The sequence below is a fragment of the Zingiber officinale genome, chromosome 6B (genome assembly GCF_018446385.1).
Source record: "Zingiber officinale cultivar Zhangliang chromosome 6B, Zo_v1.1, whole genome shotgun sequence".
Classification (NCBI taxonomy): domain Eukaryota; kingdom Viridiplantae; phylum Streptophyta; class Magnoliopsida; order Zingiberales; family Zingiberaceae; genus Zingiber; species Zingiber officinale.
In genome coordinates, this window is record NC_055996.1 from 103,207,222 (window position 1) to 103,271,201 (window position 63,980).

At 36.3% G+C, this 63,980-nt stretch overlaps 2 protein-coding genes and 1 long non-coding RNA gene across 3 annotated transcripts; 2 read left to right on the forward strand and 1 right to left on the reverse strand.

Moving 5' to 3' along the window:
* Positions 1 to 32,774: 32,774 nt before the first annotated feature.
* Positions 32,775 to 34,620, forward strand: LOC121988576 (organelle RRM domain-containing protein 2, mitochondrial-like). Its single transcript, XM_042542071.1, has 3 exons — positions 32,775 to 33,014; positions 34,077 to 34,145; positions 34,213 to 34,620. The coding sequence occupies exons 1-3, from the start codon at positions 32,786 to 32,788 to the stop codon at positions 34,446 to 34,448; spliced, it is 534 nt and encodes a 177-aa protein (XP_042398005.1). The 5' UTR covers positions 32,775 to 32,785; the 3' UTR covers positions 34,449 to 34,620.
* Positions 34,621 to 34,831: 211 nt separating this feature from the next.
* LOC121988577 (actin-depolymerizing factor 7-like) lies at positions 34,832 to 37,738 on the forward strand. The gene is made up of 3 exons (XM_042542072.1): positions 34,832 to 34,999; positions 36,905 to 37,170; positions 37,263 to 37,738. The coding sequence occupies exons 1-3, from the start codon at positions 34,997 to 34,999 to the stop codon at positions 37,411 to 37,413; spliced, it is 420 nt and encodes a 139-aa protein (XP_042398006.1). The 5' UTR covers positions 34,832 to 34,996; the 3' UTR covers positions 37,414 to 37,738.
* A 10,696-nt stretch (positions 37,739 to 48,434) lies between these two features.
* Positions 48,435 to 52,931, reverse strand: LOC121988579. The gene is made up of 3 exons (XR_006114049.1): positions 52,508 to 52,931; positions 52,331 to 52,402; positions 48,435 to 49,892 (listed from the first exon to the last, which is right to left on the reverse strand). It is a non-coding gene; the product is annotated as an uncharacterized LOC121988579 (long non-coding RNA).
* Between the last annotated feature and the right edge of the window lie 11,049 nt (positions 52,932 to 63,980).

Sequence of the window (63,980 nt, forward strand, 5' to 3'; positions counted from 1 at the left end):
ACGTAGGCGGCGTTATTCTTAGCATTGAGGCGCGGGTGGTGTTACGGCTCTTGGCGGGTGACCAAGACATGATGCCGCCCCAATTGATCTCACACTTTTGCCGGCGGAGGATTCCTTCTTCCGACGACGTCACCGTCGAGCACTCCCACTTCACCATCCCCCAGCCCTACTACCACATCAACAATGAGCCCGCCTGGGAGGTGCAGACGCAGGGGATGCTCTACCGCGTCGCGGCGAATCACGTGCGCCCTGCCGACCTCGACCTTCTCGCTCGAGCTTTCCGCACATACACCTACGCGGTGCTCGACCTATTTCCGATCACGGATTTGGTCGTTATGGAGTTCTTCTCCGTCATTGAAATCCCCGACGCTCCTTCCTCTTCTGACGGCCACCTTCGCTATTTGATTCCTCTGGAGACCTACGAATACTTTTTCGAGGACGACGACGATGTCGACGTCGTCCAGTTCGGCAGAGGGCCGTGGCGGGCGTCGGCAGAGGCGGTGGAGGGGCTTCGGATGGTGACTACGACGAGAGAAGATACCTCGTGTCCCATATGCCTCGATGACTTCGAGGAGATGAGTCAGGTTCTGGCGATGTCTTGCCGCCATCCGTTTCACGAAGGGTGTCTGCTGGAGTGGCTGAAGCGTAGCAATTCTTGCCCCCTCTGCAGATTCTCACTTCCGGACCCTGAGTAGTCTCTGGATCTATTGCAATTGAGGAAAGAAATTTCTGATCAGTTCAACTATTTGTTGGTTTGATGATGATTGTAGTTATGTTCTGCTTTAGATTACTACATGATTATTGTTGTTTGTTTGATCGGTAAGACGGTCAATTTGATGATGTAAATGTCAACTATATTTTTTGATCGATCAGCAACTATATTTCTTGATCGATCAATAAATTCTTAGTTACAATTTGATTTTGTTTGGTCATTCACAGTTCATCGATTTTTTGATGTTACCTATCCTTTAGACTCGCTAAACAGAGTAACATGGGTGATGATGTAAGAACTTAAAACTTAATTTGAATTTTTTAAAAAATAATTTTTTTTTTAGGTTTTAAGCTTGCGCAAACAAATTAGAGTGATGAATAAAACTTATTATATTCAATATTATTCAGTCTGATATTGGTGGTCTGATAATAATTTTTCGTTCGATTTTAAGGAATTAAAAAAATGATCTATTTTAAATGGAGTTAAATTGATATATTTTTATAAAAATAACAAAAATCAAAAGTACATCCTAAATTACATAAATATTTTTTTTTTTAAATCAAAAAAATATTCAATTATATTATTTGATCCGGCAGTAAGGACGGGGGACCCCTCTGGAGGGGAGTCAACGCCACGTGGATGTCAAAAGTCAAAAGGGTGATCATGAGGTCCGGCCGATCGGAGAAGGGTTGGGTCGACCGGCCAAAGGGGTCCGGGCGGAATCAAAGACAACCCGACGGGGAGTCGGGTTACAGACGCTCATGGTGAACAGGGTGTCGGGCCGAGCGGGTAGCCCGCTCGGCCGAGGCGTAAAGCATCATTGTTGTGAAGGAACGCTCTCAGCCGAGCACCCGGTCGGACCGATACCTATGCCCGGTCGGACCTATGCCTCCCGAGCGGATGGACGCTCGGCTCGGGGAAAAAGAAGACAAGTACAAAAGGACATTGGGGAACATCTTCTAACAACAGGCATGTTCGACGAAAGGTTCTGACGACCAAGCCATACGCAGAATCCTACGACGGAAGGTTCTGCTATCACATCAGAGAGGTGCTCGGACTGTAGCAGTATGGTGTCAGGCATGCTCCTCTGGTAAGCTCATACTGAGGTATGGTAAAGGACACGTGTACGCCTCGATAGATGTGCATAAGCCTCCCCACAACTCTATATAAGAGCCCTTAGACTTCGCCAGAGGTACGAGATCTCTTATCTTTGAAGCCACTTCATCGTTTTCCTCTTGCCTGACTTGAGTGTCGGAGGGTCGTCGCCAGGAACCCCTTCCCGGCCCGACTTCCTTGCAGGTTCGCCGGAGATCCGTTCAGCCAGTCGAAGACAGCGGAGAGCGCCACGTCCCCAGCATCCATCGACTCAGCGTTCGGACATGATCAAATTGGCGCCGTCTGTGGGAACGCACCTGCATCCGAGCGGGAGAGATGGACGAAGCTGTACGACCGCACACCGTGATGCTCTCCCAGGAGGAGCTCGACGCTCTAATCGAGGCAAGAGCAGCTAAGCTTGTTGAGCAACAGAAACAGAAGGCGCAAGCCGAGCGAATGGAGTAACAAACGACGTCAGCGTCAGGAGGCTGAGCGGAAGCACCGCCTGCCCCGGTTCCATTTCATCGAGCCCTATTCCATACGCCTCCTGAGGCCGCACTAGCTAACCTTGACCGAGGATCTTCATCCGACGAGGCGCCCAGGCGAGACTACAGAAAAGGCAAGGCTCCCCGAACGAACGCCTCCCCCGAGCGGATCAACCGGAAGTTTTCAGAGGCCATCCTGCGGGACCCTCTGCCCAAGCATTATGTGCCCCCGGCGATCGGGGAATACAACGGAACCACCGACCCGGACGACCATCTAAGAAAGTTTGACAACACCGCTACACTACATCAATACACAGATGGAGTGAAATGCCGTGTGTTCCTTACCACCCTCTCGGGATCGGCGCAACGGTGGTTCCGGAGGCTGCCGGACGGATCCATCACCAGCTTTAAAGAGTTCCGCATCGCTTTTCTCCATCATTTTGCGAGCAGTCGGCGTTACCAGAAGACCAGTGTTAGTCTATTTGCCATCAAGCAAGAGCCCAAGGAGCCACTCCGAGCTTATATCCAACGATTCAACCGGGTGGCCATGGATATTCCAACGGTCACCTCAGAAACAATGATGAATGCGTTCACGCAAGGCCTCGTGGACGGTGACTTCTTCCGTTCACTTATTCGAAAGCCGCCCCGAGACTATGATCATATGTTACACCGGGCCAATGAGTACATTAATGTGGAGGAAGCACAGGCGGCCCGAAAAAAATAAGCTTCAACTGAGCGACTAGCCCATGCCGAGCAGAAGTCGCTCACTGGCCACCAGCCGCCTAGAGGACCGCGCACCGAAGCAGTCCGCCCTCAGTTCAATCTATTGCAATTAAGGAAAGAAATTTATGATCAGTTCAACTATTTTTGATCAGAAATTTCTGTTACCTACCCTTTAGACTCGCTAAACAGAGGAACATGGGTGATGATGTAAGAACTTAAAACTTAATTTGAATTTTTTAAAAAATAATTTATTACTTTTTTAGGTTTTAAGTTTGCGCAAACAAATTAGAGTGATGAATCAAACTTATTATATTTAATATTATTCAGTCTATTGGTGGTCTGATAATAATTTTTCGTTCGATTATAAGGAATTAAAACAAATGATCTATTTTAAATGGAGTTAAATTGATATATTTTTATAAAGATAACAAAAATCAAAAGTACATCCTAAATTACATAAATACTTTTTTTTCAAAAAAAAATCAAAAAGATATTCAATTATATTATTTATCTCAAAAATATCCTTATTTCTAGTATTATTATAACAACTATGATTAATTGTTAAAATATGTATCAGCTACTATATAACTATTACAATAATAATCCAACGCTAATAGTTGGGTAAAAGTATGATTTTATGTTTTGATCGGCAAGACGGTCAATTTGATGATGTAAATGTCAACTATATTTTTTGACCGATCAACAACTATATTTCTTGATCGATCAATAAATTCTTAGTTACAATTTGATTCTGTTTGGTCATTCACAGTTCATCGATTTTTTGATGTTACCTACCTTTTATACTCGCTAAACAGAGGAACATGGGTGATGATGTAAGAACTTAAAACTTAATTTGAATTTTTTAAAAAATAATTTATTATTTGTTTAGGTTTTAAGTTTGCACAAACAAATTAGAGTGATGAACGAATACATCAAACTTATTATATTTAATATTATTCAGTAGTGATATTGGTGGTCTGATGATAATTTTTCGTTCGATTATAAGGAATTAAAAAAATGATCTAATCTAAATGGAGTTAAATTGATATATTTTTATAAAGATAACAAAAATCAAAAGTACATCCTAAACTACATAAATACTTTTTTTTCAAAAAAAAAATCAAAAAGATATTCAATTATATTATTTATCTCAAAAATATCCTTATTTCTAGTATTATTATAACAACTATGATTAATTGTTAAAATATGTATCAGCTACTATATAACTATTACAACAATAATCCAACGTTAATAGTAGGGTAAAACTATGATTTTATGTTTTGATCGGCAAGACGGTCAATTTGATGATGTAAATGTCAACTAGATTTTTTGATCGATCAGCAACTATATTTCTTGATCGATCAGTAAATTCTTAGTTACAATTTGATTCTGTTTGGCCATTCACAGTTCATCGATTTTTTGGTGTTACCTACCCCTTTATACCCTCTAAACATAGGAACATGGATGATGAGGTAAGAACTTAAAACTTAATTTGAATTTCTTAAAAAATAATTTATTATTTTTTAGGTTTTAAGTTTGCGCTAGTGATATTGGTGGTCTGATAATAATTTTTCGTTCGATTATAAGGAATTAAAAAATGATCTATTTTAGATGGAGTTAAATTAATATATTTTTATAAAGATAACAAAAATCAAAATTACATCCTAAATTACATAAATACTTTTTTTCAAAAAAAAAATCAAAAAGATATTCAATTATATTATTTATCTCAAAAATATCCTTATTTCTAGTATTATTATAACAATTATGATTAATTGTTAAAATACGTATCAACTACTATATAACTATTACAATAATAATCCAACGCTAATAGTAGGGTAAAACTATGATTTTATGTTTTGATCGGCAAGACGGTCAATTTGATGATGTAAATGTCAACTATATTTTTTGATTGATCAACAACTATATTTCTTGATCGATCAGTAAATTTTTAGTTACAATTTGATTCTGTTTGGTCATTCATAGTTCATCGATTTTTTGGTGTTACCTACCCTTTATACTCGCTAAACAGAGGAACATGGGTGATGATGTAAGAACTTAAAACTTAATTTGAATTTTTTAAAAATAATTTATTATTTTTTTAGGTTTTAAGTTTGCGCAAACAAATTAGAGTGATGAACGAATACATCAAACTTATTATATTTAATATTATTCAGTCTGATAGTGATATTGGTGGTCTGATAATAACTTTTGCGTTCGATTATAAGGAATTAAAACAATGATCTATTTTAAATGGAGTTAAATTGATATATTTTTATAAAGATAACAAAAATCAAAAGTACATCCTAAATTACATAAATACTTTTTTTTCAAAAAAAAATCAAAATGATAATCAATTATATTATTTATCTCAAAAATATCCTTATTTCTTGTATTATTATAACAACTATGATTAATTATTAAAATATGTAGCAACTACTATATAACTATTACAATACTAATCCAACGCTAATAGTAGGATAAATCTAAGATTTTATGTTTGGGTTAGGGGGCTCCTAGCTGTACGATGACTTGCTCCATAAAAATATCGTCGTAGGCCAACATGATCAGTCTGTCGACAATCGGTAGGCCAAATTCTTAACTTCCTCAGTCCTAGGTAGGGGTGAGTCGACTAATAACAACTACTACTTAGTAGCTGCTATAACTATTTAATAATTACTTAGGTAATTGCTATAATAATGTAATAGCTAATATACCATTGTATCAGTTACTACTATTTAGGATTTAGTATTTAGAATTTAAAATTTAGTGTTCAAATTTAAAATTTAGAGTTTTGTAATTTTAACCAACTAAAAATAATTTTGATTAAATTTAAGTAATTTTAATCCAAGTATTTTGACATAATAATATTATATATACGGTAATTTCGATTAAAATGAAAATAATCAATGCCCCCCAAAATATAATGGTGCAATAGTTAGGTCCTCCAATAGATAATTAAGTGATCTAAGTTTCGAATATAATCAACTACGGTGTTTTCCTCTAGCGAAAATTAGATCTAAAAAATATCCTTATTTCTAATATTATTGTAACAACTATGATTACTTGTTAAAATATGTAGCAACTACTGTATAACTATTACAATACTAATCCAATGCTAATAATAGGGCAAATCTAAGATTTTATGTTTGGATTGGGGGTTTCCCAGCTGTACAACGACTTACTCCATAAAAATATCGTTGTAGGCCAACGTGATCAACCTATCAGCAATCGACAACCCAAATTCTTAGCTTCCTCAGTCCTGGGTAGGGGTGAGCAATCAGTAGCCCAAACTCTTCCTCCGTCTTAGGGTTGTGGCCCCCTAGTCCACTAATAGATTTGTCTCGGCTAATAGCAATTATTACTTAGTAGTTGCTATAACTGTTTAATAGTTGTTTAGGTAATTGCTATAATAATGCAATAGCTAATATACCATTATATTAGTTACTATTATTTAGGATTTATGATTTAAAATTTAAAATTTAGAGTTCAAATTTAAAATTTAGAGTTTTGTAATTTTAACCAACTAAAAATAATTTTGATTAAATTTAAGTAATTTTAATCCAATAAAGTATTTTGACATAATAATATTATATATATAGTAATTTCAATTAAAATGAAAATAATCAATGACCCCCAAAATATAATGGTGCAATAGTTAGACCCTCCAATATATAGATAATTAAATAATTTAAGATTCGAATATGATCAACTACGGTATGGAGCTAAACTAATTACTTCTAAAATTAATTAGTCCGATGAACTGGAGACATAATATCAATTTTAAAAAAATTATAGAGTGACTGTGACAATCAAATAAAGAGTAATTTTGATTAAAAAAATATATGGGGTGGAGGTTCTTTTTTCACATCGATATAATTTAAGATGCCCTTTTAATTTTGTTTGACTTTTAATATTTCTGTTTTTATTTTTTAAAATGAAAGATAAACTAATAAAATAAATTTTTTTTATATAATAAAATTTGGTTCGTTGTGAGTGTTCTATTTATAATTTGTTCTAGTCATTTCTTGTATTCGTCCAAGATAGCATGAGTTACAAAATAAGTGAGTAAGAAGTTGGAGTTTTGAAATATCATATGTTTCAGTTAAATTGAAATTTTGAATTCTCTCACGACTTAGTTAAACTTGGAGTTTTGATTTGGCCTTGAAGTTAAATTTATAAATTAGTTTAATCGATGAAAAATTAATAATGTATTCTCATTTAAATCTAATCGTTTGAGTGTTTTAAAGCTCAAAAGAAAAAACTTGACCTAATAAATTAACAATTGATTTTGTGGACTAAATGTATATATATGATGTACGATCATTTATTATATTTCATAGAAAAAATACAATAATTCTAAACACGCCTATTTATCCGATTTAGTTTAATTACCTAATTTAATTATTGACAACATTTAGCATCTAATTTTGGTTAAATTTTATTATAATCAGTAAAGTTGCCTAATTCGGTTACTGATAACAAAATTATTTTGTTGACCAAACAATAATCAGTAACTGGATCATCATGATCATGTATAATTTGTCACAATCTAATCAATATATTAATTTAATTTCGAAGTTGGAGTTGTTGAGGAATTATCAGAAAAATAGATGAAAGAACAAAAATTTTATTCAAATAAATTGAATTTAACGGTTTAATTGAAAATATCGTAGATTTATGGTTTCTCTATATATATATATATATAGATAATACCATCGGAAGATTGAACTTGCACCGGCTACTTCATGCATGTTCCATTGCACGACCGTCAACATTGCTGCTTCTTAATATGTCCTCCCGATGGAACCTTCTTCTCCGACAGTCACCGCCCCTGTAGAGGACGTTGTTCTGGTGAATCTTCTGTCACGCATAACCATCTTACGAAGCGTAGAACATACACATGCTCGGCAAGGTCGCCTGATTCCAGCGCCGACAGCCCCGCCCCGATTATCCATCCACTTCTCTCTTCTAACGTATCCATCTCAGGAGCCCCTTAACGACCAAGCCAATGTCACCTTTCACAGATCAGTCGACCTCCTCATGCAGGAGCAGGCATGGGAAAGGAAAGCACGAGCGATGTTGGCACATGTGGTAGCCGATTACGTGGAGCCTGTCAACCTAGAATTTATCGCACAAGTATTCTGTTGGTACACCTCCTTCTCCGTCCGCCGGCTACGCATGATGGATGTTGTTTCGATGGAGGTATCTTCCATCATTTTCGTCCGCACAAATTATCTGACCACCATTGGCCTCCTGAACATCAGTGACGACGACTATGATGATGACGACGACGACAATGACGACGACGACGACGATGATGAGGACAATGACGACGATGATGATGAGGACTATGACTATCCAGACAAGAGGTGGTTTCGAATATTTCGCCTCTTTTATAGACAACTATTCAAAATACGGGTACATTTACTTGATAAGCCGCAAGTCTATGTGTTTTGATAAGTTCAAAGAGTATTAGGCTGATGTGGAGTAACGTCAAGGTAAAAGTATCAAGACACTACGCTGAGATCGTAGTGGCAAGTACCTCTTGGGAGAGTTTAGGAGTCATTTATCAGAAGTCGGGATTCAATCCCAACTAACTGCACCTAGTACACCCTAACAGAATGATGTAGTAGAACGAATATATAGGACTCTTATGGAAATAGTTAGATCAATGATGAGTTATTCAGAATTACCAAAATTTGTTTTGAGGATATACACTGGAAATGGAAGTGAACATAGTACTTTCTAAGTCAGAACTCTCTACTACCATAGAATTGCAGAATGGGCGTAAGCCTAGTCTGAAACATATTCGGATTTGGGTGGTCTAGCACATGAGAGACACTGATAAGTTGGACAGGACTTCACTTGTTTGTAGGTTATCCTAGATAAACGAAAGGAGGTTTATAGTCCTAAAAATTAGAAGGTCATTGTTAGCACCAATGCTCGATTTTTAGAAGAGAACTATGTAATAAATCATAAGTCCATAAGTAAATTTGTTCTTAAGGAAATAATAAAGGACACGTCTAATCTAGTACCAACTGTACAAGATGAAATATCACAAGAAACTGCAACACGTATCACAGATGATACACAATTGCAGAAAGTGCCTCGTCGTAGTGGGAGGGTTATTAGGCAACCTAAAATATTCATGTTTTGGGAGAGTCTTTGGACTTGATCCCTGGTGAACATGAACCTAATTCCCGGGCATATGACGAAACGCTCCAAGATAAAGATGCAGCATCTTTTTAAAGAGCAATGAATACAGAATTAGAATATATGTATTCTAATAAAGTCTGAGAGCTTGTATAACCACCAAATGGTGTAAAAGCCATTGAGTGTAAATAGGTCTACAATAGGAAAAGAGGGGTAGACAGGAAGATGGAAATTTTCAAAGCAAGGCTTGTTGAAAAAGGAAACTTTTTTGCTGGTAATCGTGCTTAAGTCTATCCGGATTCTTTTATCTATATAGACTATGAGATTTGGTAAGTGGATGTCAAGACAGCTTTCCCTAATGGAAGTCTTGAAGAAAATATCCATATAAAGCAACCAGAAGGGTTCATTGAAAAGGGCAAGGAGCATCTAGTATGTAAGCTCAATCGATCTATGGACTAAAGAAAAGCTTCAAGGTCTTGGACATCTGGTCTAATGAAGTAATCCAGACCTATGTATTTATCCAGTGACAGGATAAGTCTTGTGTATACAAAAAGTATGATGGCAACGTGGTGGTATTTCTTGTACTATACATAGATGACATTTTTGGTAGTTGGAAACAATATCGAAATGTTGTCGGAAGTAAGGGTATGATTGTCCAAACAAATTCGATATAAAGAACTTGGGAGAATGCACATATTCTTGGGATCAAAGGAATAAGAGATCGCAAGAAAAGAATATTTTGCTTATCCCAAGCTTCATATGTAAAACAATCCTTGCTCGTTTTAGCATGCAAGACTCCAAGAAGGGTTTTCTACCTTTTAGGCATGGAGTAGCTTTATCTAAAAAAATGTCTCCGAAGACATCAAAGGAGATAAAAGGACATGAAGGCAGTTCCTTATGCTTCGGCTATCGAAAGCCTAATGTATGTAATACTGTGTACGACACTGGATATCTGTTTTGCTCAGGGCATAGTTAGCAGATATCGAAGTAACCCAGGACCAGGACACTAGACTGTTGTAAAGCATATATTAAAGTACCCTAGAGGGACTAGAGATTATATGCTAGTTTACTAGGCAGATAATTTGATCCCTGTGGGTTACACGGATTTTGACTTCTAATCAGATAGGACAATAGTAAGTCAACCTCGGGGTTTTGTGTTTACTTTAGGAGGTGAAACCATAACAATGGAGGAGTGTTAAGCATAGGTGTTTTTTCAGACTCTACTATGAAAGCTAAGTATATGACAACCTCTGAGGCAGTCATAGAAGCTGAATGGCTCAGTAACTTCATGATGAACTTAGATGTGATTCCTGGTTTGCCCAAAAATTATTTGGTGCAATAGCAAACTCGAAGGAACCACGAGTCCATAAGGCAAGTAAACACAATAGAGCGTAAGTACCACCCAATACGAGACATCGTATAACGAGGAGAAGTTGTTGCCGCTTAGATTGCATCAGGTGATAACCTGTAGATCCTTTCACTAAGGTCCTTAAGGCAAGAGCTTTTGATGGGCATATTGAAGGGTTGGGAATTAGATGTATGACAGCATTTATAGCAGCATAGTCTTTTAGTATAAGTGGGAGATTGTTGGAATGTATACTAAAAGCCTAGCTTTTGTAAACATTTATTTTGAAATAAAGAATCACATTGGTCAAAAATATCTACATTTATGTTAAGTGTAGTTATTCAATTAATTTATATCGTAGATAACATAGTGTGTGGTGTCACGCACAGAAGATCATGTTATCAGTTCTTTATAAATTATAAACAGTTGCTCACGACTAAGATGGAAAGGAACAAACTGTTGGTAAAGTCATAGTGTGATTAGGGATTAGTTTATCTTGACTAATAAATTACACTAGTACACTCTAAGTGTATTGAGTATAATCATTTTAGGTAAGTTCTTTTTATACTGACTTGATAAAAGAACTAGACCTTAGTTATTATGGAAGTGTGTGCTCTTAATCCTAATATAATAACAAACACATATATTTAGTATTTATTTCTTTGACTTGTCAATGGGTGAGATTTAGCTCGATAAATCAATAAGCCCGATAAGTTGGAAAATGATAGTACTTATAGTGTGTGTTGTTGATTATAGAAGAAAACAGTGTCCTAGTAATCTAGGTTGAGAATGACCCAAGAGGAGCTCATAAGGATTGTCATGTTAATCCTGCAGGTGGACTTAGTCCGACATGATGATGAGGTTGAGTGGTACTACTTTTAGACTAAGATATTAATTAAGTGAGTTGTCAGTAACTCATTTAATTAGTGGACATTCGACATCTTAAACACAAGGAGACTAGTACACTCATAATAAGGAGCCCAAAATGTAATTTGGGATTGATGTTGTAGATCAATAATAATTCTTTAGTGGTATGAATTATTATTGATGAAATTAAATTGTGTGTTCGGGGTGAACACGGGAAGCTTATTTTCATCGGGAGACCAAAACCAATTCCTCCTCTCGGTCCCTATCGTAGCCTCTTGTATATAGAGAATTATACCTACCTATACCCACCTTCTTTCCCACTCTTTGGTGGCCGGCCAAGCTAGCTTGGAACCCAAGCTAGGGCCGACCACTAATCTTGGCAAGCTAGGCGTGGCCGGCCACATATAATATAAAAGGGATTTTATTTATAAATTTTTCTTATGTGGATAACATGTTTTTAAAAGAGAGTTTAAAATTTAAATCTTTCCTTTTATAGCTTTCTATAAAAGATTAAGAAAAAATTTGAAATTTTTCCTTATTTGTAGATTGAAAGGTGGATTTTAATTTTAAGAAAACTTTCCTTTTTTGTAACCATGTTCATGATTTAAAAGAGAGTTTAAAAATTAAATATTTCTTTTATAAGTTTCTACAAAAAATTAAGAAAAGATTTGATATCTTTCCTTATTTGTAGATTGAAAGGAGACTTTAATTTTTAGAGATAACTTTCCTTTTGAAATCATTCACATGTTAAAAAAAAAAATTTAATTTATAAAAATTCCTTTTTATAATCCACCAGGGAAAAATTATTGGAGAAATTTTTTATAAATTTCCGGAAACAAATTAGGAAGTTTTAATTCTTGTGTTAATTAAAACTCTCCTTGTTTTGAAGTTTAAAGTGGCCGGCCATTATAATTAAGAAAAGGACTTTAATTTTAATTAATTAAAATTTTCCTTTTCATGTCAAAAGAATTAAGGAAGTTTTTATTTAAATTTCCTTATTTGCCAAGACCAAGGATTATAAAGAGGGGGTAGAGGTGCCTTCATGAGGACAACTCTATTCTTTTTCTTCCTCTCTTTTCCTCCTTGGTGTGGCCGGGCCTAGAGGTTCTCCCTCTCCTCTTCTCTTCTTCTTTAGTGGCCGGTTTCATCTTTCTTTTGGAGTTGGTGATGGTGGCCAGTTCTATCTAGGAGAAGAAGGAGAGAAAGGAGGCTTTGTTTCTTGCATCCCTTGGAGCTTGGTGGTGGTGGCCGGACCTCTACTTCTCTTGGAGAATTGATGGTGGCTGAATCTAGCTTGGAGAAGAAGGAGCTTGGTGGTTCTCGTCTCGGAAGATCGTTGCCCACACAACGTCCGATATTAGAAGAGGAATACGGTAGAAGATCAAGAGGTTATTTGCTTACAAAGAAAGGTATAACTAGTAATTGTTTTCCTCATCATACTAGTTTTCTTTGTATAGTTATTTTTGGAAATACCAAACACAAGAGGCATATGATTCTAGAGTTTTCAGATTTGTTTCGAATTTGTGTTTCTTTTGTTTTATTTTCCGAATTTGTGATTCGATTGTTCTTTTTTGTTAAACCAAGAGTTATATAAGGAAATTATATATTAGTTTTTTCTTAAAAGACTTTGTCTAGGCGGTGGTGGATGCTCTCATATCCAAGAAGGCCATGTGCCTCACCATGCAGTCTTGGAAGCCAATTTTGGAAATTAATATTTTATTGAATTTATAACATAGGTTGATTTGGATCTAAACCATTAAAAACAGATAAGTTGAATTTGGAATCAATAATGTTAAGTTTCGTTTGCGATTCCTAATTTAACTTCTAAAGAACACAATATGTTGTTTAGGAAAGGTTCGACACTTGTACAAAATTTTTGTAAAGTGGAACCGGTTCGATCTTCCTAGGACCAACCAAAACATTTGGCATAACTTTTATTGCGGCTCCGACGAGGTGACCGCGAGAGCCTCCGGCGGTGGTGCAGCGAGCGCACGTCATCCTTGTGGTGGCCATCTCTATGCGGCGGAGAGAAATACGAAGAAAAACCTCCTGCGAGCTCGAAAAGGGGGCCCTCCTGCCGAAGCGGTGAGAGGGGAGAGGAAGGAGGCGTAGCCTGTGGCGAAGGCGGTGCTGACGTCGGCGCGAAGAGGGGGAAGCGTCTTCGAGTGCTGGGCGGTGATGATGACACGAGTCCGATGATGTTTCTGTGAGGCGGTGATAGCCTGAGAGGGAAGAGGAAGTGGCTGCCTAGAGTGGATGCTCGAGGCGGAGTGGGCAGCGACTGGTGTGCGACCGGCGACCTGCCCGGCCCGTGGGTGGTGGCGGAAGAAAAAACTCAGTCGTCTCCCCCCTCGAAGTAATGAACAACACCCCAAACAAATTCAAAATCCTAATAGTGAAAAGACCAAACTGTCCCTCCCTTCCTCCCTAATTACTCCTAGGTCCCTGACTAATTAAGTCTGCATCAAATAGGATACAGTTTAACGGAGGCATGTACTAGAGAAAACTGCCATGAAAATCTTTTTCACCATGGAATGAAGTAATTTTGGCCATTCTTAATTTCATTATTTGTGTTTAGTTGTTCTCACTATTATGAAATTATTTTGTAGTGTTTTGCTTTGTAGATTTCATGAATGCCTACAAACACTGATTGAAAGAAAGAAAAAGAGTTTTTAATTATTGTATTTACGTTATCAAAGATTATTGATGATACTTCTATTTGTTTGAGTTTTTTTTTCTTTCTATTTTTAGGTCTGCACGAGGAATCAATGTTTCGACATCCAAAATTAAAACAGAGTTCCTAGTTAATCACTTGAGATAAAAAGTTGATGTATAAAATCATAACATACGGTTAATTCTTTAGGAAAGCTCGACAAAGTAGATGCCACAGAGGCTGATGGATTTATCATGAGCTAAATCTCTTGTCAACATGGAACACAATATTTGTTGAGATTTTTTTTTCATGTTTTAAAGTTTTTACACATTTAGTTTAAACTGATGTCTGTTAAATTTTTTAGGATATTGAAATCTGATTACCGTTAAAATTCTTTAAAGCTGTCTTTTTCTAATTATACAGAAGATAGGAATCCAACGGTCAATAGAATTCAGCACAGAAATGATTTCATTTGATTTCGTCACGTGATATTAGACCTAGTCTTACATACATCGCACAAACCCGCCGATCGATAACTCGATCATTCGTCACTTGTCTCAGAGCTTTCCACCGCTTCTCGCGTCGTCTTCTTCTTCTTCTTCATGGATCCTTTCGCTTGGAGCATCAACGCAGACAACTCCGCCCCGTCGACGGTGATTCCCGGGTGGGAAGCCGACGTAGGCGGCGTTATTCTTAGCATTGAGGCGCGGGTGGTGTTACGGCTCTTGGCGGGTGACCAAGACATGATGCCGCCCCAATTGATCTCACACTTTTGCCGGCGGAGGATTCCTTTTTCCGACGACGTCACCGCCGAGCACTCCCACTTCACCATCCCCCAGCCCTACTACCACATCAACAATGAGCCCGCCTGGGAGGTGCAGACGCAGGGGATGCTCTACCGCGTCGCGGCGAATCACGTGCGCCCTGCCGACCTCGACCTTCTCGCTCGAGCTTTCCGCACATACACCTACGCTGTGCTCGACCTATTTCCGATCACGGATTTGGTCGTTATGGAGTTCTTCTCCGTCATTGAAATCCCCGACGCTCCTTCCTCTTCTGACGGCCACCTTCGCTATTTGATTCCTCTGGAGACCTACGAATACTTTTTCGAGGACGACGACGATGTCGACGTCGTCCAGTTCGGCAGAGGGCCGTGGCGGGCGTCGGCAGAGGTGGTGGAGGGGCTTCGGATGGTGACTACGACGAGAGAAGATACCTCGTGTCCCATATGCCTCGATGACTTCGAGGAGATGAGTCAGGTTCTGGCGATGTCTTGCGGCCATCCGTTTCACGAAGGGTGTCTGCTGGAGTGGCTGAAGCGTAGCAATTCTTGCCCCCCTGCAGATTCTCACTTCCGGACCCTGAGTAGTCTCTGGATCTATTGCAATTGAGGAAAGAAATTTCTGATCAGTTCAACTATTTGTTGGTTTGATGATGATTGTAGTTATGTTCTGCTTTAGATTACTACATGATTATTGTTGTTTGTTTGATCGGTAAGACGGTCAATTTGATGATGTAAATGTCAACTATATTTTTTGATCGATCAGCAACTATATTTCTTGATCGATCAATAAATTCTTAGTTACAATTTGATTTTGTTTGGTCATTCACAGTTCAACGATTTTTTGGTGTTACCTATCCTTTAGACTCGCTAAACAGAGTAACATGGGTGATGATGTAAGAACTTAAAACTTAATTTGAATTTTTTAAAAAATAATTTTTTTTTTAGGTTTTAAGCTTGCGCAAACAAATTAGAGTGATGAATAAAACTTATTATATTTAATATTATTCAGTCTGATATTGGTGGTCTGATAATAATTTTTCGTTCGATTTTAAGGAATTAAAAAAATGATCTATTTTAAATGGAGTTAAATTGATATATTTTTATAAAGATAACAAAAATCAAAAGTACATCCTAAATTACATAAATATTTTTTTTTCAAAAAAAAATCAAAAAGATATTCAATTATATTATTTATCTAAAAAATATCCTTATTTCTAGTATTATTATAACAACTATGATTAATTGTTAAAATATGTATCAGCTACTATATAACTATTACAATAATAATCCAACGTTAATAGTAGGGTAAAACTATGATTTTATGTTTTGATCGGCAAGACGGTCAATTTGATGATGTAAATGTCAACTATATTTTTTGACCGATCAACAACTATATTTCTTGATCGATCAATAAATTCTTAGTTATAATTTGATTCTGTTTCGTCATTCACAGTTCATCGATTTTTTGATGTTACCTACCCTTTATACTCGCTAAACAGAGGAACATGGGTGATGATGTAAGAACTTAAAACTTAATTTGAATTTTTTTAAAAATAATTTATTATTTGTTTAGGTTTTAAGTTTGCGCAAACAAATTAGAGTGATGAACGAATACATCAAACTTATAATATTTAATATTATTCAGTAGTGATATTGGTGGTCTGATAATAATTTTTAGTTCGATTATAAGGAATTAAAAAAATGATCTATTCTAAATGGAGTTAAATTGATATATTTTTATAAAGATAACAAAAATCAAAAGTACATCCTAAATTACATAAATACTTTTTTTTTTCAAAAAAAAAATCAAAAAGATATTCAATTATATTATTTATCTCAAAAATATCCTTATTTCTAGTATTATTATAACAACTATGATTAATTGTTAAAATATGTATCAGCTACTATATAACTATTACAATAATAATCCAACGCTAATAGTAGGGTAAAACTATGATTTTATGTTTTGATCGGCAAGACAGTCAATTTGATGATGTAAATGTCAACTATACTTTTTGATCGATCAACAACTATATTTCTTAATCGATTAGTAAATTCTTAGTTACAATTTGATTCTGTTTGGTCATTCACAGTTCATCAATTTTTTGGTGTTACCTACCCTTTATACTCACTAAACAGAGGAACATGGGTGATGATGTAAGAACTTAAAACTTAATTTGATTTTTTTAAAAAAATAATTTATTATTTTTTTAGGTTTTAAGCTTGCGCAAACAAATTAGAGTGATGAACGAATACATCAAACTTATTATATTTAATATTATTCAGTCTGATAGTGATATTGGTGGTCTGATAATAATTTTTCGTTCGATTATAAGGAATTAAAAAAATGATCTATTTTAAATGGAGTTAAATTGATATATTTTTATAAAGATAACAAAAATCAAAAGTACATCCTAAATTACATAAATACTTGTTTTTTCAAAAAAAATCAAAAAGATATTCAATTATATTATTTATCTCAAAAATATCCTTATTTCTAGTATTATTATAACAACTATGATTAATTGTTAAAATATGTATCAACTACTATATAACTATTACAATAGTAATCCAACGCTTATAGTAGGGTAAAACTATGATTTTACGTTTTGATCGACAAGACGGTCAGTTTGATGATGTAACTGTCAACTATATTTTTTGATCAATCAGCAACTATATTTCTTGAGCGATTACTAAATTCTTAGTTACAATTTGATTCTGTTTGGTTATTCACAGTTCATCGATTTTTTGGTGTTACCTACCCTTTATACTCGCTAAACAGAGGAACATGGATGATGATGTAAGAACTTAAAACTTAATTTGAATTTTTTTAAAAATAATATATTATTATTTTTAGGTTTTAAGTTTGCGCAAACAAATTAAAGTGATGAATGAATACATCAAACTTATTATATTTAATATGATTTAGTCTTATATTGGTGGTCTGATAATAATTTTTCGTTCTATTATAAGGAAATAAAAAAAATGTTCTATTTTAAATGGTGTTAAATTGATATATTTTTTATAGATAAAAAAAATCAAAAGTACATCCTAAATAACATGAACACATTTTTTTCAAACAAAATCAAAAGAATATTTAATTATATTATTTATCTTAAAAATATCCTTATTTCTAGTATTATTATAACAACTATGATTAGTTGTTAAAATAGGTAGCAACTACTATATAACTATTACAATACTAATCTAATGCTAATAGTAGGGCAAATCTAAGATTTTATGTTTGGGTTGGGGGGCCTCAGTTGTACAATTTAATTTTTATTTTATTTAAATGAAAGATAAACTAATAAAATATTTTTTTATATAATATGATTTGATTCGTTGTTGTTGTTCTATTTATAATTTGTCCTACTCATTTCTTGGATTCGTTCAACATAACATGAGTTACAAAATAAGTGAGTAAGAACTTGGAGTTTTGAAATATCATATGTTTCAATTAAATTGAAATTTTGAATTCTCTCACGACTTAGTTAAACTTGAGTTTTGATTTGGCCTTGAAGTTAAATTTATAAATTAGTTTAATTGATGAAAAATTAATAATGTATTCGCATTTAAATCTAATCGTTTGAGTGTTTTAAAGCTCAAAAGAAAAAACTTGACCTAATAAATTAACAATTGATTTTGTGGACTAAATGTATATATATGATGTACGATCATTTATTATATTTCATAGAAAAAATACATTAATTCTAAATACGCATATTTGACTTATTTATCCGATTTAATTTAATTACCTAATTTGATTATTGACAACATTTAGCATCTAATTTTGGTTAAATTTTATTTTAATCAGTAATTGAATCGTCTTGTAGTTACCTAATCGGTTACTAATAACATAATTATTTTGTTGACCAAACAATAATCAATAACTGAATCATAATGATCATGTATAATTTGTCACAATCTAACCAATACATCTGATTTAATTTGGAAGTTGAAGTTGTCAAGGAATGATCGAAAAATAGATGGAAGAAAAAAAAAATATTTAAATAATTTGAATTTAACGGTTTAATCGAAAATATCATAGATTTATGGTTGCTCTATATCTATAATACGGAAGATTGAACTTGCATGACTACTTCATACATGTTCCATTGCACGACCGTCAACATTGCTACTTCTTAATCAGTCCTCCCGATGGAACCTTCTTCACCGACAGTCATTGCCCCTGTAGAGGACGTTGTTCTGGTGGATCTTCTATCACGCATAACCATCTCACGGAGCGTAGAACATACACATGCTCGGCAAGGTCGCCTGATTCCAGCGCCGACAACCTCGCCCCGATTATCCATCCACTTCTCTCTTCTGACGTATCCATCTCAGGAGCCCTCGAACGACCAAGCCAATGTCACCTTTCACAGATTATTCGACCTCCTCCTGCAGGAGCAGGCATGGGAAAGGGAAGCACGGGTGATGTTGGCGCATGTGGCAGTCGATTACATGGAGCCTGTCAACCTAGACTTTATCGCACAAGTATTCTGTTGGTACACCTCCTTCTCCATCCGCCGGCTACACATGATGGATGTTGTTTATCTTCCATCATTTTCGTCCGCACAAATTATCCGACCACCATTGGCCTCCTGAACATCAGTGACGACGACGACAATGATGAGGACAATGACGACGATGATGATGAGGACGATGACGATGACGATGACGATGAGGATGACTACTTCGACTTAGTCGTCGACGATGACAACTTCGTCTTAGTCGTGGACGATGAGTATCATGCCTACTTCGACAGAGGTTCCAGGCCAGCATCTGCAACGGCGGTGGAGGGCCTCGAGATGGTCACGGCTGAGGAATCGGACTCTTGTTCCATATGTCTGGAGGATTTGGGGATGACGACTCCAGTGTTGGCGATGCCTTGCAGCCATCTCTTCCATCCGAGATGTCTAAAGAAATGGCTGGAACGGAGTTGTTCATGCCCTCTCTGCCGCTTCTCGCTTCGTCAAGAACAGTGGTAGCTTGACAACTCAATGATATGCAATTCCTCATCGTTCATTTATCTCATATTCAGTCTTCCATTTGCTTTCTTCTGCTTTAGACTCTAGATGCTCTGTTTAATTAGGGTTTCATGTGCTCCAATTATCATTAAGAGCATATTGATATTAGGTATGGTGCAAGTATTTTTTACTTCGTGACTAATTAGTAAATTCTTTGCAAAATATGATATGTTGGATTTTACTCATGGTCATGCCAAACTGTATTAATGTCCTGTTGTGGTTTTTTTTTTTTTTTTTTTTTGCATATGCTTTATTTCAACTCGAATAACATAAAATTAGATTGAATGCTTTGCGCTTCGCAAGAAAGGGGTGGTGCATGCGCTTTGGCTGTGAAAGATGAAATAATTGAATTACCACTATAAAAAAAAATCCCGTTTCAGGATTTCCAGATGGAAATTGAGTGTTCGTATGGAAAATATGGCTAAAATAAATAAATCAGAGTATTATCGACAGAATCTTGAATCCTCAATAATTCCCACTTATTATCGATGGAATCATGTGATTCCATCCGTAATATGTTAGATTACCAATGGTGATTCTATTGGTAATACAAGATTACTGATAGAATTAAGATTCTGTCAGGAATCCTGAAAATGCATTTCACTTACTCACGCGTGTTTCTGGTCTTCGACGATGCTCTCATTTCCAATGATCTTGGGGTAAGTTCTCTCCTTCCCCACTCTTTTCTCCCCTTCTCGATCTCCGCCGTCCGCCAGCACCGAACTGTCGGCTTTGCTAGCCGCTAGCACGTGGTTGGCGGCTTTGCCAACCGCCAGCACGCGACTAGAGGTTTTTATGCTCGCCAGCATGCGACTGATGGCCAACCACGTGCTGTCTGACAGAAAATTAAGTTGAGAAATCTCAACACAAAATATATGCATTCTATTCAAATTCTTAAGAAAGTATAAACTGGATAGATAAAAATTACGGAAGCGTACCAGAATCCATAGTATGAGTCGATTTGGGCAAGATCTTCAATTTGCAGATCTTCCTTAGTATCCAGAGAGTTTTGTCGATGAGGAAACAAAACAAAAGCATCATCTGCAAACTGGTACCATAACCCTTATTTATAGAAACCTAAGTTGCTCATTTCTAATTTGGCTTCTCAACAAATTAGAAATTGCACATGGTATCCACATTAATTTATTCATAACAATTAAACCCTTAAGTCATATCCCTTAATCGTAAATTAGATCACATTAAACTATGACTTCTTTAATTGATGACATTAGACATTTATAATTACAATTATGGTCCCAAAATTCTAACAATCTCCCACTGGACCATATGTGTAAACTTATAAATGTTAACCTTAATGAGCTCATAACTCTAGATAGAAATCTCTTGGTATCGTTTAACATACCTATATCATTTGTGGCAAGCAAAATGTCATCAACATATAAAATCATGAAGATATGCTTACTCACACTGAACTTATGATACACACAATCATCTACCACATTTACCTCAAAACCAAATGAGATTATTATTTGATGAAATTTGTGGTACCATTGACGAGTTGCTTGTTTTAACCCATAGATGGGCTTCTTAAGTTTGCAAACCATACTCTTTGGATCTCCTAATACAAAGTATTCTGGTTGCACCATATAGATTGTTTCCTCAATATCTCCATTGAGAAAAGCTATTTTGACATCCATTTGACGGAGTTCCATATCAAAGTGTGCAATAAGTGCCATGATTGTCCTTAAAGAATCCTTCGTTGAAACTGGAGAAAAGGTCTCTTTAAAGTCAATCCCATATTTCTGAGTATAGCCTTTAGCTACAAGACGTGCTTTATACCTTTCCACATTACCATTTGAATCCCGTTTGGTTTTAAAAATCCACTTACAACCAATGGGTTTCACACCTTCCGGTAATAGGACAAATTCCCAAACATTATTGTCTTGCATTGACTTATACTCCTCATTCATTGCCTCAATCCACTTTTGAGAATTTGAATCTTGCATGGCTTGATGAAAGTTGATTGGATCATCTTCCGCCATACCATCATTTTCCTCATGTTCTTGAAATAGTACTATGTAATCATCCGAAATAGCATTCCTCCTTTCTCTAGTGGACCTTCGTAAAGGCACTTGTTCTACATGCAATGGTTCTTGAGGTTGTTGAGTTTGTTCTTCTGGGAGTTGATTAACAATGTCTTGTTGTTCTGGTATTGCATTCTGATCACTGACAGGAATAAAATCCCGATCATTATTAGAAGCAATTATAGGAATATAAAACATTTCCTCTTGAAGAGTAGTGGGAATACATTCCTCCTCAAAGACAAGGTCAGTTACTTTATTCTTCCCCCCAAACTCAATATCCTCAAAGAACGTTGTAGTTCTCATCTCAAAGATGGTCTTTACTTTGGGATCATAAAACTTATAGCCCCGTGATCGCTCAAAATATCCAATAAAGTAGCTACTTACGATTCTGGAGTCTAATTTCTTTTCATGTGGCCTATATGGTCTAGCCTCAGCTGGACATCCCCAAATATGAAAATGTTTGAGACTTGGTTTTCGCCTTGTCCAAAGCTCAAAAGGTGTTTTAGTAGCTGCTTTAGTGGGTACTCGATTTAGAATGTAAGTTGCTGTCTTTAATGCTTCTCCCCAGAGTGACATTGGTAAGGTTGAATGACTAATCATATTCCTTACCATATCCTTAAGAGTTTGATTATGTCGTTCAACTACACCATTCATGCTTGGTGAACCTGGCATGGTGTACTGTGGGACGATTCCACACTCCTCTAGGTATTGAGCAAAATGTCCTGGACGTTGCTCACCTGAACCGTCATATCTACCATAGTATTCACCACCACGATCAGATCTGACTCTCTTAATTCTTTTGTTTAGTTGGTTCTCAACTTCAAACTTAAATGATTTGAAAACATCCAATGTTTGAGCCTTCTCATGAATAAGAAATAGGTATGCATATTAAGAATAATCATCAATGAATGATACAAAATATTGTTGACCATTCCAAGAAGGTGTTGGAAAAGGTCCACAAACATCTGTATGTATCAATTCCAATACTTCTGTAGCTCTATATGCACCCTCTTTCTTTCTTTTGGTCTGTTTGCCTTTAATGCATTCAACACAAACATTTAGGTTTGAAAAATCAATGGAGTGTAAAATTCTATCTGATACAAGTCGTTCAACTCTATTTCGAGAGATGTGTCCTAAACGTTTGTGCCATAAGGCACCTGAATTTTCATTATTAAATTTACGCTTAGTACCATGTGATTCCACATTCAGGGCTTCAATATAAGAAGCATTTATATCAAGCATATATAGATTGTCATAAATTAGAAGTGAACCGGTTCCAACAACAGTAGAATTAATAGATAAACTGAACTGACCGTTTCCAAATGAACAACAGTAACCTAATTTGTCCAAATGAGAAACAGAAATCAAATTCCGTCTAAATGACGGTACAACAAAAGTATCTATTAAGTCTAAATAGTAACCAGTGCTTAACAACAATCTAAAATGCCCTATTGCTTCCACCTCAACCGACTTGCCATCACCCACATAAATGCATCTTTCAGCATTAGTTGTCTTTCGGTAGCTCAGGTAACCCTGCATTGAAACACTGATGTTAGTAGTACCACCAGAGTCTAACCACCAAGTGTTTCTAGGTACTGAAGCTAAATTTACTTCAGAACAGACCAAAGTGAAAAATGTACCCTTTTTCGCACGCCATGCATGGTACTTAGGACATTCTTTCTTGACATGATCAGGCTTGTTACAGAAGAAACAACCTTTCTTGTTTGTATCTTGCTTTTGTTTCTTCACATAAGGACCTTTAGTAGCTTCATTCTTTCTTTTGTTGCCCTTATATTTAGGGGTGCTTGCCAAATAGGCACTTTCAGCCTTAATTTGCTTCAACCTCTCTTCCTCTTGAACACAGTATGAAATGAGCTCATTAATAGTCTATTTCTCCCTTTGACAGTTATAATTGATTTGGAACTGACTAAACTGGTTCGGAAGAGAAATAAGCACTAAATGCACAAGCATGTCATCCGACAATTCAAGATTAAGTGCCTTCAACTTCGATGCAAGGTGGGACATTTCCATGATATATTCCCGAATATTTCCCTTGCCTTTATACTTCATGGAAATCAAGTTCTTCATAATTGTGCTTGTTTCCGCCTTATCACTTTTGGCAAAGCGTTTTTCAATATCATCGAGATATTCCGTAGCTTTGGTGACACTATTAGACACCGCACCCCTAAAAGCCTCAGGTATGCCACTCTTGATGATCATAAGACTCATGCGGTTAGAGCGATCCCACTTCTCATATTTAGCTCTCTGTTTAGAGGAACTAGTATCTGTAGGAGTAGTGGGTTGCTTTGTCCGAAGTGCAAGGTCTAGATCCATGCAGCCAAGAACAATTAGAATGTTCTCCTTCCAATCCTTAAAATTTGTACCATTAAGGATCGGTACTGAACTTAAGTTAGCAGAAATAATAGCAACATTTGCTGAAAAGAGAACACAAGAATTATAACATAAATAACATGCTCATTTTGAATCAATTAAAATAAATGATAAATCTCATCTAAAGATACCTAGTGCAACAACAATATCAAGTCTTTGGACAGTAATATTATTTGCAAGTGGTACTCTTTCTGTAATAATCAAACACTAACAATAATGCATGACAAATAATAAACCTATCTTTGGATCGATTTATTATATGCATGAAACATAACAGATAAAACCTTATAATTGTTATGTGTTTATTATCACAAGTAAATGTATAATTTATTAAGTATAAATCTTCCTTTTGGCCGATTAATACTCACATAACTATACACATTTACACTTTATTTAATATCTCAATAATATTTTAATTAAAATTAAATTCAAATAATAGAGGTCACTTTGGCGACATATAATTTAAATTTAATTGAAATTAAAATAATAGATATTAACCGAACCCATATAATCCATTAAAAATTTAAATCAATATAAAATAATTTAATTAAATTATTTTATCCAAATAATTTAAATTTAATGGATTAAATTTAATGGGATAAAATATATTACGTATTTTGATTCCCTGTGGAAAAAACGCACCAAATTTTGATATTAAAAAAAAATATATGAAATTTGGCAAAAAAAAAAAAAAAACAGTTTCTTCTCAAACGTGGCCTCATTTCACGTTCCACGTACGTGGCTTTTGGAAATTTCGAAAGTATACAACTGTACATCATTCACGCCGCACGTCACCACGCCACACGAACCGTCGCCACCGCAGTTGCCGAGACCACGATGGCCAACCGACGGTATACCGGGACAATTGCCGGCCCTTTCCAATGTCGGAATGCCGGTCATCGTTATTGCTGGCTTGGCGTCTGCTTGCACAGAAACAGTGTGAGTAAACCACAGCCAACTCGCTGTAAGAATTTTTTCGACCAGTTGCGACACTGTTCACAGTGTTTGGCATGGGAGTAAGCGACGTTGATAAAATAAAATCGCAAGATCCAGTATCAAAATTGAGATTACACAAAGATAAATCTTTGTAATCAAAAATTATTTTCTTAAGAATTTGGAATAGAAGGCTTTGATACCAATTGACAGAAAATTAAGTTGAGAAATCTCAACACAAAATATATGCATTCTATTCAAATTCTTAAGAAAGTATAAACTGGATAGATAAAAATTACGGAAGCGTACCAGAATCCATAGTATGAGTCGATTTGGGCAAGATCTTCAATTTACAGATCTTCCTTAGTATCCAGAGAGTTTTGTCGATGAGGAAACAAAACAAAAACATCATCTGCAAACTGGTACCATAACCCTTATTTATAGAAGCCTAAGTTGCTCATTTCTAATTTGGCCTCTCAACAAATTAGAAATTACACATGGTATCAACATTAATTTATTCATAACAATTAAACCCTTAAGTCATATTCCTTAATCGTAAATTAGATCACATTAAACTATGACTTTTTTAATTGATGACATTAGACATTTATAATTACAATTATGGTCCCAAAATTCTAACACTGTCAGCTTTCTCGGCCGCTAGTACGTGACTGGCGGCTTTTCATGCAGCCAACCTTGTGCCGGCGGTTTTCATGCAGCCAACCTTGTGCTGGCGGCTTTGCAGGCCACTAACCGTATGCTGGCGGCTTTGCCGGCCGCTAGCATGAGATCAGCGGCTGTGCTGGCCGTCGGCAAATGGTCGACGACTTTGCCGACTGCTGGCAGTGACTGCTTGCAGTATGGTCGGCTGTCAACTCACAACTGGTTGCTTGGTCGGTCGTTAGCCGGCAACAAAGCTTGCTGCAAGCTTAGCAAGCCAATATTTTCATCTTGTCCTATCACAAGCTTGCGGCTACAAGCTTGATTCGCCGCATACTCTTTTGTTAAATTTGTTTGTGATAATATTTCACTAATTTTTTTGTTGTAGTATACTGCATTCATTGCTCTTCTCCGGCTAGACTACTCTTCTTAGGTATAATTTAATAAATAATAAATATGTGATATTTTACATGGTTGAATTTAGATGTAATCATTTGGTAGTTTTAGTGTTGATATATTTATATTTATGTTAATTTTAAAGCTCAATATCTTTTGGTTGGATCCAAAAAGATAGCATTGTTTGTTATTTGTTTGATATGAAATCTTGTTTTTTATTATTTAGGTTGATAGATACTACAAATTTAATATATGGAAAAATAATCTATGTTTCTTTTGATTCACTAAGTTGAATGTTCAATAGAAAGTAAACATTATGTCTGATCTAATCTATTAGGTTGTTAAATGGAAATTACCTATACTTTTATATCTTTATTTAAGCTTAAATCAAATTGTACAAGTTTAATAATATTTTAAATTGTATTCTTATTGGGAGATAATGTCTATGAACAAAGCTTGAATGTACAATCGATTATAAAATAAATTTATTAAATATGATTTTATTGCTGAAGTTGAAGAGTTTGTGAATTTTGCTAAGAGTCATCCAGAATATATGAATGATGTCGAGTTACGGTATCTGTATAATCATTCGAAATGTAGGAATAAAACCTTCCGTGATGAAGATATCATAAAAGTACATATATGTAGAAATAGTTTTATGTCAAATTACTACAATTGGTACTATCACGGAGAGCCTTATTTGTATGAACCAATTTTGTCTTCTGGTGGTTCATCATCTGACATAACTTTTATTGCGCCTTTGGCGAGGTGACCGCGAGAGTCTCCGGCGGCGGTGCAGCGAGCGCACGTCATCCCTGTGACGACCATCTCTATGCGGCGGAGAGAAATACGAAGAAAAACCTTCTGCGAGCTCGGAAAGGGGGCCCTCCTGCCGAAGCAGTGAGAGGGGAGAGGAAGGAGGTGTAGTCGACGACGAAGGCGGTGCCGATGTCGACACGGAGAGGGGGAAGCGTCTCCGAGTGCTGGGCAGTGATGATGACACGAGTCCGATGATGTTTTCGTGAGACGGTGATAGCCTGAGAGGGAAGAGGAAGTGGCCGCTGGAGTGGACGGTCGCGACGGAGTGGGCAGCGACTGGTGTGCGACCGGTGGCCTGCCGACCCCGTGGGTGGTGGTGGAAGAAAAAACCCAACCGTCTCCCCCCTCGAAGTAATGAACAGCACCCCATACAAATTCAAAACCCTAATAGTGAAAAGACCAAACTGTCCCTCCCTTCCTCCCTAATTACTCCTAGGTCCCTACACTACAAAAAAACTATAATTTAGGGACGAAAATTTGGGACGAATAATATTCGTTACAAATTTACGACTGATTTTACAACGAAAACCTAACTCATCGCAAATTAGCAACGAAAATAGAAACGAAAGAAATTCGTCGCAAATTCGCAACAAATATATTTTCGTCACAAAATTCGTTTCCTATCAGCGTCAAAAAATAAATTTCGTTGGAAAATTTATAAAATTTGCAACGAAAAAATTTGTTCATCGCAGAAGCTGAGATAAACAGGTAAATTTTTGCAACAAATCTCTGGTTCATTGCAAATTGGCAATGAATATATATTCGTCTCCATTTTCGTCGCAAATTAGGGATGAATTCCCGAGTTCGTCGCAAAATTTATATTTTTTAAGTGATATTTTAAAAAGTTGGAAGATGACCTTAAAGAGCTCGGAATAACATGAAACAAGTTTCTATGAGCTCGTATCATTGTCCTAATATTATTAATGGGCTCAAACAAAATTTTTAACCAATATACAGATATTTATAAAAATTTTACCCCGAACGAGTAATAAATATTAAAATCATATTCCAAAGATTTATAAACATCGGTGTATTGGCTAAACATTTTGTTTGGGGCAATTAATAAGATTAGGAGAATGATACGAACCCATAGAAAATTGTTTCGTATCATTCCGAACTCTCTAGGGCCATCTTCCAATTTTTAAAAATCGAACCTAAAAAAGTAGGATTTTAGGGACGAACTTGAAAATTCGTCCCAAATTAGGGACGAACTTCTGAGTTCATCCCTGATTTGGGATGAATTTCTAAGTTTGTCGCAAAAATTATTTTTTTTCAAAAATAAAAATAAAAGCGTATAAAATGCGGAAGATGGGCCTAGAGAACTCGGAATCACATAAAACAAGTTCCTATGAGTTCATATCGATCTCCTGATCATAATGATAGCCTCAAATAACTAATAAAAATTTTTAATCGTAATAATAATTAGATGGACTCTATAAACCTTAAAACTTGGTGAAAAAGAGTTAGAGTTTGAAAATAATTAGGTGATTTTGATATCCAAAAATCACTCACCTAAATAAATTGTGTGAAAAAAATATTTGAGGCCATCATTATGATCAGGAGATCGATACGAACCCATAGAAACTTGTTTCATGTGATTCCGAGCTCTCTAGGTCCATCTTCCGTATTTTTTATGTATTTAATTTGATTTTTTTTAAAATTAATTTTTGCGACGAACTTGGAAATTCGTCCCAAATCAGGGATGAACTCAAAAGTTCATCCCTAATTTGGGATGAATTTCCAAGTTCGTCTCTAAAAACCTGTTTTTTTTAGGTTAGATTTTTAAAAATTGGAAGATGACCCTAGAGAGCTCGGAATGACACGAAATAAGTTTCTATGAGTTCGTATCGATCTCCTCATTTTACTAATGTGCCCAAACATAATTTTTAACTAATACACCGATGTTTATAAATTTTTACAACAAGAATCAAATATTTATAAAGAGTTCGGGGTAAAAAATTTATAATTTTCAGAATATTTATTAAAAAATATGTTTGATCCCATTAATGAGATTAAGAGAACGATACAAACCCATAGAAATTTATTTCGTGTCATTCCCAGCTCTCTAGGGCCATCTTCCAATTTTTAAAAGTAGAACCTAAAAAAATAGATTTTTAGGGACGAACTTGGAAATTCGTCCCAAATTAATTAAGGATGAACTTCTGAGTTCGTCCCTGATTTGGGATGAATTTCAGAGTTTGTCGAAACAAATTAATTTTATTCAAAAATCAAAATAAATGTGTATAAAATGCGGAAGATGGGCCTAGAGAGCTCAAAATCACATGAAACAAGTTCCTATGGGTTCGTATCGATCTCCTGATTACAATGATGACCTCAAATAACTAATAAAAATTTTTAATCGTAATAATAATTAGCTGGACTCTATAAACCTTAAGACTTGGTGAAAAAGAGTTAGAGTTTGAAAATAATTAGGTGATTTTGATATCCAAAAATCACTCACCTAAATATATTGTGTGAAAAAAATATTTGAGACCATCATTGTGATCAAAAGATCGATACGAACTCATAGAAACATGTTTCATGTGATTCCGATCTCTCTAGGTCAATCTTCCATATTTTTTATACATTTATTTTGATTTTTGAAAAAATTAATTTTTGCGACGAACTTGGAAATTCATCCCAAGTCAGGAACGAACTCAGAAGTTCATCCCTAATTTGGGACGAATTTCCAAGTTCATCCCTAAAAACCTATTTTTTTAGGTTAGACTTTTAAAAATTAGAAAATGGCCCTAGAGAGCTCGGAATGACATGAAATAAATTTCTATAGGTTCATATCGGTCTCCTGATCTTACTAATGGGCCCAAACATAATTTTTAACCAATACACTGACGTTTATAAATTTTTACAACAAGAATCAAATATTTATTACTTGTTCGGGATAAAAAATTTATAATCATCAGTATATTTGTTAAAAAATATGTTTGACCCAATTAATGAGATCAAGAGAATGATACGAACTCATAGAAATTTATTTCGTATCATTCCGAGCTCTCTAGGGTCATCTTTCAATTTTTAAAAGTCTAACCTAAAAAAATAGGATTTTAGGAACGAACTTGGAAATTCGTCCCAAATTAGGGATGAACTTCTGAGTTCGCCCCTGATTTGGGACAAATTTCTAAGTTTGTCGCAAAAATTAATTTTTTCAAAAATCAAAATAAATGCATATAAAATGCGGAAGATGGGCCTAGAGAGTTCGGAATCACATGAAATAAGTTCATATGAGTTCATATCGATCTCCTTATCACAATGATGGCCTCAAATAACTAATAAAATTTTTTAATCATAATGATAATTAGATGGACTCAATAAACCTTAAGACTTTGTGAACAAGAGTTAGAGTTTGAAAATGATTAGGTGATTTTGATATCCAAAAATTACTCACCTAAATATATTGTGTGAAAAAAATATTTGAGACCATCATTGTGATCAGGAGATCGATCCGAACCCATAGAAACTTGTTTCATGTAATTCCGAGCTCTCTAGGTCCATCTTCCGTATTTTTACGCATTTTATTTGATTTTTGAAAAAATTAATTTTTGCGACGAACTTGGAAATTCGTCCCAAATCAGGAATTCGTCCCAAATCAGGGACGAACTCAGAAGTTCGTCCCTAATTTGGGACGAATTTCCAAGTTCGTCCCTAAAAACCTATTTTTTTTAGGTTAGACTTTTAAAAATTGGAAGATGACCTTAGAGCGCTCGGAATGACATGAAACAAGTTTTTATGGGTTTGTATCGATCTCCTGACCTTACAATGGACCCAAACATAATTTTTAACCAATACACTAATGTTTATAAATTTTTACAACAAGAATCAAATATTTATAAAGAGTTCGGGGTAAAAAATTTATAATCGTCAGTATATTTGTTAAAAAATATGTTTGACCCCATCAATGAGATCAAGAAAATGATACAAACCCATAGAAATTTGTTTCATGTCATTCCGAGTTCTCTAGAGCCATCTTCCAATTTTTAAAAGTAGAACCTAAAAAAATAAGATTTTAGGGACGAACTTGGAAATTCGTCCCAAATCAGGGATGAACTTCTGAGTTCATCCCTGATTTGGGATGAATTTCAGAGTTTGTCACAAAAATTAATTTATTTTCAAAAAACAAAATAAATACATATAAAATGCGAAAGATGGGCCTAGAGAACTCGGAATCACATGAAACAAGTTCCTATGGGTTTGTATCGATCTCCTGATCACAATGATGACCTCAAATAACTAATAAAGTTTTTTAATCGTAATGATAATTAGATGGACTCTATAAACCTTAAGACTTGGTGAAAAAGAGTTAGGGTGCGTTTGGTTCAAGTTATCATGTATAACCTTGGTTACGTCTTTTAGAGACACATTGCGGGTCTCTAAAAGACGTAAAATAAGTTAGATAATAAGATTTTCAGATCAAGAGATAAATATTTAGTTGGACCATACATAAAATAAATATGAAAATATTTATCGGAACGGAAGCACGGATGGACATCATCTCTTATGAAAGAGTTGGACCTTATTTGGTTTAGCCATGAACCAATTTAGTTTAGTCATGATCAACTTGATTTAGTTGTGAACTAAACCAAGAGGTTAATGACTATTTTTTGTTTAAGACATAATGTGTTGGATTTGGACTTTCTAATCCAACTCATTAAAAATGACTATTTATTGATATGGTTAAGAGAGAATTAATATACAATTTATTATTGGGTTAATTAGGGTTTAGAAACCTAAACTCAATACCTCCAAGGCTTCATTATTAGCCGAAAACCAATCGGTCACACATGCTTGGAGTTTACTCCTCCAAGACTTCTCATTACCTAAGGTTACCTCCCCTTGGGGTTGCCTAACTTTACTTACTAGGATTTCCATTGCCTAGCTTCACTCACTTCCCCACCTAGCTTCACTCACTAGGGCTTAGCTTCACTTACTAGGACTTCCATTATCTAGCTTTACTTACTAGGGCTTTCCCCACCTACCTTCACTCACTAAGACTTACATTATCTGGCTTCACTTACTAGGACTTTCACCATCTAACTTCACTCACTATGACTTTCACCATCTAACTTTACTCACTAGGATCTGGTTTCACTCACCAGAACTTCTACCACCTAGCTTCACTTACTAGAGTCTAACTTCACTCACCAGGACTTCTACCATCTAGCTTCACTTACTAGAGTCTAGCTTCACTTACTAGAGTCTGACTTCACTCACCAAAACTTTCTCTTGTCTAACATTCAATTAGGACTAATCACTCAGTAGACTTCTCACATGTCTAACCTTCAGTTAGGATTTGCCTTTACTAGTCATCTAGTCCTATTTGAATTAACTTTTAGTCAATTTGACTATATATTGATATATTATCAAACATCAAAATTCTAGAGATTAATTGTATTAATAATATAAAAAAAGATAAATTATAAAATCAACTTATAGTCGACTGTCAAATGATCATAAGGGAGTTAACAATAAATAGTATGAAAGTTCGTTGAGTAACTCAAAATCTCCCAACGATAAATAAAATATTCTTTTTCATAGTGATAAAAGATAATTTATTCATCTTCGATGCCTCTTTTAATATAGATCAATACAGAAGAGATAAAATATGACAGTTGAATAAGGCATGCAAAATATTCTTTTTCACATTTTAGTTTTAAGTGGCTCTAATTTAGGGTTTTAGCAATGGACTTCTCCACACGGATGGCTCTCACTTCCTCGTTTGCCCTCCGCCGTCTACTTGGGCCTGCTACTTCCTCCTCACTGCCTCTGCGGAAGAGCTTGTCGCCCCTCGCCCCCTACCGTTCTTCTTCGTCATCATCCTCTTCCTCTCCCACTCCGTCCATCTTTCCCTTCGATGATGACACCCACGCCAACCTTCCTCCCCTCACCACGCCTAAGCTGTTTGTCAGCGGTCAGTTCTCCTCTCACCATCCCTTTTTGTTGAAATGCTTCGAATTCTTATGTTCGTATCTAGCATGTTTCATATCGAGTGGATATTTCTTCAATTTGATTCTGTACAGGTTTCTCATCTTGTTGCTTATTGATGATGATCAATTGAATGCCCATTATATATTATTAATTGTAGGCCTCGAAGTTGCTTGCTTTAACTAGGATTAGCCGAATCTGATTCATCATATATGGACTAACCTGTGTCATGACGTTTTTGAAATCAGCTCACAGAATGCCTTAATAGGTTAATAGCCCAACTGAATTTAGTGGTTCTTTCTTAAAGAAAAAAAAACACATGGAATTTTTTTAAAAAAATCAAAAGGAAAAATCTTCTGTCAGCTTCAAATGTGTAGTTAAGTAAGCATACTATTTTCACAATACCTTTATTTTGTTCTTTTTTTCTTGTGTATCATATAACTGTGAAGGATGTTATGCTATCAGAAGTAAGTGTTGCCATTTAGAAACCTGCTAGCAATTGTTGAGTTGGTTAAGTTTCAAATGACTTCTGTTCATCAAAGTATAGGTATTTGCCTGTTTAAGGAAACTATCTTCATAATACCTTTATTTTATTCCTTTTCTCTTGTTTATCTTAGAACTGTGAAGGATGTTATGTCTTTAGAACTAAGTGTTGCCATCTAGAAACTCGTTAACAATTGTTGAGTTGGTTAAGTTACAAAATAACTTCCGTTCATCAAAGTACAGGTGTTTGTCTATTATAGTGGTCTAAGCACAGTCCTTGCTCAAACATCCACCTGAATGTTAAACAAATTGCTATATCGTTTGCCTCCTCAGTATGCATAGCACGAGTGATCATTTTTTTTTCCAGCCATTTCCACACACTTCATTTTAGCATATGGATGTTCAAGATGTTGAACTCATGCGTTAAAGACCTGAAATTGTTTGTTTTAGCGATGAGCAAGTTCCATTAAGTCAGGCAGATAATGCCTTTATGGAAATTAGAAAGTTGAATTGCCATCCAGATTCTACATTAGCTTGCAGTGTTTAATCATGAATACTGTTACAGGACTTTCAAGGTTAACCACTGATGACAAGCTTAGAGAAGCATTCTCTCCATTTGGACAGCTGCTTGAAGGTATTACATCATATTTTTTTTTAATCTCAGGATGAATTTACCATTTGATGGACCTCCATATTTGCAGCGAAAGTCATCACTGATAGAATCTCAAGAAGGTCCAAGGGGTTCGGTTTTGTTAAATATGCAACCATAGAAGAGGCCGAGAAGGCACGATATGGAATGAACGCCAAGGTTCTTGACGGATGGGCTATCTTTGTCGATCCTGGAAAACCAAAACAGCCAAGATCACCAAATGCTCCACAACCTCAAACTTCTGAAGACGGCATCAAGACTAACAAAACTATTGGTTGGTGTGGTTGATCATTTATACACTACATGCACCCTACTTTGTAATTGGACTTGATGTATTATGGCTGGTGTGTTGAAATTGTAATAAATTAAAATATATCGAGACATTAAGATTTTCGTTGATGCGAGGTTCGTGTATTGCAACACTTTTTTTTATATAGACATAATTTCTTTTATTTTATAATCTATTGACACATATGTATATATTTTGTATTATATACGCGCGTGAGTCTCCGGTCTCAGCGTGAAAATTAAGCAGGTTCCGCATTAGGTGTAACGTCGCTGACTGACGGTTGACGGCTGACGGCGCTTGGCAGATACGTACGTGGCTTATTCCGACTGGTCGTACTTAACGGCCTTTAAACGGAAAGTTAGCTGAAAATGTAAGCACCACCACCTCCGCTCCCCCTTCGCCTCCACACTGCTTTCCCCTCTTTTATGATCTCCCTCTCGTCGCTGATCTCCGATCTCGATTCCGCTTCGTGTCGGTCACTAGAACTTCCCCGACCGATCCTCGTCTCTTCATCAACGCCTCTGACGCCGCCAACGCTGCCGGCAACATGGTACGACACTCATTTTCCTACCAGATTCACTCCTTTATCTGCGTCTTTTCTCCTGATCAATCGGGTTTCTGTCTTCCATCGTAATCTTAGTTGTTGGTTTTCTTTAATTTGTGTTGTGGAATCCAATTTGGAGGATCTGCTGCTGCGTGTCAGTTCATTTGGCTAGGGTTTGGATCTGAAACAAACTACGAGTTGATGGTTGGGGTGATCTCTGATCGTCTGTATTTGCATTTATATTGTTGTTCTGTTGGTAGGAGTTGCAGTCCCTTGCCTCTCTCCTCGCGGTAGTTTGAGTTAATTAGATTGGTAACGTGGAATCCCGTTTCATTTCGCCCGTGTTACTCTGGCGGTTTGCTGGTTGGATCCTGATCTCTGATTGTCGGCATTGGCCTGTAGATCGTTGCCTCTCTGTGGAATTGTATTGTTGATCCCTCACAACTCTCTCCGCAGTAGCTTGGGTCGATTAGATTGCTTACGCAGAATGTCATTTAGAGGATCAATTACGTGGGTTCATTTGGCTAGATTTTGGATCCCAAGCATGCTTTGTTACTCTGATATTTTATGGTTGGGCAGTGATCTCTGATCTGCGGCACTTGCAGATCATTGCTATTCTATTTTTGGAGTTGATGTGTTTCTGAAGTAGCTTGGATTGATTAGATTGTTAACATGGAATCTAGTATGGTGAATTAGCTCGTATTGGAGTTCATTTGGCTCAAGGCTAGGGTTTGGATATGAAGCATGTCATGATGCTCTGTTGTTTGGATGGTTGGGGTCTGATGGCTGGCACTTGCTTGTAGATTTGTTCTGTTTGTGAAATTGTAGTGAGATCCCTTGCCACTATCTCTGCAGCAGCTTGTGTTGATTATGTTGTTAACATGGAGGCCCATTTGGAGTTTCTGCTAGTGTGAATGACCCATTTGGCTAGGGTTTGGATAGAAATATGTGATACTCTGAAGATTTGATGGTTGGGGTCTGATCTCTGTTTGTCTTGCGTGTTTATGGTTGTTGTATTTGTGTTAGTGTAGTGTTGTTTCCTCGCCGATCATCTGAAGTAGCTTTGGTTGATTTGATTGTTAACATGGAATCCAGTTTGGCAGATCAACTAGAACATTAGTTCATTTGATTAGGGTTTGAATCCAAAGCATGTCATACTCCTCTGACGACTTTATGGTTCAGTCCGATCTCTTATGGCCAGTACTTCCTTGTAGATTGTTCTTCTGTTTGTGGAATTGTTGTGTTTATCCATTTCCACTCCATACTGTAGCCTGGGGTCATATATTGTTGACATGGAATCCCATTTGGAGGATCAGCTAGTGCATAAGTTCATTTGGCTAGGGTTTGGATCTGGAGCATGTCGCAATTTGATGGTTGGCGCCTGATCTCTCATCATTGGTACTTGCATATAGATTGTTGTTCTGCTGGTGGATTTTTCAAATAGAGGCAATCCCATATCAGTCTCTCTTCAGTTACTTAGGTTGATTAAAATGCCAAAGTTTCTGATCTTTTGTATTGCTTATACATCTTTGGATCAAAAAAGTTAAGCTTATAGAAGTGTAAGTCATAAATCGGCTCGAATTTGTTGTGAAAGGGATGTATGGTCTATCCTTGTATATTAGCGCTTATTTATTGATAAGGATTTTTGAAAAATCTTTTCATCACATAATTTCTATCATGGGTCATGAGATCTCCTTGATGTAATGTATAACATTGTAGGAGATAGTGAACTAGAATTTAATGATAGTACTTTGTGTTTAGGTGCTTAATAGCCCTTTGGCTAATGCCTAGATACTAAACTGAGCTGACCTGTGTATGGGATTCAATCAGCCTCCATCCAAGGACGATGATTGCTTCTGACTAGTGCACACAAGATTTGCAATTATGATTTGTTGCATTGTTATATGGCAGGCCAATGCAGCATCAGGTATGGCGGTGAATGACGACTGCAAGCTGAAGTTTTTGGAATTGAAGGCAAAACGCACGTACCGCTTCATTATCTACAAGATTGATGAGAAGCAGAAGCAAATCCTTGTTGAGAAGCTTGGTGAACCCAACCTGACATATGACGATTTCACTGCCAGCATCCCTTCAAATGAATGCAGATATGCAATATATGATTTCGACTTTGTGACTGAAGAGAACTGTCAGAAGAGCAAGATCTTCTTTATTGCATGGTAAACTTATTTTCTTTCCTGTTGACGTTTTTCTAGACCTATTTTTAACTAAGCATTGAATTTCCCCTTGTTCATCCTTGATTTCTGTGAAGGACCCCTGACACATCGAGGGTGAGAAGCAAGATGCTTTATGCGAGCTCAAAAGAGAGGTTCAAGAGAGAGCTTGATGGCATCCAGGTGGAATTGCAAGCTACTGATCCCACTGAAATGGGTCTTGATGTCATAAGAGGTCGTGCAAATTGAGTATGTGGCTTGCGCCTCTTGTTTGTGCCGTGGACTTGATCTATTATTGGTTTGCCTTTGATGGAATCTTCATAATTCCAAAGTGAAGGTTAGTTGTTCCCTAGATAGCATTTGGGCTTGTGGTTGGGATTCCTTAATAGTAACTTTTTTGAAATATCCTCCATTTTAACTCTCCAGTCATGTATTTTGTATTCGGTACTTCTGGCATTAGCATTATGTTTTTGTTTCTAAAAGCTAACGGTATGCAACAATTTGTGCTGTAGCTTGGCGCGTGAAATATGTAGATGCTTTGATTAGTGACATTATTATTGAAACTTTACCTAAATTCTGCCTTTGGATGGATGAGTTTGAAGCTCTGGCCATATTGATTTTGTTTTTTTATTTCATCTCACTCATAACTTCTTGAAGTTATCCAAAAGTCTGTATGTTTCCTTACCACTGTTTTAAAAGGCCAACTGGATCAGATGGTTGAACCAGTTGAATAGGGAATCGAAGACCAATACAGAAATTTCAGAAACTGCAATTTACTTGATCATTAACGTATGTTTTATAGCTTTTTGAACATGCATGTATGTGCCACATGAAGATTGCTCTTACCTCATTCCGAGCAGTGGCGTTTAGTTAATGTCTTGTGGATCGGATATTCTATTGTGTCAACACACTAGTTTGGATTACATGCTCGATTTCATTTTAGCTGCTTCGTGGTATATATTTCATTGGCATTTCTTAATCTCAGTGATTTGTGTGCATTTGATAAATGATTCCTGTAGATAAACTGCTAAATTTGCAGTTAATTCCAATGAGATGAGCTGCTATGTTTGCAGCTGATGCAATGAGGTGTGTTTGTGAGTTTTGCATCATTGTCCTTACAAGATGTTTGTGTTTGTGTTTGTGAGTTCTAATATTCATCATAGTAAAACCATGTTTATCTTGAGTATGTGGATTTTATTATTTTTACTTAGCTCTGTGATAAGTAGTTATTCTTCCACGGAGTTCTACCTAAGAACGGTGTATGTATAATATAATATCATGAACATGCATAAGTTAATATAAGGTCTCTTTTTTATTAAAAAAAAATAAATATATCAAATATTAAAATGATAATAACATATATTATATTTGATTTTAGTCAAAGGCTGAGAAAGGTATATTTTCTTAAGGTATTTATAAATTTTTTTTATTTTGGTATTGTCAATCTTATTAAAGAAAATCATAATATATTTTTTATATAAGAATTAATTGAAAATTATTAATAAGTCTTAAAATTATTTTTAATATGAAAAGAAAAAAAATATTAACATAATCTAATTTTAATTTTAAAATTTATTAAAATTTATATTCTTATAAAAGTATTAATTATTAATAATTTTTTCCTTTTTAAAAATATAATATAATTTGTTCCGTTATAATATCTCTGTATCAATTAATATCTGTCTTTATCATATTCATGCGTACTTGGTAACCCTACCAAATTAGTACGTTGGATTAAATTAAATTGATAAATATAAAAAGGTTATTGGTTTAGGTAAACGTAAGATACTAATGGCATGTTTACATGAGAGAGAGGAAATTAAGAATTGAGAACTTTCTACATTTACTTCATTAAATTTTTGAGAGGAAAAGGAACATAATCTATCAGTTGATTTTGAAGCAAAATAATGATCACCGTCAAATCGGACAGAAAATAAAGGATGAAAAATCAAATGACACATGTACCCTCTCTTCCTCACAAAATTATACACTTTATGTGACTCTTCATTTCTCTTCCCCCAACTTGTTTTCTCCGTCCGAGGAGGCAGTGTTTTGCGTCACACATCTGCGGCCATTGATCTTTCCTCGGCAGCATTTCTGTTGTTCCTCAGCAACTTATAGTAACATCTTGTCTTTCCTCGGCAACGTCTTCTGTCTTTCCTCGGCAGCGTGTGACTACATCCTCTGTTGTTCTACGACAAAGTTCTGCGATACAACAATCTGATCTCATGCTTCTACCTTCTTAACTTTTTGTTTGATTTCTTACCAAATTCATCAATCTGGACAATGAATGTCAGTTCTTTATTCTTTTTAATGCCACATTCATCATTCTTCATCATGTTTGGCAACGAATGCTTTTTGAGTTATTTTGAAGCAAGCATGCACATATTGTCAGTTTAACGAAATTGCAAACACTAAATATTCCTTTATAACACATAAGTTTCCTTCAATTAATCCAATCTTCGTATAAGGTGTCATAATTCTGTCAAGAAAGTTTTTTTAAATTTTTATAAGGTGTCTTAATTTTTATTTTACAATAATTTAGAATTTTAAACATTTTTTTTGCAACAATCTATATTATTATTATTATTATTATTACTCTTTGTACATGTTTAATAAGATGGAGTGGGATAATGACGAAGAAGATGATTAAAATATTAATGATTATTATGACGAAAATGATGGTAGTTCATATCAGAGTTTAGATGATGAATTTTTTATAAATAGGAATTGTATAGTTGGTTTTTGGATGATATTGAAGGAGATGAGAAAATATGTAGATTGGGGTTTGATGGAGAGTAATGAGCAAAAAGATGAGCAAAAAGATAATGTTCGACGTGTTTTATTGCACAATCTTATGACTTCTAGCGACCCATGTCATAGCATTATTAGGGTAAATTTGGATGATTTTAGACGTTTGTGTGAAATATTAAAGCGCAACAATAGGATAAAAGGCAATAGGAATTCAAGTGTTGAAGAAAAGGTTGCTAAATTTTTATATTTGCTTGGTCATGATGTCAAAAATCGAGAATTGAGTTTTTTCTTTCGTCATAGTACAAGGACTACTAGTAATTACTTTCATGAAGTCTAGTCATTATCGACTGTCATGCTGATTTATAAAGCAACCAGATGAATATGAAATTCCTCCACGTATAGAGTAGCAACAAATTCTATCCTTACTTTAAGGTATTTTTTTAATCATTTTGAACTTCATAAGTTTTGTAATATACTTTGTAGCCACATAAGTTTTGTAATATACTTTGTAGCCACATATGTCGATTGTCTCTTAATTACAGGATTGTATTGGTGCATTAGATGGAACTCATATACGTGTTAAGATATCTGATGTAGATACACCTCAATATAGAGGAAGAAAGGATTGACCAACTATCAATGTGTTGGCTGGATGCTCCTTTGATTTGAAGTTTATATATGTCCTAGCCGGATGAGAAGGAACTGCATATGATTCTCTAATCATAAAAAATGCCCTTTCCAGACGTGATAAATTGATAATTCCTCATGGTATCTAGTTTATAATTAATGTTCATTAGTGGACAATATTTGAAGTAAATATGGCTAACTTATATCTTTGATTTGGTGGTAGATAAATATTATTTAGTTGACTCTGGGTTTATGTTGAAGAAGGACTGCATTACCCCTTATCGAGGAATTCGTTATCACTTGAAAGAATATTCGAGATGTGGCCCTACAAATGCAAAAGAGCTATTCAATTTTCGACTGCATCTCTTCGTGGTACAATCGAGAGAGCTTTTGGGATTTTAAAGAAGAGATTTCCAATTATTTCTAATGGAACAGAACCTCATTATGAAGTTGACATTCATACAGACATTATCTTAGCGTGTTGTATTTTTCATAATTTTTTAATGGGGGTGGATCTAGATGAGAGATTAATTAATTCAGTGGATCGTGAATTGAATGCAACTTCTAACGATGAAGTGAGTCACAATGAAAGATAGAACGATGACTTAGGCAAGGAAGCATGATTAGAGATAACATAACTGTTGATATCCTAAAGTAATTTTGATGTGACCAAACAAGTTAAGTTAGCTCATATTGTATTTAACCTTGTGCCTAAGTGTGCAGGAACTTAGGAGCATAAGAAGTCGAGCAAAAGACGCAGCTAGTGAGAAGGACAGCACGGGAGAGAACTGACGGGCTCAGTGCGTCTAAGGGACGAGGTGCTGCGGAAGATTACGCAGGCAGACGAGAAAGAGGCGCGCGGCGTTTCCGAGGGATGAGAAGCCGGAGCGGAAGGTTGCTCGAGAAAGCCGGAAGTTAGGTTTGACTGAGCCCTATTCCGAATGGTCTAAATCACCCAAGCGAGCAGAGCCGGAGCGGAAGACTCAGATTGAGGCAAGCAGCACCGGAGCAGAGGGTTCAGATAAAAAAAAGTCAACCATGTTGACTTTTAGGGTCCGGACGCCCGGAACCTCATTTTTATCCACTTCGACGTGGATGTTGACCGTTGCGTTAGGGATAGAATTCTATCCCACTCTAGGCGCCTGGAACGCTTCTAGGTGTCCCAACCAAGACTATAAATACAGTCTTGGTCTAGAAGCTAAACAACAAGAATTACTGAGCAACACTTGTACACGCTTTCCTCTTTATTTAGCTTCTTCATTTTTGTGCGTAAATTGTTGTAAAGAGGTTTCTCTGCCTGAAGGAGAAAGTAGTGTGATTTATTTTCTTGGATTAACAACCTCCCCGGTTGTAACCAAGTAAAAAATCCGAGCCTCGTTTTTTTTCTGTTCATTTAATTATTTTATGCAAGTGTTCTTTTAAGTCCGAGAAGGGTTCATCTTTTTTAATTGTGCAGGGCTATTCAACCCCCCTTCTAGCCGGCCAACGGTCTTAACAAGTGATATCAGAACTAGGACGCTTCAAGAGGACTAACCGCCGATCGAAACACCGAATGAATGGTCGGACCGATCATATACCCACCGAAGTTCGAGGGGGAGTTTGCTAGCTAGAAAAAGAGAATGCAAGTATTCTTTAAACCCGACTTTGAATTACCTGTAATAATGAAATTCGGTTTTGTAGCACCTGAGGGGAAGAAAGAATACCAGTGAACGAAGGAGCAAGCCAACTATGTAACAAACGACAAAGCAGAGTTCCATCTGCTGAGCGTCCTTTTGTCACAAGAAGTCAACCGGATCGACACCTACAACTCAACAAAGGAGCTTTGGGAGAAGTTCCTTGAGCTACACGAAGGGATGTCCGAAGCCAAGCTCGCGAGACGGGACTTACTTCGCAACCAGCTCACCAACCTACGATTTGAAGAAGATGAAAAGATTGCACACCTTCACTCAAGGATTAAGGAGCACATCACCGGACTTTCGAATCTCGGAGAAAAGGTAAGCAACCGAGATTCGCTAAGGTACGCTCTTAATGCATTCCCTAGAAATACAAAATGGGCATCACTAGTAGATGTCTGCTATATCTCTAAGGACTTAGAATATATTATCTTAGAAGAATTATTTTTAACTTTTGAAGTGCATGAATCGAAATGTACAGGTACGAAGGACCCGAAACACAATATTGGCTTCAAGGCAACGAGAGACGAACATTAGTCAGAATCCTCTCTCGACGACGATGAAATGGTAATGATGGTAAGGCATTTTAAAAAGTTATTTAAATCAAGAAAAACTAACCATTTGCAGGGTAGAAAGAAAAGGACAATCAGATGCTACCACTGCAATGAAGAAGGGCACGTTAAGGACAACTGCCGTAAGTTAAGAAACAAGAATAAGGATAAAGGAAAGAAGTTTGTCCAAACGAACAAATACAAGACTTTAAAGGCGACGTGGGACGAAACGTCGTCCGAATTAGAGGTTGAGGCTTTTTCCGAACTTACATTAATGGCAAGTCATCAAGAAGATAAACACGAAGCAAGCTCATCCGAAATGAGCATCGAGAGCATCGATGAAGGGGGAGCTATATCAGAAGAAGGCAGCAGTTCAGGGGAAGCTACGGATAACGAGATCGACAAGGTAAGTTAAGTACAATTTCTACCTCCCGATAAATTATTTAAATTTGTGAAATTATTAACAAAAAATTTTTGCAAACTTGAAAAAGAAATTAAGAAATTAAAGTTAATTCTAGCAAAATCTTGTCCATTAGAAGATCTTGACAGAATAAAGCTAGAAAATGACAATTTACGGCTAGAAATAAATAACTTGAGAAATAATACATGCACATATAGTACAAGTGTTAGAAAATATAACTTGAATTGATATTTTAAATATCATAAAGGACAAATTAGAAACATTTCAAAGAAATATGTCCCTAAGAAATTCCTAATTAACCCAGTTAGAAGGTACTTTACTGGGTTCCAAAGTCTTATCTTAATTAAAAATTTAATTAAACTTAGGGCTTTCAGAGAATACATTAGACGTTTACTTTCCTTATGAGGCTTTGTCTAGAAAGTGGTTGTTGCTCTAATAACCAAGAAAGTCTAGTGCCTCGCCATAACCTGGAAGCCAAATATTAAAATAAAATATTTAATTAACTAACTGATAGAGCATTAAAATTGAAATTAGATAATACTTTAAATAGTTACTCAAATTTTTTTTTTACTTGAAAAATTCTCAAATTTGTCTCTGCAAATTTGTTTAACTTAGAAAAATATCTCATTTTTTTAATCTATTTAACTTAAAGCTTTAAAGTTATTTTATAAACTTTACTTTATCAAAATTTATTTTATACGTTGCAAAAAAAATTATCTTTAAACTTAGAAATTTTTTCTGCATGAAATTTTCTTACTTAGAAATTTTTTCGCAGCACTTAAAGTTTCTAAAATTATTTTAAAAAAATTTTGATATTAAAATAATTTTCAAAATTTTTAAAACTTATTTAAAAATCAGACTTGCCCTTAGATTTTTCTTGATACCCCATTTTTTATGTGATCAAAGGGGTAGAAGAAGAAGATTAAGTCTAGGGGGAGGTAGATTGGTAGATTAAAAATTGTTTTTTAATTATCTTTAATTATCTTTATATTTATGTTAGTTTACCCTAACTTAACTTGGGTTGCTCACATCAAAAAGGGGAAGATTGTTAGTACCCCAAGGTAGTTTTGATATGATCAAACAAGTTAAGTTAGGTCCTGTTGTGTTTAAACTTGTGTTTAAGTGTGCAGGAGCTTAGGAGCATAGGAAGTCGAGCAAAAGATGTAGCTAGCGAGAAGGACGGCACGGGAGAGAGCCGACGGGCTCGGTGCGTCTGAGGGACGAGGTGCTGCGAAAAAGTATGCGGATGAACAAGAAGGAGGCGCGTGGCGTTTCCAAGGGATGAGTAGCCGGAGCGGAAGGTTGCTCGAGAAGGCCGGAAGTTGGGTTCAGGTGAGCCCTATTCCGGATGACCGAAATTACCCAAGCGAACGAAGCTTGAGTGGAAGACCCGGACTGAGGCGAGCAACACCGAAGTAGAGGGCTCGAACCAAAAAAAGTCAACCCTATTGACTTTTAGGGTCCGGGCGCCCGAAACCTCATTTTTATCCACTTCGATGTGGATGTTGACCGTTGCATTAGGGATAGAATTCTATCCCACTCCAGGTGCTTGGAACGCTTCCAGGCGCCCCGACCAAGACTATAAATACAGTCTTGGTCCAGAAGTTAAACAACAAGAATTACTAAGCAACACTTGTACATGCTTTCCTCTTTATTTAGCTTCTTCATTATTGTGCGTAAATTGCTGTAAATTAAAGAGATTTCTTCGCCTGAAGGAGAAAGTAGTGCGATTCATTTCCTTGGATTAACAATCTCTCCAGTTGTAATCAAGTAAAAACTCTGAGCCTCATTTTTTTTCCATTCATTTAATTGTTTTATGCAAGTGTTCTTTTAAGTCCGAGAAGGGTTCACCTCTTTTAATTGTGTAGGACTATTCAACCCCCTTCTAGCCGGTCAACGGTCCTAACAATAACTAATGCTATGTGGTTAGATTACAATATTAACTAAAGAAGGGTTATTTTGATTTATTAGAAAATTATCAAAAGAATCGTGATGTCATGGATGGACTATGTTTTTTGAAGGGTTATTTTGTTTTGAACAATGTAATGGATTGAATATGTTTTTTGTTAAATCTTAATGTTAAATGTTCATCTATTGGATTTTAATTTTTTTTTTATACATGTAATTTGCTTGTCAGTCCAATATTATTGTGCTTGAATGTTTACAATTATGAATAAGATTTGATTTTTTTTTCATGTTCATGTGTGCATTTGATGTAGGTGTTAATTAAGAATGGATACACCAATTGAACAAGTCAAGAGAGATGTGATTAAGTGGACTGAAGAGATGGATAGGATTTTTATAGATGCTATGTTAGAACAACAAGTTAATGGTAATCGAATAGGTGGCACTTTCACATCTACTGCGTACAAAGATATAGTTGTCATTTGTAGTAAAAAGGTTGAAATCCCATTAACAAAGGATAATTTGAAAACCAAAATTAAAACATTGAAAAGTCATTTCAATTCATGTTATGATTTATTTAATAATGCAAGCGGAGTTCAATGACATGCTGAAAGTAGTAGATTTGAGGCTGAGGAGACGGTTTGGAAGCAACTTATTGATGTAAGTATTAATTATAAATATTAATTCATATTTAGTCAACCACTGTATTTCTACTTATGTTTAAAATTGTCTAGATTAATTCATCAATCAATTATTTCCATTTATTTTCTTCTAAATATTTTGGTCAAACTAGATCACTATTGACAATGTTGATACATTATCTATGTCACTTTTGATACATCACTTTTGATAAGTTAATTTTGCTGGTAGATGACAAAAATATGTATAACATGCATATAAAAAGTATTATATGTGATATTGTAATGAGAAAAATCAAATTTTAAGAGGTGATGTAGTTAATTGAATGCAGTCCAGTTTTGGAGGAATACTACAAACTTCAATTTCTGTCAAGTTCTTTAGCAGCATGATAGCCAAAGCCAGAACTCCACGTGTAGTTTCTAACTTTTTGCAAGCTGAAACTAGCAAATAAAATTTGACGAGATGTTTTTTGTCAGCATGATAGTCAAATCCAGACTAAAAAATCTCTTATTTTTTTCCCTCCTCTGTTACACTAATTCACCTGCCTACTTGATTGATTTGCTTCACTTGGACCAACAGTAAATGTAGTTACTATTGTATTTCTAATTATGTTTAAATTGTCTAGACATTAATCCATCAATCAAGAAGTGGGGATATACCCCTGCACCTCATTCTGAGAAGTTGTTAGAGTTGTTTGCTCAGGATAGAGCAAATGGTCAAAGAGCTTCTACTACTACAAAAAGAAATGTTGAAATTATTTTAGAGGAAGAACAAAGAGATCTTGGATTAGATGATGAACATGAGAATTTCGAAGTGATCCATGATAGTCCATAATTTGACGATCGATCAAGGAAGAGAAAGCTAGCATCTATTGATTCATATGGCAGTAAGAAAAATTCAGTCATCGACATTAATGTCAAGGAAGTTGTTGTCGCAATTGATCGTTCAACTTTAGTGATTGAAAATAGGTCATTTCGCCAACAAAATGTGAATGAGAAACTCTATAAAGCTATAGTTTGTGATGGTGTTCCAGATAAAAATATACTTGTTGCATATCTATTTTTAGGAGACAATAAGGAGAAGATGATGCTTTTCATGGTATGTCCACCGGAGAAGAGATTGAAATTTCTAGAGATGAAATTCTCTTTTTCATTTTGATCGGCTATGTCAACATGATAGCCACTATTTTGCAAAGCTCTAAAATATTAAGTATAAAAAAGTGAGCTACTTATTTTGATATCAGGAAGTACAAACTTTGTAGTTTAATATTTTAGTTAGCAATAATTTTATCATACTTGTAAATTATTTTTAAGTAATATTTGTGATTGACAATTTCTGATTTATATTTTGGTTGACAACTATTTAATAGTGATTGTAAATTATTTTTAAATAAAATTTATTGTCGATACTTTATGTAGTTTAATATTTTAGTTGGCGATAATTTTATCGTATTTGTACTTTAATATTTTAGTCAATAATAATATTTTTTGAGGCTTCAAAATACTATTGAACTGTAATAAATATTATTTTTAAAAATAATATTGATAATTTTAAATTGTAGATTTTATTTTGATTAATAAAAATTTTTAATTATCAAGATAAAATAAATATTAATTTAAAATTATATGTTACACCCAATATGAAGAATGTTTTAAGTCTTCTATAGCCCTTATGTTGAGAAGGATAGGATAATTGGTCAATAAATAATGAATCTTTTTTCGGGACCCCGTATAGCGAAAATTTCATGTACCGAGCTGTCTTTTTTTTATTTATCTAAGTAAATAGTTTAAGAAATTGATTTTATCCACTTTCCTCAATCAAAGTAAACAAACATAGTAGATTATGGATTCCTTTCCCTCTCCTTGCCTTCAAGTTTGTTTCATCCACCCCACCAGGTAAACAGAGCATAAAAGAATTGTGTAATTTGAGAAATCTAAAAAGCCTTTCACTTCATAATAATAATTTAATTGGAGAGCTTTCAATTGAACTTTGGAGAATCCCAAATTTGACAACTATATTTATCAATGACACCAACTTCTCTGAACAACTGCCTATGGAGATGTGTGGGTTTAAAAGTTTGGCTAACATTGTCATCTATAACAATCAATTCACCGTGCTTGGGAATCAGCAATAGTTTTATGGAACTTGATTTTAGAAATAATACTTTTGTTGGCAGTATCCCTCCCTATATCTGTTTTAGAAATCAGTTGATATTTTTTATATTGAAAAATAATAAGGTTAATGGGACAATACCTCCAGGAGTTGGGAACTATTCGAGTTTGCATAGATTGATTCTTAGTAACAACAATTTCAGTGGTTCAATTCCACAATTTTTTGTGAAATTAAATTTGTTCTATATTAATTTAAATTCAACAAACTAAATGGACAGATTCCTTACTCTGTAGGTAATATTGTGAATGTTACTAAGATAAAATTTTCAATGAAGAAGCTTGATGAACCGATCCCATGACAAATAAGAAGCCTAGCCAACCTTCTACGTTTAAATATGTCCTACAATAATTTATAGGGTCCATTGTTTTTTAAATTATTAGAATGTCGCAAGTTATTTGTGTTGGACTTGGAATTCAACTCTTTAAATGGAACAATACAGCAAGCCTTGGAAACTTATCTACTCTCTCATTTGATACTTTAAATGGAACAATACAGCAAGCCTTGGAAACTTATCTACTCTCTCTCATTTGATACTGCAAGAGAATCAATTTGGCTTGCAAACTTATCTACTCTCTCATTTGATACTGCAAGAGAATCAATTTAGAGGAGAAATTCTGAATTTCCTATCCAAGTTAAATCAACTGATTCAATTGCAGTTTAGAGGAAACAAATTGTGATATAGCATCCCGCCATCATTGGGCTCATTGCAAAACTTGAATACAGCCTTAAACTTCAGTGATAATGGACTAGTAGAACTTTCATTTGAGTTGAATAATTTGAATATGCTACAGAGCTTGGATATTTCTTAGAACAATCTAACAAGAAGTTTGATGCCCTTGGCTGATCTCAGTTCATTAACGTTTATCAATGCTTCGTACAATGACTTTAGTGGTTCATTGCTAAGAGGTTTGCTTAAGTTTGTAGAATCAATGCCAAGTTCATTTATAGGAAATCCTTGACTCTGCATCTCTTGTTAAACAGGAGACTCTACATTAATAGTTTACAAGACATCCCTTGACTTAAAAAAATATATGCTGTAAAAAAGATTACTTTTCCAAGTCAGAAACGATCATATCCAAGCTTGATAAGAGAAATCCAAACTATTGGGAAAATCAGACATAGAAATTTAATAAAATTGAATAAATTATGGTTTTAATGTAAATATGGACTTTTATTGGATCAATATATGACAAATGACAGCCTTCACGATGTTCTTCATGAGATTAAGCCTGCACCAGTCTTGTAGTGGAAGGTGAGATACAAGATAATTTTTGACATTGCCCAAGGACTAGATTATCTTCACAACGACTACAGCCCTGCGATCATACACCGTGACATAAAGCCGAAAAACATAAAGGTACAAGATAACTTTTGACATTGCCCAAGGACTAGATTATTTTCACAACGGTTACAACATTGCCCAAGGGTGTGGATGATTGCAAGACTATAGCCGTTCTGAAGAGAACCTAGCCCTTGAACAATGTCAAAAGTTATCTTGTACCTTTATGTTTTTCGACTTTATGTCACGGTGTATGATCGCAGGGCTGTAGCCGTTGTGAAGATAATCTAGCCCTTGGACAATGCCAAAAGCTATCTTGTACCTCACCTTCCATCCAAGACTGGTGCAGATTTAATCTCATGAAGAACATCATGGAGACTGTCATTTGCCATATACTGATCCAATAAAAGTTCATATTTACATTCAAATCATAATTTATTCAGTTTCATTAAATTTCTATGCTTGATTTTCCCAATAGTTTGGATTTCTCTTATCAAGCTCGGATATGATCATTTCTGACTTGGAAAACCAATCTTTTTTACAACATATATTTTCCTTGTGTCAAGAGATACCTTGTAAACTATCCTATGAGCTCCTCTACCAATTTCATGTCTCTGATCGAAATTCTCAGTGGCTTCAATTACTTTCTTTAGTAAGAAAGAGGAATCTTCATAAGAGGATGGGCATCATCTCTCTTTCTTTTACACCTGAGAAAGAAAAATTTAGCATGAATTAGAGCACGGGGCAAAATAGAAGCAACAACTATGATTACAATCACGATCTTAGATAAATCTTTGGAATTTTTATTTGTCATGTTGTATTGTTCTAATATGGTGATGTTTGAGCATGTAGAATCTCCTGTCTCACAACAGATGCAGAGTCAAGGATTTCCTATAAATGAACTTGGCATTGATTCTACGAACTTAAGCAAACCTCTCGGCAATGAACCGCTAAAGTCATTTTATGAAGCATTGATGAATGTTAATGAACTGAGATCAGCCAAGGGCGTCAAACTTCCATTTAGATTGTTCAAAGAAATATCTAAGCTCTGTAGCATATTCAAATTACTCAACACAATTGGAAGTTGTACCATTAGTCCATTATCACTGAAGTTTAAGGCTCTATTCATGTTTTGCGATGAACCCAATGATGGCGGAATGCTACCTCCAAATTTGTTTCCTCCAAACTACAACTCAATCAATTGATTTAACATGGATAGGAAATCCAGAATTCCTCCACTAAATTGATTCTGTTGCAGTATCAATTGAGAGAAACTAAATAAGTTTGCAAGGCTTGCCGGTATTGTTCCATTGAAAGAGTTGAATCTCAAGTGCAACACAAATAACTTGCAATATTCTAATAATTTAAAAGGCAATGGACCGTATAAATTATTATTGGACAGATTTAAATGTTGAAGGTTGGCTAGTTTTTCTATTTGTTGTGGTATTGACCCATCAAGCTTGTTCACTGAAAATTTTATCTCAGTAAGATTCACAATGTTACCTACAGAGTGAGGACTCGGTCCATTTAATTTTTTGAAACTTAAATCAATATACAACAAATTTAATGTCAACAAATTCTAAAATTGAACCACTGAAATTGTTATCACTAAGAATCAACATTTGCAAACTCGAACAATTCCCAACACTCGGAGGTATTGTCCCATTAAGATTATTATTTTTCAATACAAAAAATATCAATTGATTTCTAAAGTAGATATAGAGAGGGATGCTGCTGACAAGAGCATTATTTCTAAAATCGAGTTCCATGAAACTATTGTTGATTCGCAAGCATTAAGGAATGACCCCGGTGAATTGATTGTTATAGATGACAATGTTAGCCAAACTTTTTAACCCACACATCTCCATAGGCAGTTGTCCAGAGAAGTTGGTGTCGTTGATAAATATAGTTGTCAAATTTGGGATTCTCCAAATTTCAATTGAAAGCTCTCCAATCAAATTATTACTCTGAAGTGAAAAGCTTTTTAGATTTCTCAAATTACCCAATTCTCTTAGAACCATCGCTTCTAGTTGATTCTTAGACAAGTGTAACGAAATCAAGTACTAGCATTGACCTATCTCGAAGGGAAACGACTCTGACAAAGAGTTATTGTATAGTATCAAGCTTTGTCAATAAGCCAAGTGTTGATGGTATTCTCCCCGACAAGTGATTGTCATAGGCAGAAAATATTTATAAATTAGTGCAATTACCCAAGCCAATGGAAGTTCACCATCAAATCGGTTGGAAGTCAAAATTAATCTTTCCAACTTACATGTTGTTTTGAGCTAAAAGGGATGTTCCCCACTAGATCATTTTGACTCGTATCAATTGCTATGAAATCATTTGTAGTCCTAGGAATAAGTCATGTCAAGTAGTTCGTATATAATAAGAGCTTGTCTAACTCATTGCATAGACAACTTGTCTAAGAACTGAGTCATTGAGGTTGTTGTCATTAAGATAAATAGTTCCAAAAACAGTCTGACACAAAAGAATAGGTATATTGTCACTCAGAGAATTATTGAAAAATGACGAGAATGACAACTTCTTGAGATTATGAAGGGTCACTAGTATCTCGCCTGAAAGAAAATTTATTGAGAGATTCAAGTATTCAAGAATGGTGCACTTGCCTAATTCGGAGAGAATAAGTCCAGAAAGTTCATTAATACTATGATCTATTTTCTCAGACTACTTAGCGACTCAAATTCATTGTCCAGCAAACTAGAAATTCAAGAATCAAGAAGCTCAAATGAAATCACAAATTAGGCTGTTGGAAATTAAAGGGCCAATAGAATCTCACATTCAGAGTTCAAGACGTTGCTTAGTTGAAAGACAGACAAGAACAACAACGCGAGAGGTTGAAGAATTAAATTCATTATCATGTTCACGGGTTCCTAATGGAAACAAACAAGCTAAGTCAGACTCTCTTATGTATCCCATGTTTGCTTCCTACTCAAGCTTAGAACTAACTACACGTAATAATAATTTCCAACATTTTCCGTATTAGAAATTGAAAAACGAGTAAGCAAAACCAAGTAAATACTAGAGAAGAAGATACTGTCCGATATAGCAGAATCATAAAAGCACACACAATTAACATACTGGGGGTAAAATAACAAAGCAAGAGTTTTGAGGAAGAGAGGATTACCACTGCTTCAACGTACGTTGCTCTCGTTCGTTTACCCGTCGGCCCCTGTGCGCAGGAGTTTCAGAAAAGTTCCTGTACAAGAGAAACACTCCTCGATCGGTCAGTGTTGGTAAATGGAAGACTAAAATGTCTATTATCAAGTGGAGACGCGAGAAGAAATAGATAGGAAAGATGTACCTGTACTCTAAATTTCTCTCTCGATCTCGTCTTCTTCTTCTTCTTCTTCTCCCTAGTCTTCTTCTTCTTCTCCCTAGTCGGGAGGCGAACCCTTCGAGTGCCCGCAACCCTCTCAGCTCAGCTCAGCTCAGCTCCCCTTGCAGGGATCCCCACTCCCTCCTCGGCTCTGCTCTCGGTAGTTGCTTTCTTTGAGCAACAGGCCAGTGGTAGCTGAGTTTAACTTGACTCTTGTGGTGATTGACGGTGGCGGCAGCAGGGGAGAGGACGACGATAAACCCGGCCCGAGCTGTGGTACGCCTGCGCGGGACTTGTTATATTTGTGCCTCCAGTGGGGAGCCTCATCATCTTCTACTTCCCGATTTGGAAAGCCTTCGGACGCAAGTTTCGGCCTTGCGACAACTTCTGTGGAAAGCCTCGTCATGACTTCAGTGGCAAGTCTGCACGGGACAGCGTGTATCTCTACCTCTACCTCCAGTGGGCCATTAAACACATGGGACGACTTCAGTGCATTTTCCTAAAGATTTTTCTGAACATACAAAGCTATGTTAGCATCAACCATTATCACATAGCTTTACTATCCCAAGATTGATGCCACCACCCTAGGAAAATCCATGTCTAACGCGGGGATAGTCTCCTCGGGGCGGTGTGAGCATAACCTCCTCATATCTTGGTCATTTGTATTAATGGTTAGTAGTCATCCGTGATTTAACTCCTCCGTATTGGTCTAAGGACAGATTGAGGGGGGCGCTGGGGGTGAACGAATTACCTTTTGCCACATGTTTAACGCGGGGATAGCGTATTGTCATCATGAAGTCTGAAGTTCGAATCTCGATAAAATCGAGATAAATACCTTCTTTATGTGCTAGTCATTATTCCAAAGACTAGTAGTCGTCCGTGATTTACTTCCTCCGTATTAGTCCTGGGACGAATTGACGGAGGCGCTGGGAACGAATGTATTCACCTTTTACAACTATGTCTAACACGGGGAAAAATTAAGTCCGGTTTCCTTTCACATCCTTTGAACTGCCAAGGTCGTTTCCATGCTCAGCCAAAAAAGTATACTTAGATGTCTTTAGGGGAATCCGCAACTCAGCTGCGAGCTGAAATAGGATGGAAAAATAATCACGACTAGCACTCCAGATCTCTGGAAACAATAAGGAACCTAATGGAGATAGAGATTTTGAAGACGGGAGTGGGAGAAGCTTGTACCGCAATAATGTTCCTGCAGGCACCCAACTCTACCATGTGACAGCCTCTCATTGAGTAGGGTCATCCGAGAGTAAATGCGTCGCAGCTCAAGAGGTCTCTGACACAGCCACAGTGAAAAGGTAGGGGGTGCTTACCACTATAAATTTAATGTCCATGTTACACATTAAAATAATGTTTTGTTATAAAATTATTTTCATATTATTTTAGTATAAATTTATTACAATCTAAATAACTACGACAATTTATCAAAAAAAATACATTTTTTTTAATATATTTTTTATTTTACCCTTATGATAATTTGATCTTTTTTTCACTATATTTCTCTCTCTCTTCAATCTCTTCTCTTTTTTTTTTATGGGCCGAACATATAAATAACATTAGTCAATTTTTTAACAACATTTTAATGCATTTGAAGTAGCAACAATAAATAATGAATAGCATATTTGAATTCCTTGTAATTTTAGAAATCCACTGGAACTAAAATGAGTGTAATCAGAGCTCTCTAGGTCCATCAGTGGGTTTTGACCGAAACCCACTGATCGACCTAGAGAGCTCCAATTGAACCCATTTCAGTTCCTATGAATTTCTGATATTACAAGGAGTTCAAATTTGGTGTTCATTATTTATTTTAGCTTTTCATAAATGTTAACATGTTAAATCAAAGAATCGGCAAAAACACTACGTTGGGCCTGATATCATTCCATATCAGACCCAACGTAAGATTTTTTTGTCGATTTTTTGATTTTGCATGTTAACATCTTTGAAAGGACGAAATAAATAATGGACACCATATTTGAACTCCTTGCAACATCAGAAATCTATATGAACTGAAATGGGTTCAATCGGAGCTCTCTAGGTCCATCAGTGGGTTTTGACCGAAACCCACTAATGAATCTAGGGAGCTCCATTGCATCCATTTCAGTTCCTATGGATTTCTGATGTTGCAAGGAGTTCAAATATGGTATTCATTATTCATTTCGACTTTTTATAGATGTTAACATATAAAAATAAAAAATCAACAAAAAACTCCACGTTGGGCCTGATATAAACTCATATCAGGCCCAACGTGGGCCTGATATGGAATCATATCAGGCCCAACGTGGACCTGATATGATTCCATATCAGGCCCAATTGTTTGAGATATGGGAGAAAAAGTACTTGCTCGCTACGCATAATGCATCATCATGTGCCAGGAATTGTTTGATTCAAATACAGATAGTAGTGGAATGCAGCAGAGACAGAAGGAAAAACAATATTGTGCCTCTGTTCGCAACTACACATTTAAATCTTTAGCTAATGCTTTATCCTTCTGCATTCAGAGTACAAAAATTCAGCCCGGCCTTTTTGACAATTAAGACCTGAGAAAAATGATGCTCTTATTTACAGAGGAAGCAACACAAAGATGAAATTATTGTCTAGAACTGCAGTGATCCATTTCCGGTGGTCAATTACTTAGCCAGCAATATTAACAAAACGATCATATCCTTGTTTAAGGGCATGACGCTGCGGCACTTCAATTCTCTAAACGATTTTAGAATCATATCATTTTGGAAGCAATATTAACTAAATTATCGTGGTGTTGATGAAAATTGGGCCTGATATGGAATCATATCAGGTCCACGTTGGGCTTGATATGATTCCATATCATGCCCACTTTGGGCCTTATATGAGTTCATATCAAGCCCAACGTGGAATTTTTTGCTGATTTTTTATTTTTGCATGTTAACATCTATAAAAAGTTGAAATAAATAATGAACATCATATTTGAACTCCTTGCAACATCAGAAATCCATAAGAACTGAAATGGATGCAATCGGAGCTCCCTAGGTCCATAAGTGGGTTTCGGTCAAAACCCACTGATGGACCTAAAGAGCTCCGATTGAACTCATTTCAGTTCCTATAGATTTCTGATGTTGCAAGGAGTTCAAATATGGTGTGCATTATTTATTTCGGCCTTTCAAAGATGTTAACATGCAAAATCAAAGAATCGACAAAAAAACCTCACGTTGGGTCTGATATCATTCCATATCAGGCCCAACGTAGTGTTTTTGCCGATTCTTTGATTAAGCATGTTAACATCTATGAAAAGCCAAAATAAATAATGAACACCAAATTTGAACTCCTTGCAACATCAGAAATTCATAGGAATTGAAATGGGTTCAATCGGAGCTCTCTAGGTCCATCAGTGGGTTTTGACCGAAACCCACTGATCGACCTAGAGAGTTTCGATTACACTCATTTTAGTTCCAGTGGATTTTTAAAATTGCAAGGAGTTCTAATATGTTATTCATTATTTATTTTTGCTTCTTCAAATGCATTAAAATGTTGCTAAAAATTGACTAATGTTATTTATATATTCTGCGCATAAAAAAAAAAAAGAGGAGAGAGAGAGAAATATAGTGAAGAAAAGAAAACGATAGAAAAGGTCAAATTGTCAGAAGGGTAAAATAGAAAATGCATTTTAAAAAATACATTCTTTGGTAAATACCAAAGTAACGTATGTCTTTTGATAAATTTAACTATCTATGTGTGTCCTTTGGTAAATTGCCGAAATAACTGACGTTCAAAATAGTATTATTGCGATAGAATTGTATTGTAAATTTGTAAACCGAGATGCCCGGCCCGAACCGGATTTAAGCCCAATCCAAATTGATTAGGGTTCGTGAGTGTGGATTTCACCCCTTGCGATTTTAACTAGCTAGGTCCGGAAGTGGCTGTCAAGTTTTTGAGCCCAATCCGGCCCATTAACTAACTAGTTGGACTCGTGGTCCAGATAACTGGATTTTAGATAAAAAAAAAAAAACTGTCAAGAATAGTTGAAAGGGACTGAAAAGAGAGTCAAATTCAACAGTTCGACGATGAAATCACAAGTTTGAGAGCCACATTTCAAGAAATCATGTATTCATGTTATAGGAAAGAAAGGCCGTGAAGTCTATAGCACCTAAAATAGATAGTTGTCGTAAATTCCCCTCTTTTACAAACTAATGGGCACATTTCAAGAAATTGAGCGCCCTTGAGCAAAATAATGGGCACCTTATCTGCTCGATCGTACTGCGACAGGCGCAAAATTGAGAGGTGTTAAATAGCCGTTAAAATAATGGGCATCAGGCGCTGCCTTTCGTGCCTTTAGGCCATTAATTAAACATCAAGACAATTTTCACTTACTCAACAAATCGATACTTTGTACAAGGTTGAGGTAGATGAGCCTCCAAAAAATAAGGTGATGAAAATCCAGATGTAGAGGTACCGATAACTTCGTGATTTTACATATCGTAGAAACTTTCTACTCATGATCTGTCTATCTATATTTGTACTGTTGCAATATTCCTTACATGAAGAAGAAGAAAACTAAGAAAATAGTTGAAAGATATTGGGATTGGGATCTCACTAATGAAACCCAACCTATTTGGATGAGCGTTACCTGAGATATGAAATTATCCAATATACTCTGTAGCTGTTCTTTGTTTAGTAATAAATATTCCATTTCCGCAGCAAAGAAATCGTAAAGATGTGACTTTTGATGAATATGTTGATCGGTTAGCTTCTCTGCACTTCACAACTGGGGTATTTGTTCTGCCACCCACCAGAATTTTAGTTAATCGTGAAGATTTTTAATTTATTAGAAAGAATTTCAGATTGAAAAGAAAAAAAGTTTCTAAATTGAGTTCCTATAGAGTTTATGAAAAGGTTCACATTGTTTCATCTTTCGGGCAATTTTGTGAGTGTTAAATTGTTGTGTTCTAAACTGCTTCTTTAAGTTCTACTCCAAAATTACTATCTGGCTTGTTGTATTGGTGATCCATAAGCTTAGTTTTTGTGACCTTGTACTGTAGAAGTTGATTATTACAGGTTTTCAAACCTGGGATAGGTTTGTTCCTGGTTTTAGATGGCAATTGATTATTGTGAGGATCTTTTAGTGTTCTTAGGATATAATTGTACTAGCGGCCATGCTTGTTTTTTACTCAAAGAACCTTTTTCTTTTTCTGAATATGTCAAACTTGAAGAATTTGAAGTTTCCTGCCTATATTTTATGGATGTTTTGGTTGTGGTTTTCTTCCTTTTTTCAGGGCGGAGTAGAATTTCAGTCCATTCTTTTTATGCCCTCTTTCAAGAAGGATGAAATTATTAACTCTATATATGTTAAGTGCATCTTCATATCTGATGACTTTGATGGGGAATTGGTATGGATTGGCTTCCTGAACATGTTGACTTGTTTCATTGAAACCATACTGACACTCTAATGTTTTTTATCAGTTCCCAAATATTTCAGCTTTGTGAAAGTTGTTGTTGATTCAAATGACCTTCCCTTGAATGTGTCGCGTGAGATCCTTAGCTTCAAGAGAGTCGCATTGAAAGTGTTTCTGCAAATTATAAATTTCATAAGAAATGTATTAATCCATATATATGCACGTCCATTGCTAATTTCTTAGTCGTTCTCTAGTTGTGTATCATGAAAAAAAGATTAGTTCGAAAAACCTTTGATATGATATATAATTGCCATCTCTCAGAGTGAAAACAAAGAACTAAGTCTTTTTTTTTAAAAATAGCAGCAAAAGCAAATCTGGTGTTCTTGAAAATAATATTTTTTTTTCCAATTCTTCTCATATTCTGACCGATCAAAATCTTTTGTAATGAGGATGGCAACTTTTGCTTGCAAGTAACTTGGGCATTCATAATTAAAGATTTGAATGTACGTAAATCTTCTATTTTTATTTGCATGTTTTAGCGAATACATTGAATTCGTTCTTACCGATTTCTTTGATCTGGTTGGTTGCTTCTTGATCTTTTAGCTCGAATACATTCGCTCCTGCAAATGTGCAACATGAAACATCAAGCCACACCCTTCTTCACCACAAATACACACAAACTGAAATTGTTCAACCATTAGAAGCCACTGGCAAGAAATAAGTCTTAATTTGCATAATTTTATTAGTTACTTTCTCTCTCTTTCTGTTTTGGCCTGCATTCGTCCCTAATATTAGGCAACTGTAGGATCAAAGTCGAGGCTTAGTCGCAGTTTGCATGTAGGACAATTTTAGTTCTGTTTTGAACAGTTCAGTTTTGTGTTGTTGAGCTTAGTAAATTTGTAATAGAGGTGAGCAATTCTTCCTGTTTGAGTTCCAGGTTCTAACTCCTATGCTCCTTAATGACTCATTAATTTACTAATTTCCATTACAATAACACGATGAATTATTGGTTTTTTTAATCCTTTTAATATGATATCAAATTATTTACATGTTTGCTCGAACGAAAACAGCATCCTCTCGTCGATAATCTCCCCAAATACAAAGACGTGGAGACAATACTATAAAAATGTTAGGCATCCATCTCGTCCTCTCCAATCCAGCTGCAGTTATCATCGTGGCCATGAGGAAGAGGAGGAGTCAAACAACCGCGACTTTCCGGGCTAATTAGGGTTATATCATAGCAGGACGGTTATCTCCGTGCCCAGGAGGAGGATCGAAGGAATGTAGGTGATTCGGGCGGAAAATGCGACCGAATATCTCCTTTCTGCTCTCCTCCTCCTCACGTGATAATCGTAATAACTCTTGATCATGTCCGAAAGTGGGAAGGTGGAAAACTGAAGATGTAATAGTTTCGTTGACCACTTATAGACCTCGCTCCACTCTGCAAAATAAGTCACGTCAATGCCAAATCAAAGAAGGGGTCCCGGCATTAGCCCTCTGACACTCAAATCAGTCATCGGAAGTGTAGAAGAAAAGCGAAGCAACAGTAACGTAGGCGCAACAGTGAATAACGCGTACCTTCATCGATAATGGACCCCCTTTATATAGAGCCTTGGTGGGCGACGTGCATGTTCCTTGAGATGTGGGCACATTCTTCAATATGTCTCATGAAGAGACATATCAGAAAAGTGTCTATGATACCATACCTTAACAGGGCATGCATATCCTAACAAAATAGTAGAAGCTTGCATCGTATGATCCGCATGTCAACTATGTCTTGTGTAAGCAACACTATCTCCAAGGATATCGAGTGATACGACCATAGTCCCGCTACTTGGTCGAGCGGGGTATCCGCTCAGCCAAGACTTGGCTCCGTTGATGGACAAATCTCGCTGCTTGGCGAGCAGGGTATCCGCTCGGCTAGGCCCCCTCCGCTCTGTCTCAGTCGTTCTTCCCTGCGGTGACTGTGTAGTAGTATGACCTCCACATTCGAACAAGCTCTCCGATCTCCTTGGCGTTCTGTTGTTCCATATTGAGCGTCTGAGTATCTTGTTATATTATCCCGAGTTGGACAGGTGGTCCGCTCGGACAAGTCTCGCGTCGATCGGGTATTAACCGTCCTGACCGGCCGTTGCAATTATCCTCCGCTCGGCCCTTTGACACTTTAACGTTGACTATCTTGACTTTGACTTCCATATTGGCAATTGACCCCATGTCAAGTGGACCTCCCTATATCGCCACATCAACCCTAATTAACCTAGTAGGGCTTTGCTAATAATCTAGACAAAACAGTTGAGATCCTCTGGTCCGATTTTACGGATCAGGGGATGATCCCTTTACATACATTGATGGGATTGATGGTCCCCACTTGTAACCATCAATTTCCACCCATACATGTAAACGGAATATCACATTTTGTGGATTGAGGACCCGGCCTCCAAACAAACGCGGCTTCTCTGCACGGACACTGGCGATGGCTTCGACGATGCTATATCTTCCACCGCTCGTCCTCGCTGGCAGACCGCTTTCCCCGCTCGGTCTTAGACCAGTGGTGGATGTCTTCTTCACATCCTTCAGTCGTCTTCCTCATGCGCCCTCAACAACCAGTGTGTAACGCCCTGGCTCAGGCGGGCCCCACCCGAACTGAACCGGGAACGCTACCTGAATTACTCATCGGGTTGACGACTAGCTCCACAGACCACCGGAGGTCCTTTCAGCATGCTTTGTCCTCACTCGCACGCACCCTAGAAAACTTCCCAGGAGGTCACCCATCCTCAGATTTCTCCAAGCCAAGCACGCTTAACTTTGGAGTTCTTTGAGTTTGGGCTTCCGAAAAGGAAGGTGCACCTTGGTGATATGGAAAGTACCATCTAACCTTTTAAGCCATACTTAACTAGAATCTCATAACCGGGGTATTACAATCACCCCCACTTAAAGACACAACGTCCTCGTTGTGTAACCACAAATCACACCACAAACAAATCCCAGAATCTCCCTCGCTAGGTGGTGCCCTGGGTGCTTCTGCCACAGGCGCACTCACGGTCGCAAGGTCGCTCTGATACCATCTGTAACGCCCCGGCTCAGGCGGGCCCCACCCGAACTGAACCGGGAACGCTACCTGAATTACTCATCGGGTTGACGACTAGCTCCACAGACCACCGGAGGTCCTTTCAGCATGCTTTGTCCTCACTCGCACGCACCCTAGAAAACTTCCCAGGAGGTCACCCATCCTCAGATTTCTCCAAGCCAAGCACGCTTAACTTTGGAGTTCTTTGAGTTTGGGCTTCCGAAAAGGAAGGTGCACCTTGGTGATATGGAAAATACCATCTAACCTTTTAAGCCATACTTAACTAGAATCTCATAACCGGGGTATTACACAGTGTCATTACTCTTGGCATGTGAATGACTTCTCGGATCCCCGACAATAAGCCTTCAATCAGTATCCTCGGCAACCCGGCGTTATCTCCCCAGCATAACTAGATTCCAGAATATTCTTCTCAGCATAACCAAATAGGACTCCGTAACTAAATTTTAGAATACCAGCATAACCAGATTACTACTAGGCCTGAGTAGTAGGCACTATAGTTTGTTAGTGAGTTCAGTATTGAATTAGATTCATCCTTACACTACATAGCATTGATAATAATTCATCTTTTATTACAACACTGAACTGTTCTGTTCAAAATTCTGTTCACAGTTTACCACTTCATCTTGCAAGCTTGCACATAAATATAGATATCAGAATGCTTTTTGCCTATTATTTGCAGTAATGTGCTATTGTGCTTTTTGTGAGAAAATCTTATAGAGGTTAAAATTTTATACCTTTAGATTGTCATGTTGATTTATGATGTTCATAACTACTGTGGTAAATGTTTAACAAGGTCAAAACTTCAGAGGCTTACAGAATTTCCAGTTTACAAAAGCATCCAACCTAACTTTTTAAAGCACCTTTCTCTTATATTCTGATTCTCCTCTGCCTGGCTCCTCTTTAGCATTTTGAAAGATTAGGAGAATATAATCTACCATTCCTCTCTATTCTGCCAAGTACCTGTTGTATGCTTATTTTATGAACAAGATCTTATCTGATGTTCTTATGATCTTATTTGTCGAATCCTATTTTTTTCGCTAATTTACTCTATAGCTGAGTCGATTAAGTCCTGGTCTTTATACATGCTAAACACAAGATTTTACAGAGTTGTTCACCTGCTTGAATAATGAAAGGAAAAGACAGTCACACCAAGAAAGAAAAGGATGAAAGTTCCACTAGAACTAGAAATGAGAGTAAAGAAAGATCGATGGAGTGCACTTGAAGAGTGCAATCACAATTTGACTGGTCCAAGTTAAGATCTAAGGTTCTAAACCTTAACTTATCTATCTTCCACTATTCGTACATATAAAATTAAGTATGGTTTGAACAAGTGTCTAAATCAGCATAATGCTTTATGTGGTCTACAGAAAGAGGCAAACTATCAGGATAAGTTTTTCTTACATTGATTAATCATTCACATGTTCTCCACCTTTGGGCCATTACAAGTAGGCACAAAGAGCTTAGAAACTAAATATCGCAACTTCTAAATCTATGAAAAGAATTTATGTTTACACAAATCACGGTGAAGCTAGGGAATGAGTGTTCTTTGTGCAAATCATAGTCTAGAGGACGCTTTCCCCATTTTGGGGAGGATGGTGAAACATGAAAGGAACTGGTAGTAATTGTACACTGGCAAAATTAACTCTGGAGAAGCTTGGAGGTAAATGAGATTAAGTATATAATGGATGTTTTCACATAAGAGGATTTAAATTATCGACCGATATAAAACTATCATAGCAAATTCTTAAAATAGACTTTGGAGAAAATGGCGATTCCTAAGAGTTTAACTGTTTAAGTAGGTGATCCTGTTATGAAAATTGCTTACATCATTGTGTTCTTATCCAATGTTATTATACTTCAATCATAATGTAGCCACAGACTGATTTTATTATAGGGAATTTGAGTGGAGCTTAATCATGTTCTCTATTTCTTTGCCTTGCACCAGTGCGGCAGGAACTTCAAGCACACCGACAACTACACTCTCTCCGCCAAGTTCACTTACACCAAGCACCTTCACCCCGACGACAACCAACACTACAAATGGAGTTCTCGGAGGAATAGGCCCTACGGGAACAAGCAACAGAATCAACACTAGCCACCGGAGTTCTCTTCGAAAGGCAGGGAGATGGTCTCTCTCAACTCTACTTCTTCTTCTTCCAACCCTGACTTTGATGCTGAAGCTACACTAGTTTGGGAAAGCGATTTTGAGGTGGGAAAAAAAAAACACTGACTACTGACTTAGGGAGTTAGAGTGGTTGAGGTTGTACCAGACTCATGTAATGACAACTTTGGTTGGTGATTATAAATGGAAGAACATCACCCACTAGCATTCATTGTGTAATGACAAGTGATGCGGCGATATAGGGAGTCCATTTGGCACAAGATCAACTGTCAAAGTGGAGATCAAAGTCAAGGTGATCAACGCCAAGACGTTAAAGAGCCGAACGGAGGACGATTGTAATGGTTGGTCAATATAGTTAATACCCGACCGACACGAGACGTGTCCAGGCGGACCACCTGTTTAACTTAGGATAATACGACAAGATAATCAGATGCTCAATATAGAGGAACAGAACACTGAGATTGGATAGCTTGTTCGAACAGGGGAGGACACGTAGGCCAACAGAGCGAAGGAGTCTCGGTCGAGCAGGGAACCTAGCCATGGACGGAGCAGAGGGATCCCGACCGAACGACTACCCCGCTTGGCCAAGCAACGGGACTACCACAGTATCTCTCGACGTCCTTTTGGAAAATAATACATACGAGGCATGATCGATAGATGGATTGTACGACAGAAATTTTTACTATCTTGTCATAGATATGCATGTCCCGTTAAAATATAATTAGCCATGAACATTGACACATGTAGGTATAAAGAGGTGCATCATTATCCTGGCTAGTGTGAGTGCTTTTAAACTAATTGATTTTCAGATCCTTAACGGGCTCCAATTTGTTGGACACGTCTTTGTAGGTATTTGACGAAAGCAAA

Excerpts from the sequence above, each read along its gene's own strand:
- LOC121988576 (XM_042542071.1), top strand. The coding sequence starts at position 32,786 with ATGGACTTCTCCACACGGATGGCTCTCACTTCCTCGTTTGCCCTCCGC. Across the intron at positions 33,015-34,076 it reads GCCTAAGCTGTTTGTCAGCG|GACTTTCAAGGTTAACCACT; the intron begins GTCAGTTCTCCT and ends ATACTGTTACAG. Across the intron at positions 34,146-34,212 it reads ATTTGGACAGCTGCTTGAAG|CGAAAGTCATCACTGATAGA; the intron begins GTATTACATCAT and ends CCATATTTGCAG.
- LOC121988577 (XM_042542072.1), top strand. Across the intron at positions 37,171-37,262 it reads AAGATCTTCTTTATTGCATG|GACCCCTGACACATCGAGGG; the intron begins GTAAACTTATTT and ends ATTTCTGTGAAG.